This window comes from Pollicipes pollicipes, unplaced genomic scaffold (assembly GCF_011947565.3).
Source record: "Pollicipes pollicipes isolate AB1234 unplaced genomic scaffold, Ppol_2.1 Scaffold_4002;HRSCAF=4701_pilon_pilon_pilon, whole genome shotgun sequence".
Lineage (NCBI taxonomy): Eukaryota > Metazoa > Arthropoda > Thecostraca > Pollicipedomorpha > Pollicipedidae > Pollicipes > Pollicipes pollicipes.
This window is the reverse complement of record NW_023596420.1, coordinates 17,237,385-17,308,937: the sequence shown is the minus strand read 5'-3', so window position 1 is coordinate 17,308,937 and position 71,553 is coordinate 17,237,385. Positions and strand designations below refer to the sequence as shown.

Sequence of the window (71,553 nt, the reverse complement as noted above, 5' to 3'; positions counted from 1 at the left end):
ACGTGTTACAAACCACTTAATTAAGACAATTACCAGGCACAATCGCTATTTCAAGTCGGGGTGAGCAACCGGCAATGGTGGTCGTTTATAACTCCGCGTGTTGCATGGTGGCCGCGCACACTGACCCACATCGTGCGTCTAGTCTCCGGAGCTGAGCTCACGCGCCGCACCAATCCCTCAAGCTCTCTCGCCTTCCCTCAATGCCCACGAGCCGTGTCGACCGTCCAGCCGCCAGCCGCGGTATAAAAGGTCAGACACCACCACGGCTGGTATCACTTGGTCCCACACCACCTACCGCACAACATGACGGCAAGTGTTCGGGAGGAGGGACAGAGAACAGCGAATAGAGTTTCCAGGATGTATATGAAACAAAGGCATTGTCTTTCGTGTGTATTCGATGGAAGGGACAAAGCAAGTGTCCTCCATCATACTCGAAAGGAAAGCACTTTCTCTGCAATAACGCTATTGCCTGTAATACACCCACGCATTACGTCCAACAGTGCGCCGTAAGGGACAGCAGCAGTTCTGGAGGACAGCGACGATACAGTTGGCTTGATGTGCCGTCTGCGGACGTGCTCAGAAAAACATCACCTGCGGTACTCAGCATTTAGGACAAGATGGTTTGTCTATCATCGATAAATGCAACGCATAAACAAAACATGTAACTGCGCATGTTCAAGGATAGTCAGCAGTATGAAAAATGCGGCATGTTTTCAGTTCTTCTTGGTCGCTGCTGTTCTGGCTGTTGCCGCCGCCGACAACGCCTCCAGCTACAGGGCCCCGGCCCATCATCAAATCAGCTACGCCCCGGCCCCGGCCCACCAGCAGAGCTACGACCAGCCACCCAAGTACCACTTCAACTACGACGTCCATGGCTATGGAGACTACGAGCCCCAGTTCAACGCACAGGAAGGTCGTGATGGCTACAACACCCAGGGCTCTTACTCTGTTGTCCTTCCCGACGGCCGTACCCAGAAGGTGACCTACACCGTTGCCGATGCCTATTCCGGCTACGTCGCTGACGTCACGTACGAGGGCGAGGCCCGCTATGACCAGGCCTACACCCGCTCCTCGTACCACCCGCAGCCCAGCTACAAGCCCGCCTACAAGCCGGATGCTTCCCACTACTAGAAAACGGTGAAGAGACAGGGTAAATGTACAGGCACGATGATAAGTTATTCGTTTGTACTTATGGAATGTCTTTCGCTGAATAAATTCCCGAAAGTCCTGTGGCATTTTTGCACCGAAAACACCAGTCCCAGCGACCATAATCTCCACTGGTTAGAATCATTAATACCGAACACTCACTGAAGAGATTGATGCAAACAGTTCAGACCTTCTCACAGATGCTCTAAAATGTTCGGTGCACTGGGTGGCATTTCGAGAGCACAAATTTTGGCGTGTGTCGCAGTGCTGCTACGATGCACATTACATGCTGGAAACGTATTGCTAAAACTTAAGCATTCCTTCATACCTTGAAAGCTAGTTTATACGATAGTGCTTTATGTTCGGTGCCCAATACTCATTCACCTTTAAACACATTGCATTCCTTCAGAGACATTTTTTTCCAAAATAGGCCGCTCTAGGCAGCAAAATATTTCAGTTAGACAAATATCGTCCTCGGTACGTGATGGTTTAATCAGGTCATCGCACCTTGCGCAACATTGATTGAGAAGTGATAGACGACCGTCATGCATGGAATTAGGCTTACGAATGTCAGATACCGATGGCTGCGAAATCATACTTTTCTTGGTCTGAATCATCGCGTGGCCAGTTGAATGACATGATTCGAATGGCGTTGTTACGGCGTCATGTATGAAGGGGTGACCTTGAAATAGCGTGCGCGGAATAGTCTGCATATATTCGCAGGCGTGTAATTCAAAGATTAGAGGGGTTTACGTCTAAAGAAAGAAAGGGCTGTGAACTGCACCGAATGACCTTCAGGATGGGTATTTGAATTCAGAGCACCATGCGCTTATGGAACACTCCCCTTAAAGCCCTTTTTCTGTGCCTATTTTTTCTGTTTCTTTGCTGTAAGTACCTCAAAGCGCTTTTCCTTGCCTTCTAATATATGTATCTGTGTACGGTCTGTGTCAATTCCAAATCGACGTGTTGTCGATGCAACATGTGAAAAAAAACATCGCAAATCGCAGTCACCGGGCTATGTGAAAAGCAAAAAGAGATTCTACACATGATTCCAATACCTTCTCTAGTATAAATGTTTTTGCAACATTCGAGGATATCTAGCGGTCAGGGACGTCACCTGAATGGCAAATACTTGTGAACAAATGCTATTCCTTCCCTTGCTTCTTCGCAGTATCACCCAAACGGCGCGGCGATGGGTGCCGGGTGGAGCATGGTCCCGCGATGCCCGCTCTTCCTGCCAGGGTGAGAGGCATGCGACGTCATATAGCCTCGGCAGCTGAGTGCGTGATAAAGCCCCAATGAGATAAGAGGGAAAGGTGGCGCGTGGATGGTGGTAAGAGGGATATGTGGATAATTTGAAAACTGTCATGTAATATTTATTCCGTGTTGTTGCACGGTGTATCAACTGAAGTACACCAAACAACATGTAAGAGCCTGTGTCTTGTTTTTAGATACGGGTTATTACAAAGCTGCGATTGTGACGCGTTGCAGTGGTGTTTGTGCTTTGTGGTATTTTACGCTGCCATTGCAAAATCGTCACATGATGCTTGCAATATTAAAAGACATGGTGTGTGCTCAATTGAGATGAGGTATGACCGTGAAACCTAGTACATTTTGGTGATGTGCCATTCTAAATTTCTCTCTCTTCCTTCTCATTTGTAGCTGGAAACTGGCGTCACAGCACGTAAAGGGATTGTTCCACATTGATATGGGCTATTGAACTGAAATAGTCATCTTTAAGACCATTAAGCCATTTTGAAGACCATAAGCCCAGTGCAGTTTACAGCCCTGCCCTTCTTATGATCTAAACCCCTCTAGTTTGTGGGCTACACGCCCGCGAAAATAAGGAAAGCATTTCTGGGGGAGTATTTCAAGTCACATGAAGGCAGGTGTTCTGAAGGTGGAGCAGGGAACAGACCATAAAGTTTCCAGGGCGCATATGAAACTAGAGCCATTGTCTCTAATGGGTGTTTGTTGGAAGGAACAAAGGAAATGTTTTCCATCATACTCTCCAGAAAAACGCTTCCTTTGCCAGGTCGCTGTTGCCTGTAATACACGTACGCATTATGTCCGACATTGTGCCGCATGTGGCAGTCGCAGTTCTGAAGAGCAGCGACGATACAGTTGACGTGATGTGTCATTGGCAGACGTGCTCAGGAAAACATCGCCTCCAATACTCAGCATTTAGGATATGATGGTGCGTTTATCATCCATAAATTTAACCGATCAACACAACAGGCAGCTAAGCATGCTTAAAGACTCAGCGCCATGAAACATACGGCATGTTTTCGGTTGTTCTTGGTCGCCGCTGTTCTGGCTGTTGCCGCCGCCGAAAACGTCGCCGATTTTAATGGCGTTATTAGGGCGTCATGGATGGCTGGGCGACGCCCACATAGTCTCCCCGAAATAGTCTGCACATCTTTGCGGGCGTGCAGCTTAGAAACTAGAGGTTTTGGCGTTAAGGACTGGCCTGCTAGTTGTACCGAATGATCTTTAAGACTTCTGTTTCTGTTCAAAAGCCTATACAAATGTGGAACACTTCCTTTCAGGTTTTATTCTGATGCTTGTGAGCGTGAACAGAATCAGCAGTGAGAGTTCAACACGAAAACCCACACGTCTCAGGCGGAAAACATCGCAAGAAAGCTACTACCGTACATGTCCAACGTATCAACAGAATCTGTTGGGCGGCTACCTTCATGCGCCATTGATGCGATCGTTGTCTCGAGACACTAATGTGGGGCTTGGCTGCATAAGTTAGATGCTAAAACATGCAAAGCAATTTGTTTGGTGTTAGCTCTCGATCCACCATTTGCAGTCACTGACCTTCACGCATGTCATCAAGCTGTCTAAAGCGGCGAAGTGGCTGCTGTGTATCTCGTGCTTTATTCTTAGCGATTCCGTTCGTGATGTCGAAATGTATAATTTTTACACATCAATAATATGGATATTTGTTTATACATATATGTATATGTATATATATATATATATATATATATATATATATATATATAAACATCCATATGTATAAATGCATGTTGTTATGTATATATATATATATATATATGCCTATATATATATGCGTATATATATATATATATATATATACAAGTCTTGTTTTGGGATACCATTTGTAGGGTAACCCAGAAAAATTTAAACAAACATTTATTGAACCGGAGCAATCAATTCATCAATCATATCGCGGCTAACATCTCACATCCGTAGCCACCGCGTCCCACGCTCGCGATGCACGAATCAAAATGAGCGCCGACCAAACTGCCCCATGCGTGGGATATGGGGCTTATAGTATACCGTTGCCATTGCACAACGACCCGACACATTGTTGCGGCTGGCGAAGTGATGAGGAGGTGGAGCCGCTCGGGAGCCTTGTTAACATGCAATTATGTGTATGTACATGTTTTGTAGCTCACGTTCTTCGAGCAGCTCTTCTACCTGGAGCCGTTGAAGTCCGGCCAGCGGGTCGGCCACTCTAGCGCATCGTCCAAGGTCCTTGACAATGCGGGACAAGTATATTACTCATGCGATCAGGCCTGTGGTGGCATTTCGTTGCCCCTCCATGAAAATCATGATACAAACAATGCTAATTATCCGTGATTTCACATTCGTCAGTTTTGTCTCCGCATAACATTGTTTTCGGATGTGAACGAGGACCCTGTCAACACCAGCTCAAAACCTTACATCGCTACCGCTCTGAAACCCTTTGGGGGATTATGGGGCGACTTCACGGGATTGATCTGGACTAAGATGGCCACTATAGGACATGGAGGCACCGCACACACCAAGAGTCTTACTAGACTGGTTGGCAGAATAGTTTCCTGGAGGGCCATATCAGCCGCACTGTGAGCTTCTCCCTCGCCCAATCTGTCGCCCCTGGACTGTATGCTGTGAGATGGCCTCAAGAGACCACATCCACGTGCATAACCTAGCGAGCTTTCAGGATCTCAGCAATGCCTTCATGCTTGAGATGAGACAGGTCACGGTCAACAAGATCGAACGCACGGTTACTTGGTCGAACGAAAGATTGACCACCTATAGTGGGTTCAGATGACTTCAGCTAGGGAGGTTCATTAGGATTTCGCATTCAGGATTCAGGATTCATCAGAATTCAGGGATGCATTCAGTGGTCTCTATCTGATGGAAATGGAATCACTGATGACTGCCACTGTCGCTTATCGTGTTTTCTGATCGTAGCCATGATTGTGTAGTAAACACACGCGTCACTGATGAGGAAAAGTTGAGTAAAGTTTTGTCTTGGCCCCCATATCAATATCCCACATATGGCCATCTCGGAGAAGGTCCGTCGATCTCGCCTTGTCTCAGTGTCGGTTCGTGTTGCGCGCGTCGTGTCGCCGGTCGGCCGACCCCTCGGCGACCCCCGGGGTGTTGGCTGAGGGGGAGCAACGACCGCCTGCATGTTGGGAGGGCTATGTGTGATGCTTAACAGTATGTAAGAAAAAAGTTGTATGCTGCTTGGCCTGGAAATGATGCAAATATCATAACAGAGACTGTGGTAAGGTTGGGTTGACGATGCGTTAACCACTTGCCTTGCTCTCACCGCTCACACGGCTGCTATTGACGGGTGAGCAGTGTACCGGTCTCCGAGCTGTGCGCGTGCCGGATGTGGGACGCGATGTCGCCTCTGAGATCAAAACCATGCGTGCGGTGCCCGGGAATCGAACCCGGGTCAACTGCTCGCAGGGTAGCTATGCTCACCATTATACCACCACCGCACAAAACTGTTGCAAATGCTGCATATGACAATCGCCAGCACTTGGTTTTCCTTAAACAGTGATAGTGGGCCAGCGATGGTCAAAGGTAGTTATTACAGGCCGGTCCGTCTTCTGGTGGTGTCGGAATCACCGCCCCAACGCGTGGTTGTGTATGTATGCGCCGTGGATTTCATGGGTGGTGGCAATGGATTGTCCCACTGTCCATGAGACTGCGTTGCTCTCAGTCAGTCCCTGTTTCGTCCCGAGTGTTCATCTCCACAGTTATTGGGTTCAGTTCAAGGTCTGGTGCCAATCGTGGGGACAGTCTCAGCTCCCCAGCAGCATCAGCAGCTGTTGATATCAGAGCCGGGCTCACGGTGCATCAACACAGCACGAGCTTTGATGCTGAAATTATTTACCGCATTAAGAGTACGATGCGGTACCATCATATATAGTGAAACATGCTCACTTATCACTGTTGGTGCGCTCCTTTTAAGGGGAACAGATTGCTCTAGACAACACGCGTTTTCAGTTAGGCTAAGATCCTCCTCAATGCGTCATTTTTTATTGCGTCATCGCACCTTGCGCAGCATTGATTGAGAGCCAAGACGGCCATTATTTTTGGAAGCTGTGCTCACGAACGTCAGGTCTAAATGACTCGACGACGATACCTTTATTGGCCTTGATCAACGCATGGCCAGTGGGATAGTAGGATTTGAATGAATGTGACTGCGATATGGACGATGATGGTGCCGATAAAATAGTCTTCCTGAATTAACCTGCACGTCTCGGCGGGCGTGTGGGTCAGAAACTAGAGCAGTTAACGACTCAAAAAGGGCAGGGCTGTGAACTGCACCAAATGAACTTCAAATAGCTGTTTCAATTTAAAAACCCGCACGAACGTTGAATACTCCCTTCAATGTGCCATAGTTTATGGTGCGACGACTTTTTCATTTTCTTTTACTATCTGTATTTGTGTTCGGTCTGTGTCAACGATTTAGAATCGAAGCATGACATTAAGGAGGAAACATCCGAAAAAAGCAGTCATCAGCATATTTGAAATGCAGAGAGATCCTTAGCATAATCCCAATTTCTTTCTGGTGGTGGAAATTGCTATGCAGCATTTAAAAACATCTAACGATTTGTATCGCATTGAATAATGCCAATGGTACAACTTGAGTGATAAATATTGGTGTAAAAAAATGTTATTGCCATCCTTGCCTGTACGCAGTGCCCCACAAACGCCGCGGTGAGGTTTGCCGGGCGGAGTGTGATTGATGGTAAGAGAGATGTGCGGACATTTTGAAATCTGCCTTGTAGTGTGTATCCTGTACTGTTGCATGGCGTATCCATTAAGTACAACAATCAACATATGGGAGCCTGTGTCTCGTTCTTGAATACAGGTTCTGACGTAGCAGCGGTTGTGACGCGTTGGAATGGTGTTTGGGTTTATGCACAATGTAATAAGCTGCGGACAATTGGTATGATCTTGAAATATCAGGAATATTTTACACTGTCTTGCAAAGTCATGAGATGATGCATGCAATATTAGGGTGCATGGCCTGTAGTCTATTGAGATGGGGCAGGACAGTGAAATTAGGGTGCATGGCCTGTAGTCTGTTGAGATGGGGCAGGACAGTGAAATTAGGGTGCATGGCCTGTAGTCTATTGAGATGGGGCAGGACAGTGAAATCTTAATGCCTTTTGGTGATGAGCCATTTTAAATCCCACTCCCTTCCCTCTCATTTGTCGAGGGAGATTTGCATCACAGAGCTTAAGATCTACTTTGGTACGGTCTTAGCTGTGTAGTCCAGTTATCTTCATCACGGCTTTCCAGGCGGCATTGCTGATGCTAGCCAAACGATGTTGTGCAGGAGATGACACTGACATTACAGCTTGCGCACACACACACACACTTGCGCACACACAAATCCATGTACGGGGTTAAAATTGGGCAGAAATAAGAAAGCGCATATTTCAATGATCTTATATTCTCGATACGTCGTTTAAGGCGTCGTTTGCATAAATGCCGAATGTTTCTTCAATTGAGTAGAAGGTATGCAGTTGTCTTGATCACAATTTTTTTAGACGTTTTTCACGCGCATATAGGATTTTATTGAGTTTACTCCTTCCGGACGTGACCAAATCCAGTTTTTGCGAAAAAATAGCCAAAACACGATGCCTAAGAACAGTCCTGCAGTCAGTGCCGCATTGTGTTCTAACACAGAAGATAATTTCGATGTCATAGGTTGTGTTGTATTGCTGAACTGCAAGCCCACCACAGACGTCAGCAGTGTTCGAACAGGAGAGCTGAGGTGGTCACCATGCCTGATGCCAAGCACTGAACTGAAACCAGCAAATATAAAACAATCGAGCATGATCATTTCTAACGGAAAGTGAAACAAACACGGACATAGCGGCAGCCATATGTCACCTCCCGTGATGCACGTGCGTAACCACACGCATCCAAGAAAGACGAAAGACACCGAAACTAAGGATCCTCCGCTTAGGCAGTGATGAAGACACTGCTAGTGAGGAGACTAGGCTGTGAGAGCTTCGTCGGACGTACGTCACTTATCCACGTTTGCTTTTTGTACGGAAAACCAAGTGCTGGCTACCGTTCTTTGCAGCATTTGCAACAATTATCGCAATGATGACATAGTGGTAAGCCTTCCCTTTAACTGCCTCAACTTCCTCCACCTGCCTTCCAGGCAGTTGACCGGGGTTCGATGCCCGGCCATCGTACGCTCGGTTTTGACCGGAGAGGCGACATCGCGTCCGACACCCGGCACAAGCACAGCTCAAAGCCCGGCACACTGCTCACCCGTCAATGGCCACCGTGTGAGCGGTAAGAGGGAGGGGAATGATTAGCACACCATCAACACACTGCTCACCCGTTAATGGCCACCGCGTGAGCGGTAAGAGAGAGGGGAATGATTAGCACACCATCAACACACTGCTCACCCGTTAATGGCCACCGCGTGAGCGGTAAGAGGGAGGGGAATGATTAGCACACCATCAACACACTGCTCACCCGTCAATGGCCACCGCGTGAGCGGTAAGAGGGAGGGGAATGATTAGCACGCCATCAACACACTGCTCACCCGTCAATGGCCACCGCGTGAGCGGTAAGAGGGAGGGGAATGATAAGCACACCATCAACACACTGCTCACCCGTCAATGGCCACCGCGTGAGCGGTAAGAGGGAGGGGAATGATTAGCACACCATCAACACACTGCTCACCCGTCAATGGCCACCGCGTCAGCGGTAAGAGGGAGGGGATTGATTGGCACACCATCAACACAACACTGCCGCAGTCTTGGTACCTTTTATATCGTCCACACCGTCAGTCAAACATGTCACATGACCATCTTTATTACCAACTGGTACATTTCGCACATAAGCGTCCCAACATGCAGGCAGACGTTGTTCCCGCTCAGCCAACACTCCGGGGGTCACCGAGGGGTCGGCCGACCGGCGGCCAGCGTGGAACAGACTGAGCACGGAGGCGAAATGTTTTCCGAGCACAGTCGCTTCAAGCCCAGGCAGTGTACGCTGGCGTTTTGCCGTGAATACTGTGCGATGAGAGTTGCGCACATTTCGGCGGCGACGCTTGTACAGCAGATTGGAGAAGCTCCGTGCTGCGGTATATCACTTCTCATAGCATTTCTAGCTAGCGTTGATTTCAGCGGTTTCCCCTCCCCTCCCCCATTGTAATCCGCGGAGTGTTGGTTCAGCGCAAGCAACGAGCAACTGCCTGTTGGAATGGCTATGTGCGAAGCTTGCTACTTCATACGGAAGGTGGTCATGTGGCATGCTTGAATGCCGACGTGCGCGACATGAAGGGAACCAAGACTGGGGCAGTGTTGGGTCGATGGTGTGTTATAACCATTCGTCTCCCTCTCATCGCTCACGCGGTGGCCATTGACAAGTAAGCAGTGTTCCGCGAATGCTGCATACAACGGTCGCCACCACTTAGTTTTCGTTAAAAATGAATGTGGACCATGCCTATTAAACGTAGTTCTTACATGCCGGTCTTTCACTGCCTAAACGCATGGCTGTGTATGTATGCGCCGTGGATTTATGGGTGGTGGCAATGGATTGTCATAAGAACTCCAAGAGCTTTGTGTGCCGACCAGCCGGTCAAACAACCGTGACGAAGACGTGCGGAGAACCCCTGAGCAAAACACGATCATCACCAAACACGATCGTCATTTCAAGTCCGGGCACACAGCCGGCAGTGGCGGGTGTCTATAACTCCGCGTGTCGCACGGTGACCACAGGTCGCTCTGACCCGTATCGTACGTCCCTGGTCTCCGGAGCTGAGGTCATACGCCACACCTATCCCTCACGCTCTCTCCTCTACATAATGCCAAAGAGCCGTGCCGACCGTTCAGCCGCCAGCCGCCAGCCGCGGTATAAAAGGTGAGACACCACCACGGTTGGTACCACTTGGTCCCACGCACCCTACTGCACAACATGAAGGCAAGTGTTCGGGAGGAAGAGCAGGAACAGGCCAACAATTTTCGTGGATGTATATGAAACAATAACCATTCTCTTTGCCGGATGTTCGCTTGCAAGGACAAAGGAAATGTTCTCCTTCATACTGTGAACGAAACCATTCCCTTTGCCAGATTGTCATTGCCTGTATCTCCAGCGCATTATGTCCGACAGCGTGCCGCAAGAGGCAGCAGTAATTCTGAAGGGCAGTGACGATAAAGCTGACTTGATGTGCCGCCTGCATGCGTGCTCAGAAAAACCTCACCTGCAATACTCAGCATTTAAAACATGATGGTGTGTCTCTCGTCGATAAATGCAGCGCATCAACACCATAGATAAATATGCATATTTATAGACAGTCAGCGCTTTGAAACATGCGATATGTTTTCAGTTCATCTTGGTCGCTGCTGTTCTGGCTGTTGCCGCCGCCGACAACGCCCCAGGCAACAGGGCCCCGGCCCACCGCCAGACCAGCTACGCCCCGGCCCACCGCCAGACCAGCTACGCCCCGGCCCACCGCCAGACCAGCTACGCCCCGGCCCCGGCCCACCGCCAGACCAGCTACGCCCCGGCCCCGGCTCACCGTCAGACCAGCTACGCCCCGGCCCCGGCCCACCGCCAGACCAGCTACGCCCCGGCCCCGGCCTACCACAAGCCCAGCTACGCCCCGACCCACCAGCAGAGCTATGACCAGCCGCCGAGGTACGACTTCAACTACGACGTCCATGGCTACGGAGACTATGAGCCCCAGTTCAACGCCCAGGAGGGCCGTGATGGCTACAGCACTCAGGGCTCTTACTCTGTTGTCCTTCCCGACGGCCGTACCCAGAAGGTGACCTACACCGTTGCCGATGCCTACTCCGGCTACGTCGCTGATGTCACGTACGAGGGTGAAGCCCGCTACGACCAGGCCTACGCCCGCCCCTCTTACCACCCGCAGCCCAGCTACAAGCCCGCTCATAAGCTGGCTGCGTCTTACTACTAGAAAACGAGCTCCAATCATGAAGAGACAGTCTAAATGTTGTATGAGTGCAAGGATAAACTCGCAGAATGTATTTAATGGAATGTTTGTTACTGAATAAATCCGCCATGTTCTATGGCATTTTTGCACCGAAAACACAAGCCGCAATGGCCATAATATCAACTGCTTGGAAAAAGTAATACCGAACACCGAATGGATTGATCCAAATGGCCTAGACATTCTGAAAGATGCTGAGGAGGTTGCACGTTTGTGCACCACAAATGCTTTGGTGCACTCGATGGTATTCAAACATCTCAAATGTTGTCATCAAATAAGCTATTTGAGCCCAAAATCACATACAAATGTGTAACACTTACATATGCACATATATGATCACATATGTACATCAGAGTATGTCATCGAAGTAGTGAGTCTCTTGGAATCAGCTGAGACAAAGTTTTTTCTTGGCACACAGATTAGTGATAAACTTTCAGGTCTGTCGCACCGCACCAATGCTTATATTCGTGAGGCGAGAGCAGTTTTTCTTGGATAGGGCAAGGAAACCGTATTCTATACTAGCGCCACCTATTTTACGCACTGGGATCATCCTCCAACAAGACTCAAAGCCGCCACTTTCCACACTACTGGCACTTGGTGAATTAAGTGGGAAGTGGATGGCTTGAAGCCCACCAGAAAAACATTGCCAAGCAGCTTTTAAGCCGACTTTTTAGTTAAGAACATTAATTTGTGGTAAAACCCAAAGATGTGTAGTTGTGAGAATGCTCCAGTAGACTGGGTTAGGTCCAAGTTTGTTATTGCCAACGCATCATTGTGATGTTTATTTGCAATTTATGTACTTTTTGCGGGGGAGATATGAATTTATTGGTTTAGTTTTGCCCGTGCTGAAATATTTCTTTCTAACAATTACTTCCATAAGCACGCCGAATGCTACACGGTCGTACACAAAACGCTTTGTGGTAGGCCACTCGGCTCTTCTGTCCCACCACCAACTGTTGAGCATGGGAAAACCCTGAGCTACATCAGGTGGCTGAGCGAATCGGAGAGGAATCTCGCCAATACCATCTTCAAGACCGCGACGGTAGTAATCAAGGTATTGTGGACCAGCGAAGCGATCCCTGTTCATTATCTAAACTACGTGGCAAATTTGATTGACAGGAATTGATATCATCCCAACAGAGCTGTCAGCAAGAAATCAAAGAAAGAGAGTGACACAGCAACCTGCCACCCCGAAATTCAACAAGATTATTGATGTTGCGAAATGCAAGTGCAAGCCTCAGTGCAGCTTTCCACGCCCAGTTGCTTGCACAGTGTATCAGGGGGAGGTTGCCATGAGGGACCAGTGCAGGCACCGGAAGCTTCCCCGGAGTCATATTACCGGGATACCATTGTAGCTAGGGAAGCTCGCGAGGCGCGGAGGATGGTCAGACAACTCCAGGGGCGTCGCGGCCCGGCCGCCAGTGAGGCGCTGTCTGCTGCTCAACCTGAGTCGCCTTCCCCGCTGAAAGCTGAGCCTGCGCCGCCTGCTAAGCCAGCGCCGGCTGCTAGTCCTGACCCCGAGCCTGCTCCGGGACCAAGTGGTCTCAGCGCTGGCGAGTAAGCTGAGAGCACGGATACTTATGCGGTTTACGTACATGGTAGAAGGTGGCGACGACGACGATTGTTCGTTCCGGTTGAGATCACTGTCACTATAGATTGTAACGTTAACGATCTGATTAACACCGCTCTGACGGTCGACAGCTACGGTGGCTCGAACAGAGCCGCTGCTGCTATCATCATCGCCTTTCAACAAGACGGCAGATACGGACTGGCTACTTGAAATCAAATATCGTAGACCCTGAGAAGATCTGATGCACAAGAAACAGGGCGAGAAAGGAGGCAGCTCGTTACAATTTTTAAGCAATACCCGAGTCAGGTTTGACATCCTCTACTCCGACGGCCGCGAAGGCAGGAGCTACATGATCCACACGGAGCCAGATGAATGCCGTCGAAAAACATGTGGTTGTCATCACTGAACCAGGCAGCCGCTACGTGACTCACTTTACGTCCGAGCTCGGCCGCGCCTGTGATGTACTCCGTGAACCCGCAGTGCGACGGTCACATCAATGTGCTCCGCTGCGATGGCACGACCGTCAACACCGAAATGATAAGCGACGTGTTCCGACTTTTTGAGCTGGCCACCGAGCCACCCGTACACTGGTTATCTGCCAGCTGCACGGCAACAAGCTGAACCTCCTCCATCTGCTGCTGGGCTTGGGCGGCATGCCCAGCGGACCGATTTTTTTCTGGCCTCATCAGCAAACCCTGTACCGGAGAGGTCTGGAGAGGGACATTGTGGCATTCAAGCCCCGGTCGGGGCACGTGCCAAACCTGCCGGTCTACCTGATCTAGCAGCTGAGCACCAACCAGCAGCTGCTGCGCCTTCTGGCCTCCGACGTTTAAAACGGCTTTGTCGGAAACGTGGCAGCCCAGCAGCGAATCAGACCATCGAACCATGTCAGGTAAATATGAAAACGCATTATCTTCTAAGTTATAACAATAAGTGTTTAAAGTTCATCAAACATCAGTTGATATTTAATATGCTCACTGCTCAGCATTTCCTTTTTATCACACTTTGTGCCCTACTATGCATATCATTTGCTGGCTGGTTCATGCTCACTAGCATGTTTGTTAATATGTATTCCGTGACATTTAAGGACTCTTAATATCGGCATAATTACATACACGAAATAGGCGCAATCACTTTCGCATGCTCTAATGCCCAGATCGTAGCGAATTGTTCAAATATATTTGCTGTTTTTAGATGATTGACACTGGTCACTCGCCTCTATTTTACATCTCTAACGAGACCTCCGGAAGCGCTGTCAAGGACATCGTCCAGGGAGTGGTCGGCCACTATGTGCCGGTATGGTTCGCCATCCAGCAGAACAGCAGCTGCGACTTTGACTTACGCAACTTGTTCCGGAGCATCGCGCTGCTCCACGACCTGCCGCAGCACACGTATGCCAAGGTGCAGCCAGTTCTCTAGCGTAACAGGTACTGGGTCCGTCCGGAACAGCTGCTGCTGGACATGGTGTGGGATGAGAACCACGTGGTCCACGATCAGGTGGTTCTGATCGTCACGCCTCTCGTGAGCAGCCAACCGAGGTTCTTCTTCAGCCCAGGGTCTTCGCCATCTTAGCGGTAAACTTCGAAGCTGTGAGGTACACCGAACTGATTCCCTGGCACGGACCAGTCACGCAGCCTCCATTGCGAGACCTCAGCGACTGCGAACTGCGGAACAAAGTGCAGGCACCGCTGGCCATCTTGTCCTGTCTGGTTCACACTAGGAGTGCGACGCAGCGCCACACTGCCGAGGGCGTCTGCGGCTCCAGCTGGAGCTTCGGCAATATGTGAAGCCCAGTTGCGAAGGTATTTCTGCTACCTTGCGATCTTTGCCAACACGCGTTTTGGGCTTCCAGCTTGTGAGCAGTTGCTGTTTGGCCCGGTGCATCGAATACACGGGCTCGGCCAGGAGCAAGATGTGCATGGGGTCACCCTAACGCCCCTCCTCTCTACGTTCGTGGTACAGGCTGCAGAAGTTGCTGTATGCATTAAGTTGCACACCAGACAATATATTCTGAGTCATATGCTATAAATAGTTTTGTTTGCGTCACGTGAGCTGTCTTAGAAATGTGGAAGTCTAAAGCAATACTAACCAGCATACTCGTACACCGAGTTCATACTCATAAAGCACATAAAGTTTCAGTGAAATGGCAATCAAGCGCGCATTGTCTGATCCAAATACTAGACCTTAGGCTGGGACATTCTATTACGACGGCTTAAGGAGCGCTCGGCAGCACCGTTTCTATACGTAAAGGTATTTTGTGTCACTTGCGGTCCACGGCTTGGTGTTACCTGCGGCGGCGGACGCCGCCCAGCATTGGGTGACTGCAGCGCCAGGCGTCGGCTTACGGCGATGTTTCGATCGACTGGCGCGTCACGAATTTAAGTTTTTGGGAATAAATTTCCTATGCCGTGTACTTTTAGACTCCTGCGCCAGATAATTTTTTGTCTCATTTGGTTTTGTTACTGTTGACACACCCTAATGTACATATATGATCAACAGATCATCCCAGCTAGACGAAACTCAAAACTTGGTATTGGTCTGTAGGTACTTGCCAACGCTTGCAGCGTGAGGATCTGTATAGCACATGTCGAGACGTCAACGTTTCGCTATATGAGCAAGTTGAAACATAAGATACTGGTGTAGGGCCTCTCACATCGCCCTGTGCACCTCAGGCTTAGCGTACTGGTCGGTGGACAGGCGTGAGATAAAACGCTTTCAGTTGTCATATTGCATATAAAGCTAAATGAATGTGTTATAGGCGTTTAAAAATGTTCGCATCTGTTGGTACCAATATAATATGGGTTTGCTCTAAATAATTGGGATTATGTCAGGAAGTGCGACTTCTCCACCAACAATGGTTATGCGAAGATAGTGAAGGTCGTCTACGCAACCAGCTGGTTGTACGATGACGTCACAAAGCCAAAGGTGATACTGTTTCAGGTGCTCGTGGAACCATGTTATCGGTAGATGTATGGCTGCAAGGGTGTAGTTTTACAAAATGCGTAGGGTTGAGGGAGGGAAGGGGAGGGAAATGCGTGAAGAAAAAAAGGGCTGAGCCTGCTTCCGAAATGCACTTATAATAGTTTCTCCCTAGATTTGACGCACTTCCTTTTCACAGTTGGGAGCAGGGATTTAGGTTCTAAAAATTAGATGTTGGGGGCTGAGCTCCCCCCAAAATATGACAAATGAGACAAATGCACAACAATGATAACTTTAATAGAAAACTGCAACCATGGTTATCAGGCACAATCCCGCCCCCCCCCCCCCCCCCCATCAAGACGCCAACTGACGGAAACCACACGCCTTTAGGCTCGTTACGTTACTACCAGTTTATTATCAACCAGCATTCAGTGTTTGATGCCCAGCAAATGCCACTTGAGTGCAAATGAACTCCCGAAACGAAACTGCCTGATGCTTAGGCCGCATTGCATTTAATTTGCACATTTACTGTTTGTGGTTTATGACATATATATATATATATATATATATATATATATATATATATATATATTGCAACGGTTTCTGTAAGATTGGGCTCCAGGCAACAATTTAGACGGTTCCAAATTTCGTCGGTGACAGAACAGGCCCTTTTTTTACCCTTGTCTGATAGGCCGGACGGAAACTTGCCCCTTGTGACCGGTGTTGCATGGAATGTCGCTACCGATGCCGATAACAAAGATGCCTATGTGACTTTCTGGACTGCCGACGTGGGCAAAATAAAGAAGACCGGGGAGACTGGGGCGATGTTGGGTTGATGGTGCGTTAGCCATTCGCCGCCCCCTCACCGCTCACGCGGTGGCCATTGACGGGTGAGCAGCGTGCCAGGCTCCAAGCCAAGCCGTACGCCTGCCGGGTGTGGGACGCGATGTCTCCTCTAAGATCAAAGCCAGGCGTGCGATGGCCGGGAATCGAACCCCGGTCAACTGCTTGGAAGGCAGCTATGCTCACCACTATACCGCTATCGCTGTCGGTTGCCGCGAATGCTGCGAATAGCTGTCGCCGGCACCTGGTTTTCCCGCCAGAAAGTGGGCGTGGGCTGGTGACTGACGAAATTCTCGCAGCACTTGCGGCCGACCTGTGTTGGCGAGATCATCGCCAAGACGCAGTTTTTCGAGCACTGATTCCTCATAAAGTCGCCTGTAGCAACAAGAGATGTTGCAAACTCAATCCTTGCATACATGGCATCAACCTTCGCAGGAAATTATCATAATACAGTGGCTGGGTGTGTTCCCTTCATAACCAGACGTTTCATGTCATAGAGATCGTAACAGTAAAGACGTTAGCATTTATGGACAGTCAGCACCGCTTTGTCTTAATGCAGTGCACAATTTCAGTTTCAAAGCTCGTTCCGTGTTAATGCGCTGTTAGCCCACCACTGATGTCGGCGTGTTAAACGAGAGAGCTGAGACGATCTCAATGCCTGGCACCAGACCTTGAACTGAACCCGCCGGATGTGGAAATTAACACTTGAGGGAGAACGCTGACTTACTGATAGCGAAACAAAATAACGGACAATGGATAATGCGGGAAACAAACGTCATCTTCGGTGAATGTCATCTCTCCATCTCCCAAAGTCCTTACAACATGCTCTGCCGAGTGGTAGTGTCGAATCACTGCCTAGACGCACTGTTTCAAGCATTGGTTCTTCGTATAGTCGCTTATTGGGTACCTCTGCATCCCCCTTCCGGTGTGGGTACCTCTGCCAACCCCTTCCGGTGTGGGTACCTCCGCATCCCCCTTCCGGTGTGGGTACCTCTGCCAACCCCTTCCGGTGGGCATCGCCACAACCACCGGCAATGACACAATGTTCTCGGATCCTCTGAGATTCCGCTTGTCTCCAGTCTAGTTGTGTGTGTACGTGCTGAATATTCATGCGTGGTGAGTCTAGTGACATTTAATTGCCGCCCTGTCCGTGATATTGCGTCACTCTGAGTAAGTCTCTGCTTTCTACGCGCGTCCACCCATATTCTCCTGAGTGTTCGTCTCTACATTTGCTGCATTCAGTTCAAGGTGTGGTGCCAGGTGTAGGGACGGTCTCTGCTTTCCTGTTCAACACGCTGTGGACATCAGTGCCGGGCCCACAGCGCAAGAACGCGGAGCGATCTGATGTTTGTATCGCACTTATGTGGCCTACTGCATCAGAAGCACGAAGCGGCCCTAAGTGCCGATATTTGCTTCCACGGTCAATATGATAAGGCCTCTGTGGTAGAAAAAACGGAGGCACTGTAATTTGGTAACTTATTGTAGTATCAGCCTCTTTTAGTCACGTCACTAATAAGCTGGTTCGTAAACTCGCATACGCGCCTTAAAGACATCTCAAAATGGCATCCACAATACAGCCATATGTATATGTATATATATATATATATATATATATATATATATATATATATATATATATATATATATATATATATATATATACGTTGGAATGTTTTGGCAGAATCCTTTCTTTGATACATGTTTGACTAAAAATAACTGCTGACTCAGCATTGACGAGCTTTTTGATGCATCGCTCTAGTTTCCGGGCCGTTGACTTGGCATCATCGCTTAGATTAAAGATGGTTCGCACAAAATTACTCATATATTCATAGCTTCTTCCATTCGAACGTTTCGAGATCCTATCTCATCGTCGGAGAAGTCTAAATGGCACAATAAATAAGTTTTGAGTTTTAAAGGATGAAAAATTGTGCTCTTCTATTGGAAGACATCTTTTGGTACGGAGAACATAAATGGGGCATAACTAATTGAAGTAAGACAGAATCCTATTTTCATTTTTATACATGACAGAAACACTCACAATGGGAACACTACAAAGACACAATGGGAACACTATTGCCACAATCACATCAGAAGTGTTCACCGCCCACCACCTAGTAGTTCAAGAGTTGTGCAAGAATTTGTCTGTCCGTTTAAAGCCGGAGAGAGTTCGTTAATGAATGTGCTTTCCCAAATTTGAAGGCGTCTGCTGTCACTGCTCGTCCGTAAAATGTCAGTGCTGTCTGTCAGTTGTGATCGCGTCAATGTCATGTCGTGACCTATCAACAACTGTATCTGATTATGTGCCCATTGGCGGAGCTCATAACATCCGCGCTCGCGCATAACGATTCATAACATCCAGCGATCACAACATCCAAAAGTAGTGTTGGTTGCTGCTGGAGGACAATACAGAGACATACTTCTTTCGTCTCCTGCCGCTAGGTCGTACGACAATGTTATATTACCCCTTTTTGTCGACAGACGGCTCAGTCATTCAGCCCATGATCACGTGATAGAGACATCGAAACATGGTGAGTACGAATCCCGTATAATGGCTAGCGGCTGGTGGTCATACATTCGGTCCCAGCATAAGTTACGTACCAGAAGACACCCCACGCCCCACCGGCACCAGTTTATTCATGGTGGAACGTCACGCCTACGACGCTCCAAGCAAGCAAATGGGATTCCTGACATTAATCTATGTTAGTATCTAACTATGACTCAATTGCGGGAAGCTTTGGTTCCAAACAGCCAATGACGCCAATAGCTGCTTTGTTTTTGCTGCTCTGTATGGGTGAGTAGCAATGATATGCACGCAATACTACGCATGCTTTTGGGCATATAGGCTAGGGTGTAAGCAATCGGAGAGCGGCGCTGCCCACTTGATTGTGACAACCATCGTTCAACTCTGTGAACCAATGGCTTCATAAATTTGCACATGATTGCGGTCCCCGATTAAAACGTCAACGGTTTCTTAATTTTAACCTAACCCCACTACCCACATACTAACGTGTTATTTCTACATGTTATGCAGGCATGTCATATGTGTACTGGCCCATGGTGTCTCTACCCTCTCCCCCACCCAGTCTATATGCATATGCTTCCTTGAAGTCAACAGGCACGCACCAGTAGCTCTCGTGACGTATCACGCTCAACGCCGACAGTATCATGATACACTGGCATTTGTCGAGTCGTTGCTACATACGGCCCGCTCCTAGACGCCTAACACCCACTCTACCACGCCTCCCGTTTCAAGAACATTTGCAACAAGCACCACTGCTCTTGCCCTAAGTACCCGGTGTCCGTACCTCTATTACCCATAACTTTGCAAAATGATGAAACAAACTGTGCACATGTAAAACCATCGTTATCACATTCATGTATATATATATATATATATATATATATATATATATATATATATGTCGGAATATTTTGGCAAAATCCTTTCTTCGATACATGTTCACCACCTTCACCAGGATCTGTCTGATTCTTAGACAGATCAGAATTTAAGAATCAGACAGATCTTGGTGAACAACAGTTTTTCAAATTCTGACGTTGAAAACGAGACGCAACGACATATGACAAGACACTTTGACGGCAAACCAAGGCAAGACATCCAACCAACCGTCAAACTGTATTATCAAAATCAAATGACATCTACCCACACACAAGACGAAAAAGCTTTACGGGAAATTATCTCTCGACGTGTTACAGGCAAAAACGACCACAAAATAGACATCGTCATTTACTATCTTAAAAAGAAAATATCTAACTTTCTTATGGGAAACAGCCCAGACAAACCCGACAAACTAAATGGACCAATGTAGTGTATCAATTCCAATGCAACATCGAAGGCTGCAAACTTCGTCCCATACACTGCATTGGTGTGACCACGACACTCTCACGACGCCTGACAACGCACTTACGTGATGGGGCACCTCTGGACCACATGCGACACGAACACGACATGACATTGACACGATCACAACTGACAGACAGCACCGACTTTTACGGACGTGCAGTGACAGAAGACGCCTTCAAATTTGGGAAAGCATATTCATTAACGAACTCTCTCCTGCTTTAAACAGGCAGACAAATCCTTGCACAACTCTTTTGAACTACTAAGTGGTGGGCGGTGAGCACTTCTGATGTGATTGTGGCAACAGTGTTCCCATTGTGTCTTTGTGGTGTTCCCATTATGAGTGTTTCTTACAGGCATACAAGTGAAAATAGGAACAATAGTTATGGTTCATTTATGTTCTCCGTACCAAAAGATGTTTTCCAACAGTAGTGCACAATTTTTCATCCTTTAAAACTCAAAGCTTATTTATTGTGCCAGTTAGTCTTCTCCGACGATGGGATTGGATCTCGAAATGTTCGAATGGAAGGAGCGATGACTATATGGGTAATTTTGTGCGAACCATCTTTAATCTAAGCGATGATGCCAAGTCAAAGGCCCGGCAACTAGAACGATGCATCAAAAAGCTCGTCAACTCTGAGTCAGCTGTTATTTTTAACCAAACATATATATATATATATATATATATATATATATATATATTTGAATCACCTGAAGAGACTTCATTGTATTATATAATGGATGGCTTAAACAATGCCACAAAAGGGCGTGAAAAAAGCGTCTTGAGATCACGTCACAACCCCAAGTCCTTATGTTCCGTCTGATAAGACGTCTGGAAGTGCCTTAAAGGACTCTGGAAATGACACTATAGATAACGGGCGGAACACTTTGGGGAGGAGGAAGGGGTGGGGGCTCTTGCTTGCTTTGATTATCACTCTCAACCACTAACCACCGCCCGTACGCTACGAAAGTGAAATAGGCACCTTCTCGAAATGGCAGCGCAAATGCCGATCCGATCCGCGGTGCACAAGAAGACGATTTCGTGCGCCATCTAAATGTAAGTCTTACTAGCCTGTGGTGATTTAACTACCTTTTGCATGAGGCATACATGCAGCTGTTCATGGCCGGCCTCTGCCAAGTCTGAACGGAATCAAAGGAGTCATCATTAAAATATCTCAGCTGAACAACACCACAACAAGGATGCGAAGCTTAGACGCGTCTCCCTATTTCCACTGGTCAGATAATTTTTTCGTAAGTTGTACGAATTCAGCACGGTTCCTAAGATCTGCGGTTGCGACAGTGCGTCTGTTCTGATGCAGTCCGCTAGCATGGACCAGCTCACGACAAGGGCGCAGACATTACGCTTTTGCGCTGTCAGGTAGCTCGCCACTACGCAATAATTTCATGTCATGTGACACCGCCGGTGTCCCGATCCCGTGATGATAACGACGGCTCTCGAGTGTTGCTGCGTATCGTGCCGTTCGCTCCCGGCCGGACGGTGACGTGTCAGATAGGCGCCGCCGTCCACAGCTACCCTCGTGCCCGCGCCGTGCGCTGGCCAGCAGCGTCTCTGTTGGACATCCTGCCTGACCGGCACGCACCGACGCCGGGCCACGGCCGCCAGCCAGCCGCCATGTCGGACACCAAGCCGGCCGCGGAGCAGGGCGCGCCGGTGGCGCCGGTCGGGTCGCGGACGCTGCTGTACGTGCTGACGGCGCTCAGCGCACTCGGCGGCTTCCTGTTCGGCTACGATACGGGTGTGGTGTCGGGTGCCATGCTACTCGTGAGGGACGAGCTGGCGCTGGACGACCTCTGGCACGAGCTCATCGTGTCGGCCACCATCGGCACCGCCGGCGTGTTGGCGCTGGTCGGCGGCGTGCTCACCGACCGCATCGGCCGCAAGCCTGTCATCCTCGCGGCCAGCGGCGTGTTCGTGACCGGCAGCGTCATCATGGGCATCGCCAGCAACCGCGAGGTGCTGCTCGTCGGCCGGCTCGTCGTCGGCGTCGGGCTCGGCCTCTCCAGCATGTCGGTGCCCATCTACATCTCGGAAGCGGCGCCCGCGGCGGTGCGCGGCCGCCTCGTCACCGTGAACGTGGCGTTCGTGACGGGCGGACAGCTGGTGGCGTCGCTAGTGTGCGGCGCGTTCGCCGCCGTGCCGCACGGCTGGCGCTACATGCTCGGGCTGGCGGCCGTGCCGGCGCTGGTGCAAACGCTTGGCTTCTTGCCGCTGCCCGAGTCTCCGCGCTTTCTGGTGACGAGCGGCCGCGGCGAGCGGGCACGCCGCGTGCTGCTGCGCCTGCGCGGCTCGCCGGCGCAGGCCGACCGTGAGCTGCGCGACATCCAGCGCGACTGCGACGAAGAGCGCGCTGCGCTCGAGCGCCAGCGCGTCTCCGGCGGCAGCAGCAGCCCGATGGCGCAGATGCTGCGTTCAGCCGGCACGCGGCGCGCGCTGGCTGCCGGCTGCTGCCTGCAGGTGTTCCAGCAGCTGGCCGGCATCAACACCGTCATGTACTACAGTGCCAGCATCATCACACTGGCCGGCGTACGCGACGCCACCACGGCCATCTGGCTGGCAGCCGCGTTGGCCGCCATCAACTTCAGCTTCACGTTCGTCAGCATGGCGCTGGTGGAGAGGCTGGGCCGGCGGTCGCTGACGCTGACCAGCATGCTGGGCTCGGCGCTCAGCCTTCTGCTTCTGGCTGCCGCCTTCCACGTCAGCTACGAACGGTCGGCGGCCGTCACGCTGCCGCCGGCCGACGTCGGCTGCCGCTTCAGCACGTGCGATACGTGCGTTGGCGCCCCTGACTGCGGCTTCTGCTTTGTGGACGCGACGGCGGGCGCGGTGAACGGCTCGTGCGTACCGCTCGTGTCGAGCCACAACACGTCGGCGGCGGTCGGCCGCTGCGCCGACCCGTCGGTCCTGGCCACCGGCGGCCTCACCTGGGCGCCCGACTGGTGCCCCTCGCAGTACTCTTGGCTACCGATCATGGGCCTCTGCATCTACCTGGTCTGCTTCGCCTCCGGCATGGGCCCAATGCCGTGGACCATCAACTCGGAGATCTACCCGCTGTGGGCGCGCGGCACCGGTAACTCGATCGCCACCGCCTGTAACTGGTTCTTCAACTTGATCGTGTCGCTCAGCTTTCTCACGCTGACAGACGTGATGACCAAGCATGGCACGTTCTACATGTACTCAGGCCTGACCTTCCTGGGTCTGGGCCTGTTCTACGTCATGGTGCCCGAGACCAAGGGCGTAAGCCTGGAAAGGATCGGAGAGCTCTTCGCACGCCCCTGGGGGCTGCACGCTCCCAGGCGAATGGAGCCGGAACACCCGTCATTAAGTGGCGACGATGCTCAACACCCAGACGGCGGGTCCAAAGGCCGTGACAACGCAAGTTATGTGGCTGAAAACAGCGATTCAGTGAAAATGGCCGCGTTTTGAATGATCGAGTGAGGTCTGATGGGAGAGTTAACGTTATAACTGGGTGTATGTCTGAGCAGGCTGGCCCTGCTGTCTTTAAGCCAGAGTCGCTGATTTTTTGTTTGGAGTCTTACATTCGCGCAGAATGTCGTTTTGAAAACTAAACGTGACCTGTCTGATGCATGTTGAAACATCCAGAGTTCATAACGTCCATTGGTCAAAACATCAACAATTACAACATCCAGCGTTCATCATATCTAAAAATCACCGAACATCCCTGGACAGGTGAGAAGCACAACATCCAACCTCGCAGCATCCAAAATCGCAATACTTAGGATTCATAACATCCAGCGTTAATGACGTCCAAAGGTTGGAGAAGAGTGCCAATCAAAAGGTTATGTGCTGAACATCTTGCTTGCTGGCTATAAAGAACATTGGATGCCAAGACTTTGGATGTTGCGAGCTTAGATGCCATGACTTCCGCCAATGGGCGAGGCATTGGACGCACTTTGGATGTTATTAATACTGGATGTTGCAATTTTGGATGATATGAGCACTGGACACTACCATCTTGGACGTTTTGATGGCTTTCCGGATTTTTATTATTGAAAAATACGTATTAAAGCATCCAGTGTTCATCAGTGCAATGGCCAAAACGTCCAAAATCGCAGCATCCAGCGTTTACAAGATCCAAAAATCGTTCAATATCCCTGGACAGACGAAAATCATAACATCCAGGCTCGCAGCATCCAAAACCGGAACCTACGAAGTTCGTAACTTCGAGCCTCTATCACGTCTAAAGGTTGGAGAACAATACCAATCAACGCTAGTCAACTGGAGGTCAAGGTCTTGGATGTTACATCGGATGTTGCGAGTTTGGACGTTGCGAGCTTGCATGCTATGAACTCCGCCAATGGGCACGGAACTGGACGCACTCTGGATGATACGAACGCTGGCTGTTTGCCGCTGGCTGGTTGCAATTCGGATATGAGCGCTGGACGAGCACTATGAGCGCATGCGATTTCTTCATGGCTTACACAAGGATGATTAGAAGCGGACATCTGCAACACATAAATCAAAACTAATCGTTGTTCATGTCCGTAGGAGTGCAAAGGCAAGCCGTATCTTGGGCTATGTGAAGCCAGGTAAATCTGACTACTGGACATGCGAGCGTGCACTGATATTGAGCGTAACATGACTTGGATACGTTTCAAAATATCACACATGTTCCCATTGCACCGAAATTGCCTTTGCGCGCCGGCTCATTCAAGGAAAATGCACTCCAACTTACAACGCGAATTCCGACGCATTTGGTCAGAACTAAGGTTTGCAATTCACGTAGAGTGCGAACGCGCTGTAAAATGCGACGCACTTCGTGGGCTTGTGATGATGCATATGCTACACGTTGCGAGGACTCTGGATCCAGGCGGAGCTCGAAACCATGGAGCTCGATGTCAACGGGCGTGAACAAATTGCCGCATTTAGACACTGCAACACCTATTGTATCGCAAGTTCACGCAATCTTGTCAGTCTGCGGTCCACGCACCGGAAATGTGTGGCTCGAACCGTGCCGCCGACACAACCGGTGCCAGTAACAGCTGGACCGGTGGCACTCAGTCCGCATCTGGCCTCGGCTCCGGACAATCCGCATCTGGCCCCGGCTCGGAATAACACTCACCGTCCGCATGTGGGCAATGCTTGGGATAGCATTCCCCGTCCGCATCTGGGCGAGGCCCAGATTAACATTCACCGTCCGCATCTGGCCCAGGCTTGGGATAACCTTACCCGTCGGCATCTGGGCGACGCTCGGGATAACATTCACCGCCCGTCTCTGGGCGACGCTCGGGATAACATTCACCGCCCGCATTTGGCCCAGGCTCAGGATAACATTCACCTTCCGCATCTGGCTCAGGCTCGGGATAACACTCACCACCCGCACCTGGCTCAGGCTCGGGATAACATTCCCGGTCCGCATCTGGCCCAGGCTCGGGATACCGTTAATTCCCATCCGTATCTGGGCGATGCTTGGAATAACATTGTCCGTCCGCATCTGGGCGAGGGTCGGGATAACATTCACTGTCCGCATCTGGCCCAGGCTTGGGGTAACATTCTCCATCCGCATCTGGGCGAGGCTCGGAATAACATTCCCGTCCGCATCTGGCCCAGGCTCGGGTTAACATTCACCGTCCGTATCTGGCCCAGGCTTGGGATAACATTCCCCGTCCGCCTCTGGGCGGGAGTCGGGTTAACATTCACCGTCCGTATCTGGCCCAGGCTTGGGATAACATTCACCGTCCGTATCTGGCTCAGGTTCGGGAAAACATTCGCCGTCCGCACCTGGCTCAGGCTCGGGATAACATTCACCTTCCGCATCTGGCTCATGCTCGGGATAACAGTCACTTTCCGCATCTGGCTCAGGCTCGGGATAACATTCACCTTCCGCATCTGGCTCAGGCTCGAGATAACATTCCCGGTCTGCATCTGGCCCAGGCTCGGGTAACGTTAATTCTCATCCGTATCTGGGCGACGCTTGGGATAGCATTGCCCGTCCGCATCTGGGCGAGGGTCGGGATAACATTCACCGCCCGCAACCAGCTCAGGCTTGGGATAACCTTACCCGTCTGCACCTGGGCGAGGCTTGGGATAACATTCACCGTCCGCATCTGGCCCAGGCTCGGGACAAGCATTCCCCGTCCGCCTCTGGGCGAGGGTCGGGTTAACATTCACCGTCCGTATCTGGACCATGCTTGGGATAACCTTACCCGTCCGCATCTGGGCGAAGCTCGGGATAACATTACCCGTAAGCATTTGGGCGAGGGTCGGGTTAATATTCACCGTCCGTATCTGGTCCAGGCTTGGGATAACATTCACCGTCCGTATCTGGCCCAGTCTTGGGATAACACTCACCGTCCGCATCTGGCCCAGTCTTGGGAAAACACTCACCGTCCGCATCTGGCCCAGTCTTGGGATAACACTCACCGTCCGCATCTGGCCCAGTCTTGGGAAAACACTCACCGTCCGCATCTGGCCCAGTCTTGGGAAAACACTCACCGTCCGCATCTGGCCCAGTCTTGGGATAACACTCACCGTCCGCATCTGGCCCAGTCATGGGATAACACTCACTGTCCGCATCTGGCCCAGGCTCGGGATAACATTCCCCGTCCGCCTCTGGGCGAGGGTCGAGCTCACACTCACCGTCCGTATCTGGCCCAGGCTTGGGATACCTTTACCCGTCCGCATCTGGCCCAGGCTCGGGATAACGTGCGCCGTCTTCGAACTGTACACACACCGTAGCCGACATCACCTGTTTATTGGACATAACTTGCAGGATTAAGCCCGCTCCGAGACGAGTCACTTTGACGCCGCCATCAGGCCCGCCACTGTCTCGAAGTCGACCTTTTCACGGATGTTCTTGGTCTTAACGCTCTCATCCTGCGTCCGGATGAAGACGGTGCTGCCCTCGTCCGTCCAGCCGTACTTCGATATCCAGCTGTTCAGCTCCGAGGCTGAAACACGGACCGCTAGTGTAGAACTACGGAGTCAGCCGAAACCAGCGTAGAGCAGCCAGGCCTCAACGCCTCGCATGCGCCGCCAATTGGTGGACTGAACGCAGGACTGAGACAATCGATGGTGGTTTTACTTGATACGCCAGGCCCCAAACAAAGCGTCGCTGCACCTCCAAATCAAACTAAAAAAGGACACTTAACGGAGACCTAACACCAACGCGACGGCAAGTCCCGCAACACTGGAGCAGTCATCAGATGGGCACGATTATCCTTGTCTGGATCTTTAGATATAGTCATAGTTACATTGCAGTGGCTTCATCTCGGCGCACCTCTACAATGGTTTTGTGGCATTAATGATTGCGTAAACAATGGACATTGGTGACGTTGGAAACCCGCTAAGCGTGGCTTGTCGCGTAAGCCCTGACTTCGTACACAAGTGGACCGAGCCACGAGAAGATATTAACTGAAACCAACCCCGAAAACAAGGGATCGTACGTCAAACAACACCACGACTTGAAAAAAATACTTACTTCGTGTCAAAAAGGCACAGCCGGTGGCACCACAGCACATAAGAGATGCCAATCACGGTTACTATCGCTCTAGCCGAGTTACTAAGCTGAGCGGGAAAACATGGCCGACGGGCCGAGATGAGGGGTACCCGCCGGCCACTACCACTGCAAAAGGGAAGGCAAGACGGCGAACGCTGTCTCGGTCTGATGTAGCGCAGGGCACCTTGGTAACAGCGCTGCGGCCAAAATGGTGCCGTGACCAGCCCAGCCTATGTCAGGAAGGATCAACGCCTGTTGGTGCAGTAGCTCCTGTGACCGAGTGATGCTATGAACGTCCCGCGTAAATTTTCAAAGGACTTACAACTATTTGTGGGTTTAGATTTCATTATGATTATTCCACTAGCTTTGTGCGGCACCAACGGCATGGCGCAAGTGACTCGGGTTACTTGAACCAGTCTTCCTCTCAAGCATTTGTTCAAATAGCAAAAAAAAAAAAAATCGCTTCCGCACTTGCTTTGCTGCACTGACGTAAAAGTTGGAAATTTTCATTATATATATTTCGCAGTTGGAATCGCGGTTCTAGGTGCCCTGGTTGCCGCGATATCGCGTAAAGTGTGAAAAAGACTCGGCCGCAGGCCGCGCGCGGTGCTGGCGGTCTCTGGTGGCCGCCGGCAGGAGTGAGCGCATTTCGCCCGCGCTCTCTGCAACACACCCGAGCCTACTCCATGGGACCGGTGATTGATCGTGGGACGTGAATGGTGATTGCTGCCACTTTCATCAACCGTCCGCCTTTGAATGATGGCAGCACGCACTACCGTCGCATCCAACGGCATTTTATTGTAGCGTACAGTGCAAAACGGTCGGCAGCGGCAAAATATATTTTTCTGGCTCGTGCATACGTGTCGCTACAATCTATACCACGCCATTGTTTGTCCAATTCCCCATCAATCCATTCAGCACGTGCGACGTGACAATTCACGAAACGCCATTATTTATTCGATTTCTTATAAATGCATGCCACTCCCCAGTACCTCCGTGCCCTGAGTGCCGAGATGGGGCACAAAGCGTGTAAGCCCGCGGAAAACAGCAAAAATCATCTTCCTGGCTCGTGTGTGCCCGACACGCGCAACATGCCACGCCGCACTTGTGACACATGTGACCATGGGATTTCCCGTCCAATGGCCTATCGCGGCATGCCAGTCTCGTGTTACTGTGTGCCATAAGAGCGGAATACCCGCGTAAAGCGTAAAAATGGACAAGATCGACAAAATACAGGTTCACAGCTAATGTGCACGTGTCACATGCCACGTGCAGCGTGACATCGTACACGTTTCAGTGATTGCCCGTTAGACTACTTATCGAAGCATGCCGGTCGCTGTGCACTTTTTCCCTAGTTTCTGAGATATCACGGAAGCGTGCAAGCCCCTCAAGATACCGAAATTGTATAAATCCATAGTTAAACACATGGGCACCACGACATGTGGCACGTGTCGCCAAACATTACCATTTCGCTCTTCCCATTCATCATTGAAGCGCGCCAATCCCGGGTGTGTTAGTGCCATAGGTGCAGAAATGTGGCACAAAAGGTGCAAATCCGTGGAAGAGAGCAAAATCCATCTGTGATCCCATGCCGTGTCATAGGTGCGACCGTACCACTTCGATTATTAAAACTTGGCACCTTGCAAGTTGTCGCGCAATTTACAGTGTAACGGTGCGTTGCAGAAACTCGCCATGCGCCTGAAAGTGTGCCCGCGTCTATTGTAAATGTCGGGAAACAAAAGCCACGCCTGTGCGAGCACGGCGACCGCAGGGCACAGTGCGCCGCCGGCCACCTTGCATAAGCCGAGGTCTCCCCCTAGGGCAGTGACCCACCACCCTGCCCTCCGCCCGCCCTGCCCGCCGGCCCACCACCGGACAGACTGAAAACGCGCCTGGGTGCTCGTTCTTTAATATAAAGCGTGGCTTAATGAACAAAGTCGAACACCTGTCGCGCAAACCGCCAATTGAATCCTCAAGGCGTAGGGTGTACGCCGGGAGTCGGGGTACGGGGTACGCCGCAAGTAACTTGCCGCCGTCGCGGCGAAAATACGTCATGCAACCCCTTAGCCTAAACCCGTTTGGCAGCGACAGTTTTTAAAATGCGGTCGACAAAAGAGTGCAACAGAGACAGGACGAATCGGCCGACACGGTGATGTAGTTTCCAACGCTACATTACGCATACTTTTGTTGACGGCAGCGGCTTGTATTCAGCTTCGGTTTTGAAAACTCAGCCCGTCACAACTTGTAATGTACTTGGCAGCGCAACAGTGCGTTGCAAAAACTCGCAATGCGCAGTGGAAATGTAGCCGCTTCAATTTTAAATGTTGGGAAACAAAATTCAGAACTCTACCTTCTTTCCGTACCGATATATAAAGGTTAACGTAAAACTGCGCCAAAACGGCCGATCCCAAATTGTCGACACGTGTGCACGTGCTACGTGTCACGTGACGCAAAAAAACTCACCCGATTGCGATGACCCATTCCGTGCTCTATCGGATCGTGCACGTTTCCCGTCGCTGCAACCCTTGGTTACCAGGATACGGCTCCGGAAAGCAAACGTGTTGGTCCGTCGGCCGGAATCGCTAAATTGGCGTCGCCCGTGTTAAACCTACGGGGATTTTTGCGCTCGTGTTTCGCTCAGCACGCGCTCATTTTTGAAAAATGCATAAAAAATTCCTCACCGTTTAGCCTGCAGATGATCCAACTCCAATGGCGAAAACAGTTGCCTGTTGCACTTCCCCCGGACAGACAGACATAAAAACATTGACTCAAATGTTTCAATATTGACTTTGATACCGACAGACAGAGGGACGGGCGCGCGCGTCCTCACCGGTCACGTTGAGGGTGGAGCGCACCAGCTCCTTGCTAATGCGCTGGTAGGTGATGTTGAGCACGTGACAGGCGTACCTCCTGATCGAGTCCTCGAAGCCCTGCGAACGGTCAGGACCGTCAACCGGTGGTCAGTTATTTCGGCGAAAAACTCGAACAACGCTAGGAGACTTACCTACATGTACGTTTGAGCATTAGGTAAAATATCGCAAGGCCTCACAAAAATGTCCGGTCATACACACGCGCGAGTACTGAAAAACACTGCGAGAAAAGATCCTTAAAAGCGTCGGTTCTTAAAATCGTTCCTCAATCATACATCTACACATAACTAGATGGGGCGCGGTTGCTCAATAATCATGTCTACGGGCGCCAACGGCTGCAAAAAAAGCTCAGCTATCATTACTACATAATCATGATCAAAGAACATCAGAGTCAATATTGAAACATTTGAAAGCACATTAATATGTGGGCACAAGGCATACACATCCACATGTTTTGTCCAGCGCTGACAGTGAGGCTTTTGTTGGTATTCCTGACCATTGCGCTGTAACGTTGGAAGTCGAGCTTCATTCAGTACCTGATCCCAAAATACGTAAAGTACCCGCAGCGTTCGGATGAAAGAATACACAGGGCGATCTGCACTTGGTACAGCGACCCAAGTTCTGAGCCAAGAGTCGAACGAGACAGAGTGGGCTGCTGCATCGCTGGCCGCTGGCCCGGGGTCAGCGGTCGCGAGCGGCCCGCGGCGCCGGAGCCGAGGGCGGCCGGTGGGCCGGCGCTCGGAGCTCACCGTCATGCCGGCGATGATGGACGGCTGCTCGACGATGATCTCCCAGAAGGCCTGGAACTGGCACAGCTCGAGCAGGGTGGAGAGCCGCAGGATGTCCTGCACCTCCGGCTCCTCCATCTGGAGCGCGACCCGGCACAGCACCGCCCGTCAGACACGGTCGCGGTGCCAGCCGGCCAAGCGGTCACAGCCGCTGCCACCGCTGCAGTCGCTACAGCACAACTCCAGTACTCGCACATCAGCAGCAATGAACTCGGTATTGCTGAGAGTGATAAGGATGATATACCACATGAGGATCTGTTTTATCATGAGAGGATCACAGGAGTGGTCAGGATTTTCTTATGGGTGTGAAGGTGGGGGGCGAGAGAGGAGCTCAGTGAGTATGCATCATGTCAGTTTTAATGTTCTGTCAGGAGCCAGCTATGGTTCAAAAATGTGGGCAGGGGATGGTGCTCCTAGAGGTTTATACTGTCCCATACTAAACAGATGGCTTACTGAAAAAAAAAAACACTCACCGATATAGTAACTGCTTGAACTACCACCATTCATGACCTGATAATGCACCGGCCAAAACGTTTTGTACATACTAGCAGTGTTGGAAAACTTGACGTTTCGTGGTATAATGTATACCAGGAGATTTTGTGCTCCAGGATTGTGACTAGGTAAAATTTAAAAAATTGTACTGCAACAAAAATGCAACAAAAACCGCTTTTGGAAAAACTCATTTTACCTCTCTGTGCCAACATAAAATAAAACCAGAAGGTGCAACAGCTTGGGACTTGCTGCCTCCATCAGGAGCCATGTATTGATATCTGCAAGAGCACAAATCTTGCAACCACCAGACTACGATGCCCAATAGCAAACAGCCTGTGCTGCCACCTAGGTATATCATAAACCATGTATTGAAATGTGGAAAGTAAAGTGTGTGAATGGGGAATCCAATTGACTTTGAACAATGCCGGGAAATGAGAAACGAGTACCAGAATCGCACCGGACTGTAGACTAGCAAAGCTCTCACTTCTTATTCCCCACGCAGACCAACTCAAACTTGAACATGACAACCTACCGTTGACGACGAACCGCATTAATTGCCAAGGATGCAACGAACAGTCACAGAAAACCGTACGACCAATCACCTACCACAGGCGGCTGCCTACTCACGCGCCATCACCGTGTCATGACAATGCAAATGAGAGAATCACTCGCAATTCAGCGCCGGAAACGTCTCAACTATTCAGCGGTTTGCGCCCGCCTCCCAACTCAGGTTGGAGGTTGAGCATAGCAAAACTCTCCAAGTGGTTCTATTGATTCGCCTCTCCGTGACTGATTTGTCAAGGGCGTAAACATTCTGCTCGCGCTCATGTTTTGAACAAATTTGTAAACATTTGGAGGAAAGCTGTATAGAGATGGGCATCACGATTATGAAGGACTTATTTGTACTCATCCAGAGCCGTCATGTGGTTGGATTTTTGGCCACTTCCTGGTATCCGGAGCACAAAAATGTTACGGCAGCTGTGGATTTCAACTAACTTAAATTTGTCACTTAAGGGTGTGAAATTAAAGCTGGTAATTCAAACTTTACAGAAAAACCCTTTTGAAACAAAAAATGCTGCTATAAATAGCCAAAAACTGTTCGGAGACAGCTATTTCAATCCGGCAAAAACCCCAGAACACCAGAGTAACATGAACCCATAACTTTGGTCCGGCAAATTACGGAGAAGGGTTTATTAGGACAAAAACATCAATTAATTGCAACATAAATTATCATACTTCATAATGATATCGCATCAGAATCCATTAATACATTGCGTTATCCGCCGGAGTCAGCGGAGTGACTGACTCCAATTCCTCTTAACCGGCTTGCACGGGTCTGTCAAGCATTGTCCTGTGCTGGCTCGGTAAATCGGTTAAGAGTGCTGCCTGTCTCTTTTGTTTGGGTGGGACATGCAGGGCCTCGTGCGTTGACCGGGAGTTGGAAGGTGGAGGGCATGAGTATTTAGCTGTTCTTAAGGCCAGTTAGCTGGTGGAGCGCGAGTAGCGTGACCGTGTTGAAGCGCGAGTAGCGTGACCGTGTTGGAGCGCGAGTAGCGTGACCGTGTTGGAGCGTGAGTAGCGTGACCGTGGTGGAGCATGAAAAGCGTGATCGTGGTGGAGCATGAGTAGGTGGCTGCCTGTGGCATGTTCATTTGCATTTGTTTGTGTATCGTTTTTCTCTGCTGGGCGTATCTTACCCACCCTCCATTTTGGAGAGCATGTAAGGCTGGTGTGTAGCCACCCGCCATTTTAGTGTATAAGCCCGATGCATAATTACCCTCTGTTTTGAAGGGTGTATACACGGAGCAATTCACCAATTGCAAACCCATATATACACACATGTGTCTCATAGAACAGAATATGAGACTGTTGTTTCAGTGTGCTATGTTTAATACTGATGTTTCCTTTCATTTAAAGTGCTTTTACAAGAATTGCTCAACCTGAAAAGTTGTGCTTTTGTTGAGTACCACCTGTTGTACAGGTATCTCTCAAAGATAACCTAAATAAAACTGTAATGACCTGCAGCACTTGGATAATTTTGTACTCCACTGTAGGAAATTTGTTCTCCACTACCAGGAACATCTTTGGAATTTCAAACACTGCATACTAGCATGCCAGATGAGGACATCAGCCCGAACTACTATTCCATCTGTAACACATTTCTTTATGATGCAATATGATTAGTTACCTTTGCAGTACTTATTCAAAGGCAAACATATTTATGCAGGTAAGACAACTAGGCTTAGAAAACACATGAATCTCATTTCATGACCATCTCCGATATCACAGCATGACACTCCACTGGCCTGACCAAGATAGCCGGATCCTTACATTTTCTGGAGCCAGAAGACACTTGCACAGGATGATATCTGTGTGTGGCAGGTTGGTGATTGCCTTCAGTAGAATGCGCTGTGTGATAGCTGGGTTGTATTCACTGGGGTTGAACTGGTAGAGTTTGAGCACCGCCAAATTCGCCTCCAGGTCATACATGTTTTCTGCACACTGCCGGTCCACATACTGCTCAAACATCACCAGATTCTTGGGGTTGTACCTGCAGCATGGAATAAAGCATGAGTATAGCCATCATTTTGAGCGAAAGAGTTTCAACGAAGCCTGCAAATAGCACACCACATCCCAAGGTCTGGGGAATGTCGGTTTCACAGCACACAATCCACCTCGTTTCATTGCTGTGGTTGAGATGCTCACCACTTTTCCTTACATCAGTTCTATTCACCCAAACTAGCCCCAGCCTGAGCTAGATTACATTTATCTTACACCCACTCCATTTCTGTTCCCTATCCTGGCCTAATCAGTTGTGAATCTCTAACTTGGGCTGCATGTCTTTGGTTGTATATTGCTTGAAAACAAAGGTCATTTTAACCTTACAGCAGAAAATGCCAGAGTTTAGAATGTGCCGGGATCCACAGGTACCTCATACATCAAACTAGTGTCAGCTTTTGCAAAGGGTGGATGAACAATGGTATAGTAGCAGGTCCCTAGCAGCCATGTTGCATACTCAGAGGGGCTTTGGCCTCCCCCTCTTACAACTTTGAGAAAACATAAATTAAATCTGAGTAGAAATGTTTCTCTTGGTGTGTGTAGGATATAGCAGTAGCCATCTCTCTGACTCTACACCTAAAAAATGCTTCAAAGACTACACAGCTAATCCTCAGGTAAATGATGGGCAACACAAGGAGCAAAGCAGATTTGTAGACAAGCTATCCAAGGGTACAAGCATCACACACTGGTGAACTTATAGTTCTCTATAGTCAATAATGAAGGCCAGGATGCTTCATTCAGTAGCAATGATCAATACAATTTAGTAATGAGCAGATGCCAAACTTGCCAGCAGATACATGTAATGGTGTCAAGCTTGTGCTGTCAAAATGAAGCATGCAAAATGTGGCCATGAAAGGCTTAAACAATCATGAGCTTAAAAAAACAGGCACTTGATCACTCAACAGGTCAGGGTATACATTGCTACCTCATGTTAAAAGAGCATTGTACATCAATCATCATTTTTAGGGCAGCCCATGTCATAACTAATCATAAAACAGGTCATCTAAACTCTTACCTTGGAACTTAAATAAATACCATAGTGAACATCCCAGCGCCACAAAGACCCAGCAACCACGACCCCGGCCATTGCCACCTGTGATCACAACATTACTGCACAATCACATTTCTGCACATCAAAACCATAAAAATGTAGAGGCCAATGTAACAAGAATCCAATGAAATATGCTTCTTGGTATCCAAGCAGTCTTCCATATTGTTTGTAGATTGTGTGGGGTGCGTGCGGCGCCTGGGAGCTCACTATCATAGTCATTTAACTTTGAAGGTAAGAGCATGAATATACCTCTTTTATGATTATTTACAATATGCTCCATCTTAAACACAATGAATGATGTACAATGGTTTTTCTAACATTAGGTACCAATGAATACCTACACCCTAGACTCCTGTACAACATTGGTGAGCCAGACTTCATCCACATGAGTACTTAACACAGGCCATAAAAATTGAAGAGATAAAGATGCTTCATTTTCCTGTAGAAAACATATCCAGAGCATATTTTCCTGAGCATAATTACCATATTTGAGAACATAATTACCTTTGAAACATCACATTGCCTATAAACACTGGTTTGTTTTGCGCTGATATTCATGCTGACCATGTGTTTACCCTGAACATTCACGTTAACTATGTGCACGCATTAAAATTTTGGTTGTGATGGCATTGCTAACCCGGACATGTTCGGCTTAACATGCGTTTTGAGCAGTCTGGGTGGCTACCAGATGGCAGGCCAGGATCCTTCTCTCACCTGTCTATGCCTTTCAGGAGGGCGCCCACAGCGGCTTTCATGTCATCCGCCATGCTTATTGCCTACAGATTCAATAAAACGATTAGGCGGGAAAAGATGGGTGTAAAAATTCGGCAGCGCTGACTAACTTCAACTCGAATCAACCAACCTCCCGCAATGAATGTCGGCCAAGGCCCTAAAACAGTGCCGGCAAGGCTGCGCCATCAATCGCACACGCGCTCAGCAGGGCTGCGGCGAAAGCGGCAAAATTTGTCAACAAAGATGCCGTCAACTGTCTTTTAGTAATAGGTTGCATTACGCTGGAATAACGGTGCCGGCACATTCATACCAAATATACACCAGCTTTGGAATATTTTGAAGGCTTTGATAAGCAACCTAACCTTACTAATGTCACCAATTGGGATTCATCCCAAATTGAGCTTCCACATAATTTCGATGTACCAGGTGCATTAGAAAGCACGTATGCAGGACACGACGCATAAGGCCCATCAAAACAGATGGCGAGTTAGTGGGTTCGGATCACTTGGGCGTAAACTGAAAGCTGAAACGTCGTCAAATATCCTGCAATCGTATCAAGTGACTAGTTTTCTTTGATATACGCACATTGTTGGGAAAATTTTCAAGCCATTTTGTAAAATTGACTGCTGACTTTTTTGCAGCACTTTAGAGAGCACGTTGCAGCAGGCATTCAGAAGACAGTCCTGACGCTTTTGGAATGAATTACAGCGTGTGTGGTCCGTGTATGCCGAGCGGCGGGTGCTTTGGAGGCGGTGTGTGCGGAGAGGGGTTGTGGAAGTTAACATCGTTTCATCGGTCTTCCACCGTGGGGTGAAGGTGGTGGAAACTTATAGATACAGAGCTGCTGGTTTTGTTTCGATATTTTTATTAAGCCGTCATGAGCCAGGCCAAAAATTCATCGGCTCTCTCCTATGAAGGCTGCAAAAATTTCCGAATGAGAATCGTGCTCTCCACTTTGAGTGGAAAAGTGGTTAAAATAAGGAAGTTTCGTGGTAGAAATGACGACCCTGGTGTTGACGGTAAGTACCATTCTCCAACTTGCTAACTTCATGGGCAGGCTGATGACAACAGTCAATGGGTCTGTAGGCAACAGTCAACCCCAGTGCACAAATCTATTCACCGTGCCTATGCTTGCGTCACATTGGTGTGCTTATCTGCACAGTGGTGCATTAACCCTCACAGTTTCATGTGCCAAACTCAGGCCAAGCTAAACTGCACTGAATTCTTGCTTGATATTTGTGAAAAATTGTCTGAAATTTCCTTTCTGGAGCATCACAATGCCATGAAGCATTGACTCTGTGCTGGATTCTGTGCTGACCATGTGCCAAACCCATTTTTGGTAGGGGGCTGAAATTGTTATTGTAATATGACTATGCTGACACCAGACTGCAAAAAATACATTCAATGCACATCATGGGAGGAAGTGTCACCCTGGGTGGATATTTATGAATTTGTAAAGGTCACATGTGAATAGTCACATGTGTTCACACCCATCAGGTACCCAGCTATTCAGTACCAGTGCTGGTAGTTTGGTGCATGTCGCTGCCAGCTTAATTGCAAAGACAGCCAATAGGTCATGATATGCATTCCTACCTCATGTTAAGAAAGAGCAATGTACATCAATCATCATTTTTAAGGCAGAACATGTCATAATTGATCATTTAACAGGTCATCTAAGCTCCTACCTTGGAACTTAAATAACTATGGTACCGAACATCCGAGCGCAAACACGCAGCAGCCACGGCAGGGGCGCCATTTCCACCGGTGATTGCAACATTATTGCGTGATCACAACATAACTGTGCATCAAGAACCATAAAAATGTATGAGGCCAAGGTCACGAGAATTCAATGAAATGTGTTTCTTGTGTGTCCAGGCAGTCTTCTGTAATGTTTGAAGATTGGTCAACATGGTGGGGAAATATGATGTTTTTGCGTGGGAATGAAAAGTAAAATGAGAATATGGGGTTGAAGGTAGGAGCATGAATCTACCTGTTTTGAGATTATTTATGATATGTTCCACCTTAAACATGACAAATGGTGTGCAATGATTTTTTCTAACATTAGATAGGAATGTACACCTACACCAGCCAATGCCGTGAGGAATTATGTTGCTGAGTAGGGAAATTTTCCCAAAATTATCCCAAGATTTTTTTGGTTTGAGTTATTAACAAATTCCAAACTAAGTGTCCTGACCTCAGTTTGGTGAGCATGAGAGTGCCTGATGTCACATGGGCTGTTCCATTGCAGTGGGTGTATTTTTGCGCAGGTTGGCCTGGCATGTTGAGGGTGGCATGTGTTTTTTTCAGTCTGATGTCTACCTACCTGATGATGATGATGGTAGAATGCTTCATGAGCCAGTATGCAAGAAATCTGATCAAAAGCTTAATCAGGGTTGATTGACAGATGCGGGGCAGGAGACACAATTTGAGGAAGCTTTTTCAAATTTTGGGAAATGCATTTTTTAAAGTCAGGCAGCTCATTCGTACTTGGTTTTGTATAGCCCAAACTCAGCATATTTTGGGGTGGGTTTGATGGACTGTAGCCTAGTTCAAATGCTTTTTGCCTTATTTAGGACATGATTGCCCGCACCAAACATCTGGGCAATAGTTTTGTGATAAGGTATGGTTTACAAACTGGATGATTCTGTCCTGCCTGTGGGCTATTGCTAGCCTTAGCTTTCACAGCATGAGAGTGGTTCAAAATTCATACAGTACAGTGTGCATGAGGTAAATATGAACTTATGCTGTCAGAGTTCTGGCTCTCTTGTGGTTGCTACACAATAATCTGTTGAGGACTAATTCACCACCCTTTGATCCTGAGAGCTGACATCTGCCCTGCCCAGCCAATTTTCCAGGTCTGAAGTACACAGATGCAGTGATGACAGCTGCCAGGTTTGATACTGATTGGTTTATCTTGAGCTACTGGATGGGCAACAGACAGTGAGCCCTAAAAGGGAGGTGACAACATATCTGTCATCATGTGCATGCTATGGCAAAACTTGTACCCACAGGAGTGCTACAACAGATGTATGAGATGTAACTGACTGCAGAAACTTATACAGGCTTCTTATGTGCAACATCACCTGTGTTGCAAAGACTTATACACATGAGCACTGCACAACAAAATGTGTACTTCAAAATCATATCCTCACCACTTCCTTTCATTGAAAATAATTATGCAATCTTTGCTTGTAGGCAACATTATTCTGATGCAATAACAAAAACACTACATGAGTGCTACACAAAAAAGCTTATGACAGCAAAAACATAAGCTAATCATGATCTCTACAGCAAAGATCTGTAGTCTTTACTTGTGCACAGTATTAACTCCACTATATAAAGATGTATACAATGTTATTGTGGCACTACTAAGCTTATGCTTTAAAAGCTTATGTCTGGCATAATGTCTACTGCAAAAACATCCTAAGCTGTTAGCAATATATTTCGCCTCCCATTACTCCTGTGCAACATTTGTGCTATGGGATACAGGTGATACTGCACAAATTATACTCATCAGTTCTTCTACTCATAAGCTAGGCCTAAAAGAGGGAGGTGGCTGCTGCAAATATTGTGATCGACAGACCCACGACGACAAGGTTCTACGCGTCATTCCGGTTTCTGAAGACACGTCTAGTGCCGTGTTGTAGTGTTGCAGAACATATTTGGGGTGGGCGCTCTAGGACCGCGCGGTCGAAGCTCCTCAAAATCCTTTTACTGCTACTATCATGTTTGGGGCTAAGCAGGGAAAAACATCCAGGCCAAATCTGGCCGGAAGTACATGCATTGCGGGGCTTACCCCGAATGGGACTCTGCTCCCTATCCCAACAAAATAGGAGACTATATCCCTGAGCTGGTGTTCACTTACGCGCCACATTGCTTTTTCTCCCATTACTTAGACGGGTCTTTAGTGCTATACGACGCAACTTATGCCTTAAGAAATCGCACCCGTCATCGAAATTCTTCTTCCGAAACATCAGTGTGTACTCAAACGTCGAGCACCACAAATCAACAAAATAACGGATGTAATGAACACACAATTGTTTCTGTCGCCACCACGAGCTTTTCGTCGCAGCATTTCCCAGTTGTGGTTCCCTCCTGACGGGCAAATAGTTTCTACACCTCTGTTAGGTGTGCAGGCATTTTGCACTCCACGGCTAAGTATGGTAGCAGAAGAAATGTCGCGTATACCGAAACACTAAGTTTTTCCAATAGAAATAATGATGGGTATATGTTTTGGAAGTATAAGTTTTGTCGTGTAGCATTAATGTTGCCTTAAAGTCTTCGCAATAGAAGTAATGCCGTGTGTAAACTGAATGGTTAAGTTTTTGCAGTAGAAGTGATGACGGATAGAAGTCTGAAGGAATCAGTTTTGTCGCGTAGCACGATTGTCGTGTATAACTATTGGCAGTGGGAGTAATATTATAGCTTATCATCACACAGATGTCTTGTTGGTAGGAGTTTTGTTTTAACACTAACGTCGAGGAACCCTAGATGCTGAACTGTCGCCGCCCGGTTCGATGCTAATTGGTTGATCTTGACCGAGGCGAGCAGCAGACATTGAACCCCAAACCGGGAGCGCCATAGCATAAAAACGCTGGTAACCTGCCATCCAAGTGGCAGAACGTTGAAAGCTGGAGTGCAACCTACAAAGAAAAGAAATTGATACCACCATATGACGAAACGTGTTACTTGTTTTATGTTTTGTGGTGTACGTGGGTGATCCGACATATTTTTGCGAGAAAGTAATGAGCGATGGACTTTAGGTACCTAGTGTAGTTTTGTCCCCATTTTGCATACAACTATTCATAGGGCCGATGGAGGAATCAAGGAATGGCAGCTCGGGTAGGCTAGGTTGGCTCAAAACGGTAGTAAGAAAGCTAAGAAATATGATTAATTATTTCATGCTTAATGCCTGGTACAATTAAAACATCACACATTCATGCCTAATGAGATATCACAGATAGGTGAGATTGGGGGGGGGGGGGGGGGGAGAGGCAGCAATAGTGGATGCAGAATCCATTGCCCAATAAAAGCCATTCCACATTCTTGAAGGAGCAGCATATGTAGTCTATAGGATATAAACATTGAAAGCATGGTAAGTTGTTGTTTTGCATTGTCTCAATCAGGATGGACATGCTATGACAATGTTTGGTGGTGTATTTATCACAGCGATGTCAAGAACTCATGAAGAAGTACGGCAGTCAGCCATCCCAGTGTGCCAAAGTCTGAGCAGCCAGTACCAGTTTGCAAAGGAGTTTATCCATGTAACTTACATGTCAAGCTTGCTTGCTTGTTAACCGCGGCCATTCCCTTAGCTGTCTCAGTCACAGACAAGTGGCAAACGTCGTAAGAAAATTCAAAATGTTATTCCTGCTTTTCACAATGATAAGGCAGCTAGTTCTGTTCTGCTAGTGATGACCCTCTCTGCTTGTCTTTTGTCTGGTGTAGAGAGTGAGGCCAGTTTCCTGCGTCTGATGGACAAGCTGACCAACGGCACGCGGATCGAGGTGAACGAGACGGGTACCTCTGTCACGTACGTGCCGGGCCTGCTGGCCGGCGGCCAGCTGGAGCACCACTGCAGCAAGAAGCGCGGCGTCGGCTACTACTTGGAGCCGGTGCTGATGTTGGCGCCGTTCTGCAAGAAGCCGCTTCACCTGACGCTGCATGGCGTCACCAACAGCGAGGTTAGCACGGAGCAATGCGCCGCATCAGTGCGCAGGTGGTGGGCAGCTGATATTCAACGCCATTTATTGAGAGATGTATAATGTATGGACGCCTGAAATTCGTGCGTTGAGACAATTATCTGATGCTACTCCATACTGCCTTTTCACGTCAGGACCTTCCAGATGCCACGTGACATCATCTTGCTTGTGCGACTCAAACCTGAGGTGGGATTTCGTTGGATCATAGATGAAAAAAACTGTAGGTTTTCTCCGATAGCTCCCACGCTTGAAGATGTCTTGCTGGCCAGCCATTAAAGCAAAGTGTTCTGCTTCCTGCGGTGAGGCCGTCATTGATCTGACTACCTGCCGTCCAGCTGCCTGTGTTGCCACGCCAGCCGCTGCCTCAGGTGGACCCGTCGGTGGACCAGCTGAAGCACAGCTGCCTGCCGGTGTTGCGCCGCTACCTGCTGCTGGCCGACGAGCAGCTGCAGCTGAAGATCGTGCGGCGTGGCATGGCGCCCGGCGGCGGCGGCCAGGTCCTCTTCAGCTGCCCCGTCCAGAGAACGCTGCGCGCCACTCAGGTCAGCTGCCACGGAGGCCGCGCCGTAGACACAGCGAGCCGCTGACACGCGACATGTGGCGCCACCTGCCTTCGCCTCGCATGCTGTCAGCTAAACGCACATCGGCTCAGTGGCTGTCCATGTGTGTCCGTCCCCACGCCTGACCGGGGCCGTGCCGGACCGTGGCCCTGACTGACGGTGTCTCTGTCTGACGGTGCCCCTGTCTGACGGTGCCCCTGTCTGGCCGCGTCCCTGTCTGACCGTGCCCCTGTCTGGCTGTGTCCCTGTCTGGCGGTGTCGGGCCGTGTTCCTTTCTGGCGGTGTCGGACCGTGTCCCCGTTCGAACGTGTCGGCCGGTGTCCCTGTCTGGCTGTGTCGGACTGTGTCCCTGTCTGGCCGTGTCCCTGCCTGGTCGTGTCCCTGTCTGGCTTTGCTGGACCGTTTCCCTGTCTGGTCGTGTCCGACTGTGTCCCTGCCTGGCCATGACGGGCCATGTCCCTGTTTGGACGTGTCTGACCGTGTCGGACCGTGTCCCCACCTGACCATGTCTCACCGTGGCCGTGTGCGGCAGTGGCTAGACGCTGGCAAGGTGAAGCGGATCCGCGGCGTGGCGCACGCGGCGCGCGTCTCACCCGCCATGGCCGGCCGCATGGTAGACGCGGCCAAGGCGGTGCTGCTCCGCCTCCTGCCCGACGTCTACATCTACACGGACCACTACAAGGGCGACGCCGCCGGCAAGTCGCCCGGCTTCGGCATCAGCCTGGTGGCCGAGACGACTACTGGCTGCACGCTGACGTCAGACGTGACGTCACGGCCGCAGGGCTCGGACGGGCCGCCCAGCGTGCCCGAAGCGCTGGGCACAGAGGCCGCCGAGCGGCTGCTCGACGAGATCTACAGGTACGGCCGAACAGGGCCGAACTACCTACAGCGCACCATATTCTGACATGATGTCGCGTGATGTAGTCAAACATGCAGATCCTCCATTGCAGAGAACTGGAATGCTGTAATGCAAGATGAGATGTTTCACATTGAAATGTTTTGTTTGTCGCGATTGGTCTACACGAATGTCTTGCGATTTAACTGCGAGGTTTGGTTTTTTTGGAGTTGTTATGTACGAGTTTCTTGTGACTAAACTATATTATCACTCTGGTCGCATCTGTTCAGGTCCCTCTCGTCGTTGCTACTAAGGTGGCTCCTGGGTGTAGGTCGTGGGTTTTAGGTTTTGGTGTCCGCCTGACCGTGGTTGGTACGGCAGTACGCTCGCTACTATTGGTCGAATATTCTGATTCCAGGGGAGGTTGCGTAGACTCCTTAGCGCAAAGTACCATGCTACTCTACATGTGCCTTGGCCAGAAGGACATTTCAAAGGTCAAACTGGGTCAGCTCACACCATACACGTAAGTAAACGTGATGTTACTCTATATTGTGTTAAGTGATTTGTGTAAGTCCCGAGATATTGCGAAACAACCTGTCACAACACGGATATAGAGGCCGTGTGAACGTCGCGCCACCCTCGGCCCCTCTCCCTTCCGCAAAAGAAAGTGCAATGATCAGGTAGTGCCGAGCGGACTCATCGCCGTTATTGCGTGCCCTCTCGCGTACATCTAGTGTGTGTCTGAAATTGAGAGAATTATGCATGTGTGGTGCGTCGCAACATGAATGGCAACAGAAAATCATTGGTCGTATTTTTTGTTTTGTTTTTGTTTTTGCTTGATTTGTGTGAGTGCTGGTCACCAAGTTGGCGGCATTAGAAAATGGTTACTGCGCTCTGTGATATTGCACATGTATTGTCGTTTTGTGTCTCCGAGGCAGTACTGGAAATCTCCCGACGTTATCAGCTCTGGGAAAGAGCCATCCAAGAACTCTTTTCAGTCAACCGCCATCCACGTGATAAATTAAGCCCAGCGTAATCTGCTATTAAATGGCACGCTAGTCATGGGCGGTCGAGTCCAAATGGTAGCACGCAACTGAAAACGCTTTCGTAATGCGCTTTTACGGACGTCGCATCTTTTCAGTATTGAGTTTCTTCGTCATGTGCGGGACGCGTTCCTCACGACGTTCCGGATAGAGAACGTGCTGCCGACTGAAGAGGAGGAGGACCTGAAGTTGGGAGGAGAGAAGCTGACGCTCACCTGCCTCGGAGCCGGCTTCAGCAACCTCAGCAAGACGGTGTCCTGAAGCCTGCGCGGAATCTTGGCAGTTGCTGGCCGTTGCGATGCGAGGTGTATTGCTTGTGTGATGTGTCAAAACGCTACGAGTGTCTCTGCCGTTTTTCATATGACCCAATACAAATGTTGTCGAACGCGACGTTTCAACGTCGGCAAATATTCGTGCGTGTTGATAGAACAGAGGCACGAGGATTATGATTGCGACTCATGGGTGTAGGAACAGGGGATCAGGGGACCAGTCGTCTCCCCACGCTTTGCAAGGAGGGGGGGGGGGGGGGCAATGTTAGCTGCCCCCACCCCACTTTCAAATTTAAGTTACGTTTATCTTACTTTTGTACTACCATAAGCCTGCATGCCGTTTCACCTAGTTCATAAGCCATCTTCCTGGAGATGCGTCATGTTTTTCTTTTGCCTTTTGGCCATAGCCTGGCTCCAGCCGCGGGGCCGGCGCCGCGCGGCCTGTGGGAACCTCAATGCGGAGCGTCGAGGCTGCTGCTGCTGAAATCTGCGTGCACGCGTACAGTACACGTGGTACACGACTATGGTACACGAGTTGAAGCACTAATTGATCAAAGTGTTCAAAGATACTCCTTTCTGATATATGATCATTTTCGTACACCCGTTGACTACAGTTCAGAATTGGCCGCTGGATCAACGCTGCGCAGCCTACGGAGACTGCAGCACCTGACGTTGAGTCTTGTTGCTAAGGTTTGCGAGCGCGCATGTTCAAAGCTACGCTACATAATTTGCATCGCTAAATCGATTCTGACTGAATGCTTTCATTTTTTTATTTTCATTTTCATCATTTCATCAACGTTTTCGCACAAAAATGGGTTGGCCACGTTCATGCACCTTTTGTTTACACATTTCTTTTTACGAGATACCTATGCGGGGTCCTTGTTATGGCTGTGAAACCCACGTACAATATTTGACGAAGCTTATGAATTTTGTCGGTTTAGAAAGAGTCCACCGAGCCGTTTTAGATTTAGAGCTCTGGCGATTTCTCCCGCGCAGTTGTTCAACGCCTGGTTTCTGCAGCTTATTGACCTAAAGATACAAACAATAGATCCCGCGGTAGCTCCCAGTTTCTGTTTTTGTTCTGGTTATAAGGTAGAAGTAACAGTTAAACGAATATGTTTTGTCCCTTGTTGACAAATAAGCTATGTCTGGCGATAATTTTCGGGCGTTCACCATCAGGGAAGCTCTTGTTAACCCTGTACCCCCTTGGCAGGGCTCTAGCTGCGCCCCCGCCTGCATATAAGAGTAGCTCAGGCCGGCTACGTAGAATGAGGGGCGATTGAATGTTCGTTGGACCAATTCATGTCCAAGGCAGGCGGCTTCCCGACAGCTTTTCTGCGGTGGTGTGGTATAAGGGAAGATCATTCGGAAAAAGACACTGCTGTAAGTGTCCAATATATGTCTTACACACCAACATGTGGTAATAGTGATCAATAAATATGCAGCAGAGCGGCCTTACCATAAGATTGCAATCGGTCCTGAAGAGGGGAGGGGGTGGGGGGTGGACAGCCAGGCCAGAGAAATGACTCGATGACATATGAGACCAGGCTTCAAATAAGGAAAACATGACAAGAGCTTTCATTCTGTGACTTGGTTCATTAAGGGAAAACTCCAGTTTTATGGCTTTCAACCTGTTTTTGCCGGTTAGTATTTGAAGCTTTCGAATTTTTTCCGCCTACTATGCTGCGACATTTATCTCCATCAAAGTATCAGCGAGATCTAGGCGCATGAAAATTCAGACGCACTATGGGTACTCGATTCGCATTCAAAATGCCGACCAGCCTATGTCGAGGTCGTATTTTGGCATCTACCTCCGGGTGTTGATGTTTCCTCATTGACGCAAAATGCCTACACGCTAATGGAATCTCGCGTCCCCAGGGTAAACTGTTGAAATGCACGAATAAACATGGGAAGCTGGGCAGCCTTCTTTGCCAAATGACATAGATGAGTCGAATAGTGAAGATTGTGCACCAGTGCAAAACAGCTGTAGATGTATATCTAGCCAGCAATGATATTAACTATTTCCAAAGTATGTCATGTGAATTAAGAGCGGACTATAGTCTCCGTCCCTACCCCCTCCTCCACCAGGCCACCAGGCTTGCTTCCTAGAAAATGCAGCATGCCCTGAGCCTGCCCCCCCCCCCCCCCCACACACACTTTTTAAACGTTCCTACGCCTATGGTAAAATTTGAGGGGCGCGGCCTTGTTTCGACTACTCATAACCACCTCACCTTTCTCCTTGTCCGTGATGCGTTAATCGCCAAATGGGTTGCCATGATCTGTAATACCTATACATGACCCGAAAGGTGGTTAAATTCTGTATAATTCCGATGTTCGACCACTTGTTTTGGTGAAAAGTGAAAAAGCAGAAAGTGAGTTGAAGAAATTTGCAATGTTGTCCATCACGACCTATGGCCCATGAATGAAAAAAATGGATTTCGCAGTTTTCGCTAGCAAAGTACATCGTTCATATGTCACGTATCTTCTACAGAACTTGGCGAGGAATCAAACATCGTAAATTAGTTCTGCATACTACATGCAACAAAAACCGGTCGCTGTTGCTCAATATTTCCCTATAGGACCTTGATGTAACGCGTCGTAGTTTTTAAAAAAGTTCTTGATAATAGCAGAAAATATATATTGTTACGAATAGCGCGCGGTCCATACGCGTTATTTGGTGCGGTAGTTGGTCGCCGGGGCCGTTGGGCGGGTTGTCCGTCGAGGTCCAGCGCGGCAATAAAAAGGTGGTTGCGACTGTTGAAAAGCCAATAGACAACAATTCATCGCGCAGGTATGTGTCACCGCCTGTGTTTTGTCAATCCGAATGATAAGCTTGGACGATACAAACCTGGTGTTCCTGGCGCGGTTGGCCCGCGCGGTTACTCATGGCGGGGGTTTGACCACTGCGTCCCCGCAATACAAATCGGTCGCCTTCGCTTGCGTGAGCTGTTATTAAGCTCAGCGGTGTTAAATTCGATACACGCTATGGAGCATTGCCTGGTGGGAGATTGTCTCACCTTCGCGGAACAGGGAAACTCATCGAACTCATCACAGGCTCTCAGTTATCTCAGATTACGTTACGTATGTCTGGCCATGCACGGTCACGATGTGATATTCGCTATTCCGTCTTGGGAGTAGCGGCGGTGACATGCGGTGTTCCTAGGCTGAACCGTTCTGTAGACTCCTGGGAGTCTGAAGCGCACTGGGGCCCGTTATCCGTCCCAAAAGGGCATATGCTTGGAAACGCGTATAGTGTATGTGTGTGGGGGGGGGGGGGGGCTTAGGACTCTAAAACCCTTCCTAATCATGGGAAAATTAGCGCTAGGCAATAGGTATACGGCTGTGTATGGAAATAAACCACTCCTAGCGTCTTTAATCCCCTCCTCCGTGGATTCGGGACGAACTCCCACACTCATGTAACAAGGTAGCCTCCGTTTGGTTCCTCATTGGGCAGGAGTTGCGAAGCAAGGACGGGCGTGCTGTTTCGTCCTTCGAGGGGGCCTCAGAGAACTTTCCCTTAGCTCTGTGAAGAATAGCTTTTGAGGGGTTTGAGTATGGTGACAATTTTGGTTTCCTGAGTTCGCGTTATTTTTACTCATGCTCCGAATTTTAAAGTTTCTGACCCGGATGGTTTGTAATCAATGACGTGTTTCTGTTACTGATGTCGGCGCCATTTAGCTCCCAAGCAACAGATGCGTCGGTATTTGCGATCGAATTTTATCAGTTTGAGGTCATACGACTTGCAACTTATTGCCACATATACTCTAACGATATTCCTGATATTGACGCGGCTTAGCCTTCACCCATCTGAGCTGATATGACGTGTCACATGCGTCAATATCCACTACTGCTTATCTGAGAGAGTTTCGAACAGTTATGTAACGGTGAAATTGGAATTATCAGCTAAAACAGCATATTACAACAGCAGAGAAAACGGTATCGTTTACCTTTTGCACGGCGAATCACGCACTAATGGGAGCCCGTCTGTCAGTGCGTGCAACTCAACCCAGCATGAGACAGTCCAAATAATGTCATATGGGTCGCAGGCATCGTGTGCATAGACCGCAGCTGCTCGCTGTCCCGTGCACGCAGCGTGGTTCGACAACGAGGCAAACTGCCAAATACCGGTGATTGGGCTGCCTCAGTTATCAATTGTATGGTAATGCCATCTAAATAAAAGTGGGTGGGGGTAGGTGGCCCAATTCTGCTTACGTATTAAACGCTTTAAAAGAAGCACTTCTTGTTTTTAGGAACACGTCTATATTTCTCTCAAGAAGACGCTGTTTCTGTGACGAATTGCTGATGACGTTATCTGTGTACACAGATAACCTTTCCTGAAGCTTCAGCCATGTTTTTCGACTACTCCTTGCTGAACAGAAGAAATGGCAAGTTTTCCCTGATATGGCTTATAGCCAATGACAGACTGGAGTATCGCCGCAGAACCGACAAGAACTTTCGGGATGTGATGTCTCTTGACGTACCCCAGGTCTGGTAAGTAGTTCAGCGTTTTGAACCCGCACGCACCGCTCTCGCTGCTTGTGCGTGGCTTTGCATTCTGAGAAGGCACCCGCCTTGATCTGTGCTTCTCCTGTTGACAGTCTGCCCGCATGGTTCAAAAACCGTTCACCATTGAAATCCATCAGGCCGGAAGTACAGCAAATGCGGAAAGGCCGTGTGGTGTGTTCCGTTTCTGCCTGCACTCTTTCCAAAACACTTGTCACCTTACTTTTGATTTTTACCCTGAAACATAAGTGAGAGCACGCTTGCTGTGGCGCCAGTTGACTTGGATCACGTTAATTCCAGTCCGGCCCGGACACATAGACTGGTCCCAGCTCTGCCCCGAGCCTTCTGCTTCGTGCAAGGAGTTTGGTGGTGTAGGTGGTATTGGTGGTGGTGGTGGAGGTGTAGGGGTGTGGACGAAAATATTGAAAAATCGGAGATGAGTTCACAAATTAAGAGAATCGCAATGCCCAAGCTTCTCAAGGTGGTAAAATCTGCTCGAAGCACTTGCAGATTCGTACAACCGCCCTGGAGCAAGTTCGTACAAATATGTGATTACACAGCAGTTATCGAGTCAGCATCATAAAGCATGCGACACCAATAGCAGTGAAAGATGTTACCGCAAAGGAGGTGGGAGTCATTTTGTCCGATTGTGAATGCCTAACGGTAGGTCACCTTTCCAGCACTGTGTCGGTCAATTCCTGCCCCCCCCCCCCCCCCCCCCCCCGGTCTCCCAGTCGGGTCCGGCGCGGCGCCGACCTCTGTTGGCCGAGTCCACTCTGTTGATTGACCTGGAGAGTGCGTTTGTCTGCCCCGGTACCGAATGCCGCACCGAGGCATCCCATTTTCCGGTGCCGCGGGCACCGACGCCATGTCCCATCGACACTCTATGGCGCGCCGGCTGATGGGCCGTCTCCTCCCAGCCGCCCGCGCCTATATTCCAGTGAGGACATCCTGCGCTACATCTGCGTACGGATCCCGGCGTGCGGCGGTGACCAGGCGCGGCCCCGCCTCTCCCTCTACCTCTCCAGCATGTTGATGGCCGGCTCGGTCCGGGTGCACCGTCACCAGACGGGCGTCTTGCTCTGTGAGTGGTGCGGAGCCCCGCTGCGCCGCACGGTACACACATGCCAAGTGTGCGTACACATACCGTGCCATGCCTCGACAGTACGGGCAGGTGGCGTGAGATCCCAGCGGTAAATATGTTAGTGCTCTGCCGACTGTCAAATGATGGAGGGAGTTTGATGCTGTTGGGGTTGGGCATAGCCGTCTGTATGAAGGTACGGTTTTTTGCAAAACTTGCGTCCTGTAGGCATGTACAAACAGCCAGAAGTTGCGTAGAACTTGTCGACCAATGGAAGTTTGAGTTAATATGCCAAGTAGGCTGCAACCAATAATACCACTTTGAGGCGAATTGAGATCTGAACTATCATTGGCTGCTTCTGAAGCTCATCTGAAAAGTTTCCACACGCTTCGGCGATAGGTCATTCTTCGTGCAACTTTTCACTTCTGTCTAGTAATGACCTTGCATGTTGTAAAGCTTGCACCACCAGAACTGTGAACATCCACAGTTGTATGCGATTATGTTTAGCACGCCTTTGGTCAAGCGTGCTGGCAAATGAAAAGGGCCAATAGACATGCGAGTGTCCACAGTAGCCGTCCTTGTCCTTGCGCAGTTCGCTGCATCAGCCCCGGTACGCCACGTATCGCCGTCTCTGCAGAACGTTGGGCTGTGTTCGCTTAACGCGCCGGGCCGTGAGGGCCTCGCGCAGCTTTGTCGGTCGGTGACGGGGCGGAAGAGCGCGGCGCGGCCCTGCCCGTTCGCCGGCCTTCGCCACGGGTCACACGAGCCCCGTCACAGCCCGGCAACAGGCACACCGGGCAGACCTGTCGCACGGCCGGGAGTGAAGCGTGAGCTGGGCACATCGCGGCAGGCGCGGCTCCCCCTAGGCACACCGCGTCCAGCCACGCTCCAGCTGTGGCATCAGCGCTGCCGGCGTCCACGCCTGCACGTGCAGCGAAACATTGTATCCGTCGTGCTGCAGTGCGTTACGCATGCGCTGGACACAACCCATATCACGGCGCGGCGTAATCCCACGGTAAAATGAAGTGTGGAGGCGCATTTAGCCGCGAGGGCATCTGACGTATGGCAGGGCGGGTAATGCAGGGAGAACCCAGACGATAAAGGTGTTCGTTCAAGCTGCACTGACACTTGAGACATTCACAGAGAGATTCGGTTTGACATCATGTGACGTTTGACAAAGATTGAACCAGGGGTTAGCACATGCGTCACTTTGCATGCAGGGCATAGACATGGCACTGAATGTATACACACTTGCTCGATTGGCTGGCATCGGGGTGCAGACTGAGTGAAAGCAGCAGACTGCGCAGAAAATGTGAAATGCTGCATCTCTTTGCAGTTGATGTAGCGGCGGCATTTGAAAAGCTGATGAAGACACCATACACAGGTTCACTGGAGAACGAGCCGTAAGCAAAGCGCTTCTGTTACCTTAATGAAGCAAAGACCGTCATGTCAGTGAATGCCTCACTCCAGCAATGAATGCTTATAAAGGTGGATGGCATGTATTACGCTCCGTAATACATGCACTCCGTAATACATACGTTCCGTGCCGTCCCGTCTGTTTGGAGAAAAAAAAAAACGATCAGAACTTGAAACGTTCATTGTTTAAAGCGCTCAAAATTCTACTAAAGACAAAAGTTCAAGCCTTGGTCCCTCGTACGGGCGTGCAGAGCCGGACGGTGAAAGTGTGACGCTGGGCGCTGCGACCATCGGTGACAGGGCCAGCTACCGGAAGGTGACGCTGGCGGTGGACCCGCTGGAGCTGGTGCCGCCCGGCGACCCGTTCCAGCTGGGCTCGCTGTACGACATTGGCACCATGCCGAACATCCCGACCGCAGCCGGTGAGTCATGGTCGGGCTCGTCTTCGCGCGACGCGCAGGTGGAAAACTCTGTCCGCCGTGCCAGCGTGGAACCTCTGGCGTTTAGATGTGAAGGTGGCCGCCTCCCACCGGTGCCGTCACCGGTCTCGTGCAGCCTGACGTGTGTTGTATCCGTCCATACCTGGGTGTCGTGCGTAAATATCCTGTTGACAAACATCACTGCTGAAGAGCAGGGCACCCACCTGTCCTCGTTTCCCGACCCGAGCCCCCAAACCGAATCCGAACCCCAATCCGAACCCAATTCCCAACCCAAGTGTGAAAATGGAGATGCAATCTGCCCCAGTATTTAGTCAAAATGCTTGGCGTTGCATTGCGGATTTGTTTAACACTCCGAATCCGAAGACGTTTACAATGTCCCCCCCCCCCCCCCCCTCCTCACATAGAAGACCCCGTACCTGTTTGCCTGACTTCAGCACATGTTTAAAACAGTGCGATCACGCTTCGCGTTTGGTGACGGGCTGGCGCTGTCTGTGTGGTGACCGGGCGTGACGATACGGGCCCAAACGGCGCGTGATGATACGGACACAAGCGGCGCGTGACGATACGGACCCAAGCGACGCGTGGCGCCTGTTACAGCGGAGCAGGAGGACGAGCCGGCCAGCCACCACCGGCCCGAGCTGAACGGCAACGTAGCGGTGCCGAGCGAGATCACGCTGCGGGAGGAGCAGCGGCCAGCCGGGCCGCCCGCCCTTCCTCGAGGTCAGACGCCGCGATCGGTGCAGCCGGCGCCACCGGTCGGTCGAAGCAGGGCCTGTCGCCGCAGTCGTATGGGGCGGGTATTGTGGTGGCGCGTTCATGCAAGGGTTTTGTCATGTCTGTACTTTTCACACAAAAAAACTGGGCGCGCGCGCATTGGTTTACCTATGACTGCGACGCTCGAGAAGTTTGTCTGTTATCGCCGTACTAGGCGTACGGTATGCGTGTTTCGCCAGGGCCGTATGCCGATCAGCGAAAGTACTGGCTTGAGTGGCCACCTTTGACGTCCGATCAGCGAAAGTACTGGCTTGATTGGCCACCCTTGACGTCCGATCAGCGAAGTACTGGCTTGAGTGGCCACCTTTGACGTTCGATCAGCGAAGTACTGGCTTGAGTTGCCACTTTTGACGTTGTGAGTGCCTAGGTCGTAAACAAGCGACTATTTATTGAGTAATGTATGTTCATTTATCGCCAACAGAGCAGCGCTCCTCTAACAGACCAAGTCGTTTGAATAAGGTGCATAAATACACAACAAGAGTAGTATGAACATTACTGAAGGATGAAACATCTCAAAGTAAAGTGAAGATGCGGCATATATGTTCACAACGCTCGGTCGTCTGCGAAACAGACCGCTCCGTACTGTCTGCACAAAAGCGCGCTGGTGCAGTGAACATGAATCGGGTACGGGTCGATTGGGGCGGCACGAGCAAGGGGAAATAGCTGAGTGAGATTTTGGAGTTCAGTTTTGCCTTGGAAGATATTTGTCAGAAGGAGTTAGTTCACTCTTCGTCCTGCTAGGGATTGGATTTTGAAATTAAGCGGAACGCTGCCATAAGAAAGAAGCTGTTTGCACGGAGTTTGCGTGAGTAACCAGGTAAGAAGCGTGTGCTGCACTCGATTGACCCGCACCGTGTGGGAATCGGCCGCCCCCCGTCTAGACCACGCTACAATATTCTAAAACCGATCGCACGGTTTAAAATACGCAGCCATCACTACGCTTCGGTTGAATTTGAAAAAGGATGGTCCTAGAGTGATCCTTGCGGGACGCCGGAGGTCACCAGTTTCCAATCGAAAGTTTTTTTTCCGTCCACGATAACTCTCTGACGTCAGTCGGATAGATGCGAGACGAACCATTCTGTAGATATCCTGGAATGGTATGAATGGTCTAGCGTGTGGATTAAAAGCTCATGGTTAACACGCGCTCGGGTGGGGGTCAAATTGACCCCCCAAAGGCTTTCTAGAATGGTTTCCGAACGGCGCGGTAAAGCTACGCCAAATTTTTCATAGCCGTAGAAAATTGAATAGCGGATTGTTGGACATACAAAATTTAAATGTACGTTGTAAGGTCACTGACCTATGGCAGGTCAAAGTCAGGTCATGGTTTCAGCGAAGGCAATTTCTAGGGAGTCGTCCAATCTGATACAATAAGGAAGTGTTTGACGAAGCCATACATCTCTGAGACGCTTTGTAGGCACCATAAATATTGAATGAGCAAATTACGTGAACCTATGGTCAGATATGAAGGTCAGACCAAGGTCAAAACCAAACTGATTTATTACTCTAGTGCTTGCTCTGTGAGATAGTTTGTGGTGTTCATTTCGAATTTACTGACGGCAGAAACCGCAGTATGCATCTTTCATTGACTTCTTAGAGGTAAGAAAAGTTTATTGACCTAAGATGACCCAGGGCGACATTTGTTTTAGGAGCAGACTGCCTAGCATAATCTTTGCCGCTTATTCAGATGCAAAACTCAGAACAGTCTTGTATGATTTTGGTCACCATGACATTTGGAAGGTCAAGCAAGGCCACTGACCTTAAATGGGCTTTTGACCTTTTGCTTAGAAACGGTTTCCTAGGTTCTGGGGGCACTTTGAAGACCAACGTGGAATTTGACCCTGTTTGACCTCATTTGACCTAAAAGTCATGGCCTAGGAAGCTCAAGCTTTGACCTAAGTGAGTTCACGTACAGGTCGAGATAACCTGTAAATTTGGTGTCTCTAGCTTGCTTAGTTCCCGATATCTCAGGAGGGGTCAAATTGACCCCCACCCGAGCGAAGGGTATCTAGCCGGCCACCCGGGCGCGTGTTAGCGTTCTGAAAAGCAGCCGAATAATCAGTGCGAATGACATCCGTCTGTTACCCGTCCTACGTGGCTTCCCATACCGACTTGAGGCAAACACAAGTTCGTGCTGAACGAACACGTGGAAATAAAACCATGCTGATGATGGCACAACAGAGACTATAGTCTAAACCGTGGGAACTGTTGTGACGCACTTACCAATGACGTTACCGGCTGCAACTTGTGGACGGCGATTGGCAGTGGGGAACACGGCCCTGGCATGTGGGTGTGTGGGTGGGTCTCCTGCCGTCTCCTCCCCGGCATGTGGTGGGTGTGTGGTCGGTCTCCTACCGTCTCCTCCCCGGCATGTGGTGGGTGTGTGGGTTGGTCTCCTGCCGTCTCCCGCCCGGCATGTGGTGGGCGTGTGGGTCGGTCTCCTGCCGTTTCTTGCCTGGCATGTGGTGGGCGTATGGGTCGGTCTCCTGCCGTCTCCTCCCGCCATGTGGTGGGTGTGTGGGTCGGTCTCCTGCCTTCTCCTCCCGGCATGTAGTGGGTGTGTGGGTCAGCCACCCGCTGTCTCCCGTCTGGCCATCCGGAGCGTGTGCACCACCGTGGCAGCGCGGTCTGCCGCAGGACTTTGGAGATGTGCTGCCGCCGCACCAGCGCCCGCTGCAGCAGCCGTTCGCGGACCCGCTGCTGGAGCTGGAGCTGGAGTTGGAGCTAGCGCCGGCGCCGGTGCCGGGTCGTGGCGTTCCCCCGGCGGACGGGCCACCGCCGCCGCCGCCGGCCGCCGTGCCGGTCCTGTCGCCGCTGCGGTCGACACCAGCCCGGCCCGCCGGCGAGCGGGCTGCGGCCGGCACCGGCGCACTGGCGGCGCCCGTGAAGACCTCCGAGCCGGAGTGGCGTCTAGTGCTGGACACCAGCTCACGTGGTACGGCCGCCGGAGACGGCGCCGGCGCCAGCCGCGCTTCCGGCCGAAGGGAGAGTACAGGATTGTTCTGCTGCAAAATAGTGGTCGGTTTGAGGCTCACCACCAAGCATGGGCCGACATTCCGTATAACTGCGGCTGCAGCCGGGCGCTGAACCTGCAGCCCCTGCCTTGGTTCAAACGGGATTGGCTGACGACGAGACGAACTACCAGCTGTGTGTTGTCCTCTCACTGATCTCCCTAAGTTCCCTTTTTTAATCCTGTGGGTCATTATCTATTTTACATTACATTTCAGATTTATTTCCCTCCATAACCAGCCATCAGCAGTCTGACGTGAAGGCGTCGGGTGTACGCATTATCCGGATAACAAATAAACGGGGCGCGGGGCGCGAAACATCTTTCAAATGGTTTGGTACCCCAATAACGTTTCGAACTGGTCCATTGCATGGGCGTGGCTGGTGTTGCGGTCCATACATGGGCGGCGTGCTGGCAGGCTGGGACGGCGGCGCCGCAGCGGCCGGGCGGCACTTGCAGCTGGGGGACGGCTCTCTGCTGCTGGGCGACGAGCTGGCTGAGCCGACGGCGCACGGCGTCTCGGCGTCGGCAGCGGCACACGTGCTGCCACCGCCCGAGGGTGGCACCATACCGCCGCCGGCTGGAGACGTCATGCCGCCGCCGCCACCGCCGCCGGCTGGAGACGCGCCGGCAGCGGCCGGACAGGCGGCAACGCCTCCGACCGAGCAGGCCGGCCAGACGACAGAGCTGGCGGCCGAGACGACGGCTTCTCGGCAGGCGTCAGTGCTCGGCTTACTTTGTAGATCCTGAACATTCATGCACCCAAATGAGGCAATCGTGAATAAGACAACATTTGTGGGACTTCTTCCTAACTTCATTTACACTGGCAGCGTATAGTTTGAGGTGGTGCTGACCAACAGCTTCTCTACGATATCCTCGTGTACAAAATGAGTTTCTCGGCCTGTTAGCCGAGGACTCAGCGTCAACCACCGACCGCTCGGTGCAGCAGAGCCCGGGGCAGGCGGCGGTGTCGGCCGTGACCTGTCCCGACCGCCACGACTGAATGGCGTCCACCGCTCGCTTGCCGCAGACGTATCGAGATGACGCCGCAGCCGGCGCCGGTGCCGCCGGCGGAGAGGCCGGCGAGGCGCCGCGCGCCCCCGCGCCGCTGATATTACCCTGGACGAGCCGCAGCAGCCGCCGCCGTCATCCGACCAGGTCAGCATGCGGTCAGGCAGGCGGCGGGCACAGAGGTTGCCGAGTTGTCGGTAGATATTCGGGCCTTGCGACGGTGCCACCATGTATCACATGTTCCGGGACGCGCTATTATTTGGTCACTACTGAATTCCGGTCTGACCACGATACTATCAGGCGCCGCTATCACACGTGCTGAGACGGCCTGCTTAGCTGACGATGACTGTGGGCAGGCTGGCAGCAGCGATGGAAGATGACTGTAAACTCGTCCAGCATGAGACGGCGTTGTTCCACGGACATTAAGGTTTTAACCAACTCAGTACTTTACATGAGATTATCACTGTCACGCGACTATCGCGGGATGTAGGTCGGTAGTGCGCACCACGCGGCTAGTACGTTACATGAGATTATCACTTCACGCGACTATCACGGGCTGTAGGTCGGTAGTGCCTACTCCGCTGCACGAACTTTGGACCAAGCTCCCTGCGATGGGTGGCGTTTCGGAACCTTTTTGGTGGGTAAAATGTTGACATTTACTCTTCCGTGGCAGTCATCATCTGGTTATGTGTGCATCTCAATATATCCAGTATGGATGCGTGTTGAAAGGTTGAGAGTTTGTGAAGTCCAGTGGTCAAAAAGTCCAGAATCGCAGCGTCCAGCGTTCATGACGTCCAGAAATCGTCCAGGACTCCTGGACAGAGGAGAATCATGAAGTCCAGTGCTCATAAAGTCCAGCGTGCGTGAGATCCACGGTTTGGCATACTGTCCCACTTCCTCGCAACCCTTCATCTAATCATTCGGATAAGGCCCGGTAGAGGGCTAGCGGAACCGATTTCTCCCCCTCAGCCGACGAGTGACGTCATGCGGTACAGTGCTGCCCAATGAAACTACTGTGCATGGATATGGACAACGTTTTGTCTGAGCGCACCAACCTTGCCGCGTCAGCACGCCCTTGGCAGTAGGCGCATTAAAGAATTCAAAACTCTGGTCCCTGGCTCGTGGCATCGGGAATAGCTGGTTACTCGGCAGTCGCTGATGGATTAAGTTGTCCGCGGTATTTGGTTCTATTATTTACTGTATGTGTTGGTGATGTTTCTCATTTTTTGAAGGAATTGATGACTGATGTATAAGGCGGACTGATTTGATGTCTGCTCCAGGCAGGCGTGCATATAGATCTCCAGCTCCTGGCACGCTGAGCTGTATTTTTAGTGATTTGATCTGACTGATTCCGTCCCTCCCCCCAATTGTAAATTCTTTCACACGCTCCTGCAAACGGGACTGACTCGGAATTCTACATGCCTTTACTCTCAAAGAGAGCGGGTGGGGCTGTCTCATCAGCTGAATCCGGGTCCTGCTCCCTGGTGAGACACGTTCAATGGCCCAGCCTACAAACAATTCATCCCTTCAATCAGGTACGTTTTAAGCGGGCGTGGTTTACCAAAATAAGCCGGTTGGCTGAGCGATTAAAATGCAACGTTAGTGTGTGATAATATGCCAACAAATAAGTTTCTCCGAATTTGGCTCACTTCTTCACAAATCTCCAGGCTGCAACCCAAGTTACGGCGGGGTATGAAGCTCATGCAACTGAATAGGGAACCGCACTCCTGGTTGAAAGTAAAAAGGAAGTAAAAAGGCAAACGTTGACTGCGAATGTATTTAACTGCCTTCCAAACGTTACGCAAAACACTGCACGCGTGCCGCGTTTAAAGTCACTGTTGGTTCACCATATGAACAGCGGAGCCGAGTGTGTCACTGAGCTGGTTTGCGATATATAAGCTGAACGAATTTGGAGAATCGTGAGCTTGCATTCGCCATCCACTTCGTCAATCTTGATGCACTTTTTCCTTTTACGCTTCAGAACCTCCTAAGTACAGAATTTGGGGTCCAGCAACGCCAGTCTGGAGTTTGTCGAGATGGGTGCAGTTTGCACCGCAGAGGAGCGATGGTGGCATGGTGGTTAGGGGTTAGGGTGCTAATCTCTGTACTTTTGTATCCTGGGGTGGAGTCCTGGCCACACCACTACGGCATCCTACCTACCTAATGCCTGATAAATACGTAATAGAGGCGTTCCGCCTCGAACTAACCATAGCAGCCGGTGAGACGTAAAGCCCCAATCGGTATTACAGCCAGTCCCGACAAACAAACCGCCGCCCGCCAAATTTGCAAACATTGCTTCCGCTCAATCACTACATATGTGGGAATAATAATGTGCAATTGGTTGGACACGGAGCTCGGACACGCACTAGCCCAGAGGCTGCCCAGCTCGACGGTCCGGCCGGCAGCTACGCCATCGGCGGGCCGGCGGACGAGGCAGCCCGGCCGCCAAATAAAGCCGACGAGGACGAGGACGAGGCAGCCCGGGCGCTTAAAGAAGCCCCTAAAGCTTTATTTTCACCGGGAACCGAATCAACCAAGACCCCCACCTCCCTCTTAGGCTTGGTGGGTCCCATGGGTTCCAAAGGTCCTTTTTTGATCCCTTGGGGCTGAAGATCAAGAGCCCGATTAAAGGGTTCGAGGGGCAGGCCAGAGATCGTATGGAGGGATCACGGCCCGAAGGCGGGATCCTAAAATGTAAGAGTATCTCTGGCACTGATCGGAGGCCGGTGCGACTGTGACTATTTGAGGCAACTGACTGAAAACAGCCTTATCTAACAGCCCGTTCCGTGCTACTCTGGGGCCTAGGGGTTATTTCCCGAGCAGAGACAAGGCCAAGACATCTAAATGCCAATTAGAGGGCATCCTACATTCGTCGGGACACCTGAAACAATGAAAAACCCACTCTGCTAGTCAGTGGCCACAGTCCCTAGCAGGAGACCATGTGTCGGCGATGAGCCCCAGGTCGACCAAGAGCACATTTGCTGAATAGGGACGATTATGGGCCCCCTTATATCAAAGGGTCTATTGTGCTGGTCTGGAACCTCCTGACAATGAAAGGATTCATAAGAAATGTTAAAAGGAGGTTCTCATGTGCTGTGAGACAGTGGAGAGGCCTGCGGTAGCCAGGGACACCAGAACCGGACCAGGGATCCTCTGCACCATTTCAGCAAGGGACCGATAAGGCGAATTAGTGTCTCGATGCCAACTATTGGAATTCCTGTGCCAGTAAATAGCCATTTTGCATTAGCGAGGGCCCCTGCGCCGATCCGTTGCTGGATGTGTCAGTTAGAGGGCCAGCCGCATCGAGGAGGGGGCCAGTTGTGATGCATCCTTATGAGAGTCTCCGTACGGTCCTGGGGGCTATCACTAGACTAAAAGCCTCTGGGGACCCCACATGGGACGTAATACACTTCAGCTGCTGACCAGAACGTTTTACCAATGCAATTTAGTTGGCTGACCAGTTGATTCTCTGAATGAGTTCAGCAGTTGCAGCATTGCCGGCAAGAGAGATTACGCCATTGCGTCTTCCCATTGCGCCTTCCCGTAATCTGCCCTGACTACCGATCTAAAAATTGCACTAGTGAAACATCCGGCGAGGGGGACACCTTTTACACGCATACCCATTGACTTCATAAAGCGTTGGGAAGTACCTACTTCGATACGTGGTCATTTCCACCCGTCTGTTGACCGCTGCCAGGTGTTGCTGCAAGGTTCCGCATGCTACAATGGTATAACTACAACATTTTTGTTCCGACGTCTCACAGAGCGCCTCACGGAGTGTGCGCCAAGGAATCACGTACAGCCTGACCGCATTACTCTCCTCGCGCGCCGAGCGCCTACACAAAACACTGCAATTCTTTCATCTACACACAACACAGTAAAACTCAACATTCTGGATGCACTACTCATTCATGACCATAGACGATTTCTAGGCAATGAAATGAACCAAACTACTGAATTATCTCCGTAGCAGCATCACGAATAATCAATTAGACAAGGAACAAGACGCTTATGAATGGCGCGGGTATTGGGTGATTGGCACGCAGTGTAATTTGCTGTGTTGATTGTGTTTTGTTTACAGTGTGTGGTGCTAATGATGCCTTCTGCACAGCTAAAGAATTGCCTTTTGTTGCCAAGTCAAAACGACAGTGAGTGCTGTCCAGTGAAAAGTTTATTGCTGGTTTGCATACTCGTGTTTTGTGCCCTGATTTGAAGTGTTTAAGGTGCCGAAATGAAATGAAGAGCCAGATATATAGAAGAGTTAATCAGCAGTCATATACCGTGCGAGTTTTGCGAGCTTCATGTGTCTGTCGTCATTAATGTGTAGATATGTATATGTATATATATATATATATATATATATATATATATATATATATATACATGTATATGTATATATGCGTGTATATATACATCATTATTAAACGCTCTGTGCGATTCGGGCAAAAGCACAGGTCAGAACTAACGACACCATATCGGAGTGAATGTAAGCAGTAAACTTCACGGTAACTCAATCTCCACACATGTACAATGCGAAAATGCTAGAAAACTGGGGGTCTCTTGGCTTGTGAGCTGCCTAGATTTCGGGGTTCTGTGGTATGATTGTGCGTGATGTGCGCCCTCGCCATCGCTGTCTCCCGAGCTCTGCATCTGACTGGGTGCCGGAGGGCGTCACGTGACTGCGTGTGTCCCGAGCTGCCGGGGGCCAAGGGTCGGCCGCTGAGGCGGCGGCAGGGGCCCGACGCGCGCACGTGCCAGTCGGTTTTTGGACGAGTCCGGGCGGGTACGTCGCTACGTTCTGTTACAGGTTCTTTTCACCAAAAATCCTCGTATTTGGGTCATTGAGTTTTAATATTCTTATGTATGCAGTTTGTATACGGGAGCCTAGCTTACTGCTCGCAGCTCCAGAAAACTAGGTGTGCTTCGAACGCAAATACATGGAGGTTGTTCATTTTTGTCGGATCATACTGGATCCTGTCATTCTAAGGACAAGTACCTCGAAGAAAACATGGCAACACACCTAGATTGGCTGTTAAATACCATCAAAATCAAGCATAAGCTTGATTCCTAGCTTATATACGGTTAGCGGAGCAGTTGATGAGATCAGCTGATGGCTGGGAACCGATGCAGAGTTTTTGCTTTGTCTGTTGCAAGAGAATGCAGAACATCCTATCCTTCAAAATGTATTAAAACGTAACGTACAAGTATAATAATCGTCGCAAATTTAATGAACAACGGAAATAAGATGCACGGCGTCGCGGCGTGTAAAATTGTGTTCGACAATAACGATAACGAATTCATCGGCGTGATCGACATAGCCGCACATTCAGTTATCGGTCGTTAATAAGTAAAGCCCCAATAAAAATTATTAAGAATTGCGTCCCCGCGAACGGCGTGGGCCCTCCTATAATATGGAAATACCCGAGACTAATAATGGCGGCACCTGGGCAATCGAAACTGCCGTGGCAGGCCAAAAAAAGAGGCTCCACTGAACAGTGAATGGTCATCATAACAAGCGAGAAGAACCTTGCACCAATATGGTGGGACCCTTGAACGATCGGGAGCACCCCGGCAGGCTAACATATAGGGTCCGGCCGGAGTACAGGATCCTCTGAACAAAGGGCAATAACCGAAGATCAGTGTACATCAGTTAACGCCTCTATGCGATCAAGAATGCCCGGACAGATAAACTGGGAGAGCTCTGACAAGTGAAGTGAAGGGTCTTCAGCAAATAAGCTCAAAAAGGGAAAGAGCCATAGGTCAATAAAGAGGACTCCTGAGCATGGAGTGCCTCGGGACGTTACCTTATATGGGGCCCAGCAACAGCACGGGTTCCTCCAGGCAAGTGGAAGGAACCCGATACCAAAATGAAGGGCCCCTGAGCAGCCGAGTGTACCCCGACATTTGGGGCCCAGGCAGCAGCGGCGGGGCGGGAGAGCCCGCCTACCCCGCGGGCGCAGCGGTCCCTGCCGAGCTCGCGCCGCCCGTCATATCTCCGACCTCGCCGCCGTCTGGCGTGTCTACGCCCAGTCCGCCGGTGGGCCCCGGGGCGCTGCCACGCCCAGGCAGGGCATGGCCGCCAGGCGCCTAGGTAATTTATAGTAACCATACTTGACTATGCATCGCGTGATCATCAGTGGAATGCCAGGTTGACTGTACCGTCTGTTGACAAAAGAGTGAAATAGCGGCAAGACTCAAAGATACTTCTGTAGTGTTATCTAGCGGCAGGAATCCAAACTAGCCTGGTTGCCATGGATACTGGACGATTTGAACACTGGACTTAAAGACTGGACTTTGCGACTCTGGATGTTGCGTCCCTGGACCTTATGAACGCCCCCAGTGGGCACGGATTTGGACGTTTTCTGGACTTTATGAACGCCGTGGTACAGTTGACCGTATGACAGTGGTGACGGTGTGCGGTGTCACAGTACCGACGCTGTGCCACGGTACAGCTGACCGTGTGACGGTACCGACGCTGTGCCGCGGTACAGCTGACCATATGACGGTAGTGCGGTACAGCTGACCATATGACGGTAGTGATGGTGTGTGGTGTCACGGTACCGACGCTGTGCCACGATACAGCTGGCCGTGTGACGATACCGACCCTGTGCCGTGGTACAGCTGACTATATGACGATACCGACGCTGTGCCGTGGTACAGTTGACCATATGACGGTACCGCCGCTGTGCCGTGCCGCAGCAGCGCCAGCCGCGCTCGTCGCTGGAGCTGCCTTCCGAGCCGCCACCGTCGGCGCCGGCCGCCCGGCTGGGCCGCCGCCGCCGCCGCTTGGCCATCGACGTGCACACCCAGGTGGACCGGGACTGGGTGCGCCAGCGCATGCAGGAGGGCTCAACGGACACGCTACGCGCCATGGTCAGTGGGCTGGCTGTGTGGGCTCTGCCTGGGGGCTGGCGCGTCGCCCGGCTGCTGCTGCCGCTCTGTCTCGTGCCCACCTGTCCCGGGTCTCCGCGAGGCTTGTGTGGTGTGGCGGCGCTCCTGGGAACCAGCGATTTAACGCCATGCGTGTTTCGAGCGTTCCCTGTAAGCTCGAATTGGCACATCATGGAAAGTCATAAACTTGCGAGGGCATAAGCAATGTCGTGGATGCATAGTCAAGCTCGGCAAGGTTGTCCATGCCTGTCCCCTACGCAAGTTTACTTCTTACTTATAGACAGCTCAAGAATATCACGTGAAATTCTGAGCATACGGTTGCTATCTTACGGATGTTGCCACGTCGGCCTAGTGTTATCAATAGACCCGGTCAGATACTGTGTCGTCTGAGGGATCGGCGGGTGTGGGCTGACCTGCGGCGGCCGGTTCCAGTCGGCCACGGAGGACAACGCGGCACCGGCCAGTGTGCGGCTGGCGCCGGCCCGCTCAGTTGCTGCAGGAGGCTGGTCGGCGGCTGGCCGGCCCGCTGGAGCGGCTACACGCCAGGCACTGCCGGCTCCAGTCGCAGCCCAACTGGCCCTGGTCCACCGACCGGCGGCGCCAGGTCAGCCCGTGCTGCATGGCACCTCCGCCAGGGCAGCCCGGCATCACACCGTGCCTCCGCCAGATCAGCCCACACCGCACGGCACCTCCGCCAGGTTAGCCCGGCACCGCATGGCACCTCTGCCAGGTCAGCCCGCGCACCACATCGTACCTCCGCCAGGTCAGCCCGTGCTGCATGGCACCTCCGCCAGGTCAGGCCGGCACCACACCGTGCCTCCGCCAGATCAGCCCACACCGCACGGCACCTCCGCCAGGTCAGCGCGCACCGCACGGCACCTCCGCCACGTCAACCCGGCACATGGCTGCCGCCTGTCTGCTGCCCTCCCGGGGCAGCGAGGCAGATGCGGCGCTCCGGAGCTGGGCCGCAGGATCCCTCGGGGCCGGCGTGGGCGGCATGAGCTCTGGTCTGTCGCCGGCCGACCTGGCGGCGGGTGGCGACAGCGATCCCAGCACGCCCGACACGACGTGCTGACACCGCACCGCTGACACCAGGCCACCGCCGACGAGTCTCTGTCGTGCCAGCCCAGCGCTGGGAGTGGTGTTAGCCACCATGGGGCCGGGTTTACGGTGGGCGGCCGGGTGCGGCTCTACTAACCAGACGTGACTAACGGAGCGGTGCGGCCGGCAGGAGGAGCCCGAGGAGCGGCAGCCGGAGCCGGAGGTGCAGCGGGACCGCACGGCCACGGCCAGCGGCACCGGCTCGCTCCTCTCCTCCTCCGACCTGCCCAGCGCCAGGTAAACGCCTGCCCCCCACCCGGCCGCCCGCTCAGCGGGGCCGCTCGGGCAGCCGTATTCGCAACAGACGGTGCGGTCCAGCGGTCATCGGGCTGGGATGTACCATCGGACTATAACAGATGCTACGGTCCAGCGGTCATCGGGCTGGGATGTACCGTCGACCATAGCATGCTTTGATGCAGTAATGCTATTGGTGCAGTCTTAACACGCCCCGGGCGGCCGGTAGAATACCATACGCTCAAATGTGGGGGGTCAGTTTAACCCCCGTGGTGTCTAAAACAAGGAACCTAGTAACGCCAGATTCACAGGGTTGGTTCGCTTGTATGCTAATCACTCATGTCCAAATTTGAGGTTCCTAGGCCATGACTTTCAGGTCGAATAAAGTTAAATAAAGCAAAATTCCATTGTGTCCCAAGTGCTTCTGAGCAAAAAGTCGCTGCTGTTCATTTTAGCTCAGTGATCTTGTTGACCTGTAAGTGGTCACAGTGACCAAACCACTGCAAATTGTATTTTGATTTTGTCGTTAGATCATTAGTAATATTGATTTGGGCCATTCTAGGTTAGCGACCTTCTCTGACCTTTAAGAAGCCCATGCAAGATATCTGTTGCGGTCCCTGTTATCAAGGAAGTCGAAATGAACACTAGAAACTACCACATAAAGCAAACTAAAAAGACAGGCTGGTTTTGACATTTGTCTGACCGTTATCCCTGACCCAAGGTCAATCTAAATTAGTTAGTCTAAGAAACTTTCTGAGATATCTGAGTATGGCTTCGTCCAGCCCTCCGCTGTCGCATCAGACTGAACAATTCCTAGGAATTGCTTTCGCTGACAGCCACAGCCTGACTTTGATACGATAGGTCAGCGGCCTTAGAAACTAAATCTAATTTTCAGGCCAAAAAATCGTTTTTTACTGTCTACGGCTACACAAAGTTTGGTGCGGCTATGCGACGCCTTTTGATTTTTTTTTTTTGCTGGAAAAAACCTTTAGGGGGTCAGATTGACCCCTGCCCGAGCAAGTGCTACGATGTGCATGCATTTCGTGGTTACCTTGCGCATCATCACAGCTGCGCCGTATGTCACATTCTTGGATATTACTTTCGAGGGCCCCAACCATAAACCAGGTGAGCCAAGCCGGTCAGTGTTGGAGGTTGTTGACGTCTGTATCGGCGGCCAGCTCGACCGGCGTCACCCGTCTGCTGGCGGCGTCCGCTTTCGAGGTCTGACTGGCGGCCGGCGCTGCTCCTGTGCGCCCGACCCCAGCGTGTTCAACGCTACCGGTGCAACATACCTGGAAAAAGGGCCGGTCGAGACGGCGAGGCCGTGGTGGCCGGTGATTGTGTCAGAGCCTGAGGCCGTGGTGACCGGTGACTGTCAGACCGTGAGGCAGTGGTGACCGGTGACCGTCAGACCGTGAAGCCATGGTGACCGGTGACTGTCAGACCGTTAGGCCGTGGTGACCGGTGTCTCTCAGACCGTGAGGCCGCGGCGACCGGTGACTGTGTCAGGCCGTGAGGCCGTGGTGACCGGTGTCTCTCAGGCCGTGAGGCTGTGGTGAACGGTGACCGTCAGACCGTGAAGCCATGGTGACCGGTGACTGTCAGACGGTGAGCCTGTGGTGAACGGTGACTGTCAGACGGTGAGGCCGTGGTCGCCGGTGACTGTCAGACCGTCAGGCCGTGGTGACCGGTGTCTGTCAGACCGTTAGGCCGTGGTGACCGGCGACTGTCAGACGGTGAGCCTGTGGTGAACGGTGACTGTCAGACCGTTAGGCCGTGGTGACCGGTGTCTGTCAGACCGTCAGGCCGTGGTGACCGCTGACTGTGCTGACGTCGGCAGGTCGTCGGCTGGTCAGCAGCTGTCGTTCGTGGCGCCGGCCACGCCCGCCGAGAACCTGCCCATCATCACCCGGTACCGTCCTGACGTCCTGCCTCGTGCTCGCGCCAGCCTCCCGCTGTACACCAGTCCGACACACAGCCCTGCACCGTTCATCAGTCCGGTGCCCAGGGTCCAGGGTCCTCCCACGCGCGGACCCGGTGTCCGTGCAGAAGGTCGAACAACATGCCTATCCTGTGCAGCAAAAGAGCCTGTGTTGACGACACGGATGTTGGAGAGCTTTCTCGCCACAGGTTCTCGATAACATTGATGTTTTCGGAAATTGGGTTGTGGTCACGCAATGCATTTGGGTTTACATGAAGGTCGGACAGCCACGTTTTGCCACGTCCAGCCTTCGGAGCCACGTCCAGCAATCAGAGGCGTTTGCTTAAGATGTGCAATACAAAAGATCGTGCTGGATGCTTCCGTGCCTGATCTAAACGTGGACCCGATAGAGCGTCCTCAACCATTGTATCCATGTGTGAGAAGATATGCTCATCAACCGTAACAACACAAAGGTATTGGGAAGGTTATTAAACCAACTACAGGTCGAGCAGCTGTGATATTGGGAGGCTTTATTGGGACGATGTCGGGAAACGCCCCCCCCCCCCCCCTCCCCCCTCCCCGCTCTGCCCCAACCAACACACACCCAGAAATAACGGCAGGAAAAGCCTTGAATCATGGTGAATGGTGATGCCGACAAGAACCTTCTTGCTAGGAACTTTGACCTAATACGCTCCTTCGATCATGAGGCTTCAAATGTATAACACTATTCTGCGCTATGAGTCAGTTTTCTCGTGCTGGAAGCGGTTGCTCAGCCACTGGCCGGGCACCAGCATGAACGGTCATATGCGAGTAAGGAGTGGGTGGTTGATTACCCGGGACGATCTGGTTGCATATACAATTCCAGAGACGATTAGCACGTGCCTCCACCTCTGGAGCATGTCAAAGCGTAGACTAGCCAAGAGCTGGGCTTTACTGACCTCCGTCGAATTATTTTAGGAATGCGAATGTGAAACAAATGCCTGAATGGCCCTGCCTGCATGGCGTTGATTAGGAGTATCCGTGACCATTCATTTTTCCCGCATTACGAGATGGGTACTTCGGCACTACCTGAGGCTGGCAGAGCCCTGACTTAATCTGTCACACATGTGAGCACGGCGCATGCCGCGACGGCAGGCAGCGGTAAGGCATGCATGACGGGCAGCGATGTCTGACGGCCGGGCCGTCCATTGGCGCCTGGGCCGTCCCTCGCCGCAGTGGTCTGGCGACGCCGAGCCGATGAAGCCGGGCCGTCGCTCGCCGCGCCGCCCCGCCGGGACCGTGCGTGTCGCCGCGCTGCATGCTTGATCGGCTTCGTCATTAACGGTGCACCGCCTGCGCCGGCAGAGGCCCAGGAGCGCACGCCGGCGGCGGCGGCGGGCGCGCTGCCGCTCGACGAGCCGCCGGCGCCGGCCCGCCTGCCCGCCGAGCCTCCCGCGCTGCCTGAGGGACGGCCGCCGCCGGCCGCGGCGCCTGAGGAGCGGCCGCCGCCGCAGGCCGTACCCGGCGAACAGCCGCCGCCGGCACAGGAGGAGCTGCCCGTCCTTGCGGCCCGCGCCGTCCGAACACGGTACAGGCTCCGCGGTGGGAGGGTCAGCTAACTACCACTGCATGGGCAAGGATCTACTGGCACCAGAGCAGGGGGTTTGTTGCGGTTTCCTAATTGCAGAGCGCAAACGCTTGCGAACTACCAATACGTGTGTGTTCTGCGGTTAGAGAAACGAGAAGGTGTGTTATTAGTTTTCAGCAACGCCTGCGCCGACTCTGACATAACAAAGGATGACCAATGCGCAATTCGTTATGCTTTAGTGTAAGCGTTCATGCATCTGTAAGAACCGTTAATGAAAGATTGAAATGCGACTTATCGTGACCCAGCGGGGGGTTTAAAAAGGCTGCAGCGCTACAATGGAGTGCATCCTTTGTTTTTTTTATGCAGCGTTGAAGTACAAAGCTGTTTGTTGTCATTTCTGCCAGAAAATGCCAGTTCTCCCACACTGGTGCACCAACCTCTCCAACGGCACCGTTTCTCGAAACACGCATCTGCAGCCGTCTTCATTCGTTTGGCTTAGGCCTTCCTTGGCGAGTTGACGGACGTGGACGCGCTGAGATGGTGTTGCCACCCTGTACCTAGGCTGGCGCCGGGCACCGCTGTACCGCGCCGCCAGTGCGTCTGTATTGTAGCCTGACGCCGGCTAGACTGGGCGGCCAGACCGGGCGTCAGCGGCGCCAGCCGGTGACCAACCCGTCGTGCTGACGCAGGTGCGGCTCCAGACGGCCAGGTGCCGTCGGCGCCCGGCAGCGGCCTCACGCGCGCAGAGGCGGGGCCGCCGCCGTCCGTGTCCAGCCTCGCCCTCTCCGGGTCAGTTAGATCACCCCAGGACGTTCGCATGTCGGCAGTCTCGTCTCTAGAGTAACGCTCTCTCCAGTGCAGTGTCGTGATGATGTTGAGGTTGAACCCGGTCATTGCTGGCGTCGCTTTCCATGTCGCTCCGTGCGACTGACAACGCGCCAATTGTGTGTGTACCTTCTGCGCGTGTGTGATTGACACGTTGGACCCGAACTCATTCGTTTAACTCCGGTGCACATGTCGACCGCGTGCTACCACACTATCATGGCCGGTAAGACCGGCGACGTGCATTTAGGGCGCCGACCAGAGGACCCCGTCGCCACCCGGCCTGCCTCTGCCAGCGCCGCCTGACTCGCCGACCCTGCGCCCCAGGGGCAGCACGTTCCGGTCTGCCAGCCTGGTGCCGGAGGAGCTGGCGGAGCGTGTGCGCCGCGCGCCGGCTGGCTGGCTCCTGCTGACCGAGCTGGCGCCGCCCGGCCGCTGCTCGCGCCTGCAGGCGGCCGCCACCTTCGCGCACCTGCTCCACCTGCACGGTCACCGTCAGGTGTTCCTGCAGCAGGTAGAGCCGTACCGCGACATCCTCATCTACCCGGCACTGTAGCGGCGAGGTCTCCATCCGCCCGCCCCGTACGCGGTGGCGTCTCGTGCACCTGGTCTCATCAGCCGGATGCCCTCGAGGCGGGGTCGTCTCGCTTCGGCCGTTTCGGAGAGATGTGTGAGCTCCCTGCTCACATGGCGGTCACTCCGCCTAACCCGAGGACCATTCTACCTCAGCACCTCGTGCAAAGTATTCCTCTCGCTTTCTCCCTCACTGTCCGTGCAAGAGCAGGTCTGTTAAAATATGTATGTCAAAGGTAGGTCTTGATGTTTTTGTGTAGGTATAAAAGAAATTCGGCATACTTTCTTTGGTACTATCTGTTGGTCCCATATACTTCTCCCAATTGTCGGTGAACGACATGGTTTATAAAAATGGGCAGCCTGATTTCAATGTCAGCCAGTTGGCCCATTGCATTTTAATATTTGTTTTGCATTGTTGTGCTTTCACGTTTGTAGTTGAATTGTATTGCATTAATTCCCGTTGCGTTTGATCTTTTCCTGTCTTTTGCTGTTTTTGCGTTTACGGGTACAACTCACAACCGGTATAGGTTACTGAGTGTTGCGTGGGCGTCGTAAAAAAAATGAGAAGTAAGGATATCGCAATATCGCGTTTCTCTTACACGCACGCATTTCATCGCATACCTTAGCCTTTAAAGGGTTGAACATCGATTCAAAGAAAAGGTATCGTTATAGGCAGGTCACTCGTGAAGGCACTGGTCTTCCTCATATCGTTATTTCTCATGCCGAACTTGCGATAATGCGACGTTTGTGTGTTCCAGCTTGAGCGCGCCCCAGTGTCGTCTTTACCAGAATACACGTTTATTGACCTTGTGGTGGTAGTACACAGGCGCCGGAATGGAGAGGTGTCGCTGTCTGAATCCCCGTCCAGGACTCCCTCAGCGTCAGATGTCTCTCCCTGTGTGTTGTGCGGAGCGTCGATTGATCAGACACGGCATCGACCCCAGCTGGTCGGCTGGGCGCCGGCCGAGTCAGGCAGATCACGAGCACGCTAGCACCAGCCTGTGCCTTGGTGTCAGCCAGTTTGGTGGTTGGCCACTGTCGTCTACGGGACTGGCAGTCGCTGGGGGCGGGGACGGGCTGTTGCCACGAACGGACACCATCTAAAGTGCAATGGTTCAGCGATGCCGATCATTGAGCTGTTTGCCAGCTGAATAACCGACAATCAATTGTATGCACCGTGGACCGCGGCATATGGCTTTCCTGAGCTCTGCATTGAGCCTTTCACGAAATCAATCGGTTTCCTGAGGACAGCG

General features: G+C 51.2%; 3 protein-coding genes across 4 annotated transcripts; 2 read left to right on the top strand and 1 right to left on the bottom strand.

Moving 5' to 3' along the window:
• Positions 1-22,216: 22,216 nt before the first annotated feature.
• On the top strand, positions 22,217-25,240 carry LOC119094176 (proton myo-inositol cotransporter-like). The gene has a single exon (XM_037217251.1). It carries the CDS (start codon positions 22,217-22,219, stop codon positions 24,026-24,028), a length of 1,812 nt encoding a protein of 603 aa, XP_037073146.1. The 3' UTR covers positions 24,029-25,240.
• A 2,058-nt stretch (positions 25,241-27,298) lies between these two features.
• LOC119093869 (eukaryotic translation initiation factor 3 subunit K) lies at positions 27,299-36,769 on the bottom strand. Of its 2 annotated transcripts, none has more exons than XM_037216879.1 (5): positions 36,536-36,769; positions 34,543-34,762; positions 31,681-31,797; positions 30,892-30,991; positions 27,299-27,513 (listed from the first exon to the last, which is right to left on the bottom strand). In XM_037216879.1, exons 1-5 carry the CDS (start codon positions 36,586-36,588, stop codon positions 27,359-27,361), a joined length of 645 nt encoding a protein of 214 aa, XP_037072774.1. In that variant the 5' UTR covers positions 36,589-36,769; the 3' UTR covers positions 27,299-27,358. The 2 variants fall into 2 exon arrangements, with proteins under 2 accessions (XP_037072774.1, XP_037072775.1); XM_037216880.1 differs by lacking the exon at positions 36,536-36,769 and adding an exon at positions 36,326-36,447.
• A 507-nt stretch (positions 36,770-37,276) lies between these two features.
• Positions 37,277-45,030, top strand: LOC119093929 (RNA 3'-terminal phosphate cyclase-like protein). The gene is made up of 6 exons (XM_037216951.1): positions 37,277-37,572; positions 42,002-42,237; positions 42,624-42,797; positions 43,348-43,673; positions 44,069-44,173; positions 44,792-45,030. The coding sequence occupies exons 1-6, from the start codon at positions 37,431-37,433 to the stop codon at positions 44,952-44,954; spliced, it is 1,146 nt and encodes a 381-aa protein (XP_037072846.1). The 5' UTR covers positions 37,277-37,430; the 3' UTR covers positions 44,955-45,030.
• The last annotated feature ends 26,523 nt before the right edge of the window (positions 45,031-71,553 follow it).

Excerpts from the sequence above, each read along its gene's own strand:
- LOC119093929 (XM_037216951.1), top strand. The coding sequence starts at position 37,431 with ATGAGCCAGGCCAAAAATTCATCGGCTCTCTCCTATGAAGGCTGCAAA. Across the intron at positions 42,238-42,623 it reads ATGGCGTCACCAACAGCGAG|GTGGACCCGTCGGTGGACCA; the intron begins GTTAGCACGGAG and ends CCGCTGCCTCAG. Across the intron at positions 44,174-44,791 it reads GGTCAGCTCACACCATACAC|TATTGAGTTTCTTCGTCATG; the intron begins GTAAGTAAACGT and ends GCATCTTTTCAG.
- LOC119094176 (XM_037217251.1), top strand. The coding sequence starts at position 22,217 with ATGTCGGACACCAAGCCGGCCGCGGAGCAGGGCGCGCCGGTGGCGCCG.
- LOC119093869 (XM_037216879.1), bottom strand. The coding sequence starts at position 36,588 with ATGGCGGATGACATGAAAGCCGCTGTGGGCGCCCTCCTGAAAGGCATA. Across the intron at positions 34,763-36,535 it reads CTCCTGAAAGGCATAGACAG|GTACAACCCCAAGAATCTGG; the intron begins GTGAGAGAAGGA and ends TCCATGCTGCAG. Across the intron at positions 27,514-30,891 it reads CTCCACCCTCAACGTGACCG|CCTCGGAGCTGAACAGCTGG; the intron begins GTGAGGACGCGC and ends TCCGTGTTTCAG.